This window comes from Phalacrocorax carbo, chromosome Z (genome assembly GCF_963921805.1).
Source record: "Phalacrocorax carbo chromosome Z, bPhaCar2.1, whole genome shotgun sequence".
NCBI classification, from domain to species: Eukaryota; Metazoa; Chordata; class Aves; order Suliformes; family Phalacrocoracidae; genus Phalacrocorax; species Phalacrocorax carbo.
In genome coordinates, this window is record NC_087548.1 from 20,867,206 (window position 1) to 20,928,153 (window position 60,948).

General features: G+C 41.5%; 1 protein-coding gene across 3 annotated transcripts; it reads right to left on the reverse strand.

Moving 5' to 3' along the window:
• Window positions 1–18,558: 18,558 nt before the first annotated feature.
• Window positions 18,559–59,443, reverse strand: LOC104052922 (chondroitin sulfate proteoglycan 4-like). 3 transcript variants are annotated; one of them, XM_064438991.1, is made up of 11 exons: window positions 59,263–59,443; window positions 48,876–48,986; window positions 48,608–48,771; window positions 44,446–48,015; window positions 43,112–43,582; window positions 42,080–42,256; window positions 36,483–36,681; window positions 32,813–32,944; window positions 28,499–28,671; window positions 24,738–24,921; window positions 18,559–24,233 (listed from the first exon to the last, which is right to left on the reverse strand). In XM_064438991.1, the coding sequence occupies exons 1-11, from the start codon at window positions 59,354–59,356 to the stop codon at window positions 22,180–22,182; spliced, it is 7,329 nt and encodes a 2,442-aa protein (XP_064295061.1). In that variant the 5' UTR covers window positions 59,357–59,443; the 3' UTR covers window positions 18,559–22,179. The 3 variants fall into 3 exon arrangements, with proteins under 3 accessions (XP_064295061.1, XP_064295062.1, XP_064295064.1); XM_064438992.1 differs by lacking the exon at window positions 48,876–48,986; XM_064438994.1 differs by lacking the exon at window positions 43,112–43,582.
• Window positions 59,444–60,948: the final 1,505 nt, after the last annotated feature.

The following is a 60,948-nucleotide window of genomic DNA, read 5'->3' on the forward strand; positions in this document are numbered from 1 at the left end:
GCTGAATTCCATTGCTTTATTCAAAATAAAGAACTCAAAAATAATTTTTAAAACATGAATATGTAAATCTTGGTGTCAGTTCAGTGAAGATTAAGATTATTTTTCAGAGTCAAGAAATTTGGAGCAAACAGAAGATAAGGCGTAGGTGTTTATTTAGCCTTTTTTTTTTTTTTGATACCTTCATTTTTAAGCCCTGAAGATGCATGCAAACAGTCACCCCACTGAAGCACTTCACATAAAGACATTGGCCAAATCAGTGCCAGTTAGGATTAGAAGCCAGAATTTCTAAAATCTTGATCTCCATGTTTAGCTCCCTCTTATTACCTATTTCCTCCATTTCAGAGCAAGTGATCACAGAGGAACCATAGAGCTACACATTTTGCAGTCGATATTAAAATTGTGACGATATTTGGGTTTATATTGAACAGATATTAAGGAGTGTACAGACAAAGTTTGAGTTGCTTCCCTTAAGGCTCCTGCATGCTGCTAAGCTTGAATCCTTGAATCCTTTGCTCTCTTAATTAATACTAGAATACAAAATCTCTTTTTTGTTTAAAAGTCATTAGTACACCAACATCAACTGACGTACGCATCAAGGAAACAGAAGCTTATATTTTCCTGTGAAAGCAAGTGACCATCAGTAATTTCTGGGTAATGAAAGAGGTGGGTTTCACAATGGAGAGATCTCAGGTGGAACTAACCACAAGTATGTGTCATTCATTATTCACTGTGAAGTTGAGAGGGGAAAGTTAGTATGCCTTTCAAATTTAAAAACTAAAGGTCACATTAAAATATTTTCAAGTTATTAGCAAAATTAAAGTTCTTACATCTGCTATAACCCCCCAAATAGATAAATACTCTGCTTTTAATATCTACACCAAAATACACCATTCTTGCCATTATCAGTGTAACCCAAGCATTTCAGGGTGTCGAAAAACACCCCATTTGGAGTCGTTTATCTTTCAAATTGAACTGTAAACAGGTTTCTGCTGGGATGGTATTATCATCTAATGACTCTGAAAAGCATAAAGCTACTAAATTACTGAATATAATTTAAATTCCACTCAGATAAAAGGTAGAAAACACACTACAAATCTGTTCCTACTCAAAATAACATTTGTTGTTAATTAGTGATTTAAAAGTTAGAAGAATTTTCTAAACCTGATTTTTTTTTATTTTGCTGACATATCATGCTTATTAAGATATTGTCGTGGTTCAGCCTCAGCTGGCACCTGAACACCACGCAGCCGCTCGCTCACCCCCCCCCCACCCCTGTGGGATGGGGAAGAGAATCGGACGAGCAAAAGGACTTGTGGGTTGAGATAAGCACAGTTTAATAACTACAATAGAATAATGATGATAAATGATTATGATAATAATGACAGTAAGGTTAATATAATAAAAGGGAAAAGGGAGGAAAGGGAAAACAGGGAACAAAAACGCAGAAACACGAACGATACAACCGCTCACCACCCGCCGACCGACGCTGCCCGTCCCCGAGCCGCGATTGCTCCCTCCCAGGTAGCATACTGGGCATGACGTTACATGATATGGAATATCCCTTTGGTCAGTTTGAATCCACTCTCTTAGCTGTGCCCCCTCCCCTCCCGGCTTCTTGTGCACCCAGCAGAGCATGGGAAGCTAGACATGTCCTTGACTAGTATCAGCGCTGCCCAGCAACAGCCTAAACATCTGTGTGTTATCTCAACAGGTTTTTTTCCATGCTAATTTCAAAGCACAGCACTATACCAGCTAGAGTGAAGAAAATTAACTCTATTGCAGCTGAAACCATGACAGTATCCACCCCTTATTCCATATCATTGACATCATGCTCAGGTCCCATACTATTCAGTACAACTTCAATAATCCTTATCCATCTTCTTACCCTTTAACAATATATATATATATACAGATTTTCATTTATCATTCCACTAGTTTATGGAACACCCCTGTAGAATGCCTGTAAAATGTCCATTGAGTTCATTTAGTCCATGACTTTGGATTTCATCTCTTGTAAGGGTCCTTCGGTGCGGCGGTGTGCGTGGGGTCAGGTTGTTGCATGTCAGTCCTTGTTCCATCACCGCTGCACTGGTAGTTCGTGTTCTCTCACTGCTGCACTTTGCTCGGTTCCATTGAAAGTTCATTTGCTATTATCATTAATTGGGAGATTCCCACCATGATAACAGTCCACTGATGCAACCATAGTAGTGATGACATACAACATCATATTACAATTAACAGCATATTATTCAGTTCATTGGCTGTTTTCACCCAGAATTAAATCCCCCTGGGGTACACACCGAACTCCTCCATCCTCCCGCATCACCCACCAAGTGCACCCAGGTCCTCGAGCAAACGCAATCCCACGAGTGGGTTTGCCTCTGCTGGAAGCAGGAATAACCCAGACTGTCTTGCCCAGCATATTTTTTATGTGCACTACAGGGACTCTATCCCCTTCCACAGTACGTAAGGATTCTGATTGGGCCGGGCCAGCTCGCCTGGCAGATCCCCTTGTGTTGACTAACCAGGTGGCTTTTGCTAAATGTGTATCCCAGTGTTTAAATGTTCCACCCCCCATTGCTCTCAGTGTCATCTTTAATAGTCCATTGTATCTTTCGATTTTCCCAGAGGCTGGTGCGTGATAGGGGATGTGATACACCCACTCAATGCCGTGCTCTTTGGCCCAGGTGTCTATAAGGTTGTTTCGGAAATGAGTCCCATTATCTGACTCAATTCTCTCTGGGGTGCCATGTCGCCACAGGACTTGTTTTTCGAGACCCAGGATAGTGTTCCGGGCAGTGGCGTGGGGGACAGGATATGTTTCCAGCCAGCCGGTGGTTGCTTCTACCATGGTGAGAACATGGCGCTTGCCTTGGCGGGTCTGTGGGAGTGTGATATAGTCAATTTGCCAGGCCTCCCCATATTTATATTTCAGCCATCGTCCCCCATACCACAGAGGCTTTACCCGCTTCGCTTGCTTGATTGCAGCACATGTTTCACATTCGTGGATAACCTGCGCAATAACGTCCATGGTCAAGTCCACCCCTCGATCACGAGCCCACCTGTATGTTGCATCTCTCCCTTGATGGCCTGAGGTGTCATGGGCCCACCGAGCTAGAAATAGTTCACCCTTATGCTGCCAGTCCAGATCCACCTCAGCCACTTCAATCTTGGCAGCCTGATCCACCTGCTGGTTGTTTCGATGTTCTTCAGTGGCCCGACTCTTGGGGACGTGAGCATCCACATGCCGTACCTTTACAACCAGGTTCTCTACCCGGGCAGCAATATCTTGCCACAGTGCGGCAGCCCAGATGGGTTTGCCTCTGCGCTGCCAGTTGCTTTGCTTCCACTGCTGTAGCCAGCCCCACAGGGCATTTGCCACCATCCAGGAATCAGTATAGAGATAGAGCACTGGCCACTTTTCCCGTTCAGCGATGTCTAAGGCCAGCTGGATGGCCTTTACTTCTGCAAACTGGCTCGATTCACCTTCTCCTTCAGCAGTTTCTGCTACTTGTCGTGTAGGACTCCATACAGCAGCCTTCCATCTCCGGTGCTTTCCCACAAGGCGACAGGACCCATCAGTAAACAGGGCATATTGCTTCTCATCTTCTGGCAGTGTGTTATACAGTGGGGCTTCTTCAGCACGTGCCACCTCCTCCTCTGGTGATATTCCAAAATCTTTGCCTTCTGGCCAGTCCATAATCACTTCCAAGATTCCTGGGCGACTGGGGTTTCCTACTCGAGCCCGCTGGGTGATCAGTGCAACCCATTTACTCCACGTAGCATCAGTTGCATGGTGTGTAGAGGGGACATTTCCTTTGAACATCCAGCCCAGCACTGGCAGTCGGGGTGCCAGGAGCAACTGTGCTTCAGTACCAACCACTTCTGAAGCAGCTCGAACCCCTTCATATGCTGCCAATATCTCTTTTTCAGTTGGAGTATAGCGGGCTTCGGACCCTCTGTATCCCCGACTCCAAAACCCTAGGGGTCGACCTCGGGTCTCCCCTGGTGCTTTCTGCCAGAGGCTCCAGGTAGGGCCATTCTCCCCGGCTGCGGTGTAGAGCACATTTTTAATATCTTGTCCTGCCCGGACTGGCCCAAGAGCTACTGCATGAACTATTTCCCGTTTAATCTGTTCAAAGGCTTGTTGTTGTTCAGGGCCCCATTTGAAATCATTCTTTTTCCGGGTCACTTGATGGAGGGGGCTTACGATCAGGCTGTAGTGTGGAATATGCATTCTCCAAAAACCCACAACGCCCAAGAAAGCTTGTGTTTCCTTTTTGCTGGTTGGTGGAGACATGGCTGTTATTTTGTTGATCACATCCATGGGGATCTGACGACGACCATCTTGCCATTTGATTCCTAAGAACTGGATTTCTCGTGCAGGTCCCTTAACTTTACTTTGTTTTATGGCGAAACCAGCTTTCAGGAGGATTTGAACTATTTCCTTCCCTTTCTCAAAAACTTCTTCTGCTGTATTGCCCCACACGATGATGTCATCAATGTATTGTAGGTGTTCGGGAGCTCCACCTTGTTCCAAAGCATTATGGATCAGTCCATGGCAAATGGTAGGGCTGTGTTTCCACCCCTGGGGCAGTCGATTCCAGGTGTACTGGACCCCCCTCCAAGTAAAAGCAAACTGTGGCCTGCACTCTGCTGCCAGAGGGATTGAGAAGAATGCATTAGCGATATCGATTGTGGCATACCACTTGGCTGCCTTGGACTCCAGTTCATATTGAAGTTCTAGCATGTCTGGCACAGCAGCACTCAACGGTGGAGTGACTTCATTCAGGCCACGATAGTCTACCGTTAGCCTCCACTCTCCATTAGACTTCCGGACTGGCCATATGGGACTGTTAAAGGGTGAGTGGGTTTTACTGATGACTCCCTGGCTCTCCAGTCGACGAATGAGCCCGTGGATAGGGATCAGAGAGTCTCTGTTGGTGCGATATTGCCGTCGGTGCACTGTTGTGGTGGCGATCGGCACCTGTTGTTCTTTGACCTTCAGCAACCCCACCACAGAAGGGTCCTTCGAGAGGCCAGGCAAAGTAGACAGCTGTTTAATTTCCGCCGTCTCCAAGGCAGCTACACCAAAAGCCCACTTGTAACCTTTTGGGTCCTTGAAATACCCTCTCCTGAGATAGTCTATGCCAAGGATGCACGGAGCCTCGGGGCCAGTCACAATGGGGTGCTTCTGCCACTCATTGCCAGTTAGGCTCACTTCGGCCTCCAATACAGTTAGCTCTTGGGATCCCCCTGTCACTCCAGCAATGCTGATGGGTTCCGCCCCTATATAGTTTGATGGCATTAAGGTACACTGTGCACCGGTGTCCACTAAAGCTCTATATTCCTGTGGGTCAGATGTGCCAGGCCATCGGATCCACACAGTCCAGTAAACCCGGTTATCCCTTTCCTCCACCTGGCTGGAGGCAGGGCCCCCCTAGTCCTGATCATAGTATTCATCACTCACTTCCGGTAGATATGAATCACGGGTGTCTCTGTTAAGATCAGTCAGGCCATCAGCACTTCTGCTCCTCTGCCTAGAGAATTGCTTACGGGAAACTGGGGCAGCAGCTCTCCTGGAGAAACTTCCCTGAGTAATTGTTCTCCCTTGCAGCTCACGTACCCGTGCCTCTAAGGCTGAGGTAGGTTTTCCATCCCACTTCTTCATGTCCTCTCCGTGATCACGCAGGTAAAACCATAGGGTGCCCCGTCGTGTGTATCCCTTCTCTTGAGCCAAGGGACGATTACTCCTAATGGCTGAGATACTGGTCCGTACTGGTGGGGAGTAGGACATATCTTCTTTGAGTTGCTGGAACTCTCGGGACAGTTTCTCAACAGCAGAGACGAGCGAGGAAGAGAGATTCGCTTCATATTCCCGGAGTCTATCAATCAACTCAGCCACCGTTGGTGTCTCGTCATCTTTCCAGGACATCACTGCCAATGAGTTTGCATACGAGGATGGTGCGCTCCGTACAAACTTCCGCCACATGGGTCGTGTGCACTCGGCTTCATCTGGATCTTTGGAGGACCGTTGATCGTCCAGGTCACCATAAACCACCTCAAGCACGGCTAATTCCCTTAGATGCTGAACGCCTTTCTCCATGGTCGTCCATTTTCCTAGGCGAAATACAATATCTTCTTTGAAGGGATACCTCTCTCTCACCGCGGCCAGGAGCCGCCTCCAGAGGCTGAGGGCTTGTGTTCCTTTTCCAATTGCTTTATCAATGCCCCCTTCCCTAGAGAGGGATCCCAGTTGTTTGGCTTCCTTCCCCTCTAATTCCAAACTACTGGCCCCATTATCCCAGCATCGGAGCAGCCAGGTGATAACGTGCTCACCTGAATGACGCCCGAAATCTTTCCGTATATCCCGCAACTCACTCAAGGATAGAGATCGGGTAGTTTCCGTTTCTTGTACACATGGTTCCTCCTCCTCCTCCTCTTCTCGTGATGGCCCTGGTTCATCGTAATCTCTTTCTAAACGAGTTGACTTTCTCTTCCATGATTTCTTCTTGCGTATAGGGGCGACTGATACTGGCACAGGTTGGTCCTCTGGTTCAGCTGCAACGCTTGGCACTGGGGTTTGAGTAGCTGCAGTGCCTGTCGTGGGGGTTTGAGTGGCCGCCGTGCTCATCACCGGGGTTGGAGCAGCTGCAGTATCTGTTGCAATGGGTTGGGTGGCCGCCGTGCTCATCACCGGGGTTGGAGCAGCTGCAGTATCTGTCGCAACGGGTTGGGTGGCCGCCGTGCTCGTCACCGGGGTTGGAGTAACTGCATTCTCTGTTGCGGCGGGTTGGGTGGCCGCCGTGCTCATCACCGGGGTTGGAGTAGCTGCAGTCTCTGTCGCGGCAGGTTGGGTGGCCACAGTGCTCATCACCGGGGTTGGAGTAACTGCAGTCTCTGTCACGGCGGTTTGGGTGGCCGCAGTGCTTGTCGCTGGGGTTGGAGTAGCTGCAGTGTCTGTCGTGAGGGTTTGGGTGGCCGCAGTACTTGTCACGGGGGTCGGAGTAGTTCCTTTCTCTTTCCCTTGGGGGTACTGAATAGTGTTAAATAGGGCTCGATAGGCATAAGCCAGACCCCAGCACATGGCAGTGATCTGTATGTCTCTGGAATTGCCAGGGTGACAACATATTTCCTCCAAATGTTCTACTAATTTTTCAGGATTCTGCACTTGTTCAGGGGTGAAGTCCCACACCATGGGGGGTGCCCACCGTCTTAGGCATTTGCCCATACTTTCCCACATACCCTGCCACGCATAGCTATCAAGCCTTGGGACAGATCTCTGGATTATATTCTTAACTTGCTTACTAACCTTAGACAGATCTGATACCACTTGCCAAAGCAATATCAACAGATGTATCTTAACTACACAAGGATGTTCAAGATACTGAAAAGTTGTTGTAAGGAGGGAGGAGACATTACATAAGATATTAGCTACGGTGCCATTCTGTATTTCCTCCATAAAAAACTCCTCAGAGGAGGAGGTATAATTGCTAATTGCCTCCATGAGGTGGTAGCTGTAGTACAGTAACGGCTTCCATGCAAAACCTAAATAACTGATAACAGTCAAGGCCAGTGTTTTAATAACAAGTCTCCTAGGCAAAATATCTCTAATCACTGCAGAGCACAGCCAGCTGACAGAACCAACAGCAAGTTTTAACATGTACTTTACAATCAGCATGGTAAAGACTGGACAAGCTAATACTGCGAGCAGATTAATCAATGCTGTGACCAGCAACTGTTATTATCTCAAACCCTTCTCGCCCCACGTTGGGCGCCAAAAATAGACTGTCGTGGTTCAGCCTCAGCTGGCACCTGAACACCACGCAGCCGCTCGCTCACCCCCCCCCCACCCCTGTGGGATGGGGAAGAGAATCGGACGAGCAAAAGGACTTGTGGGTTGAGATAAGCACAGTTTAATAACTACAATAGAATAATGATGATAAATGATTATGATAATAATGACAGTAAGGTTAATATAATAAAAGGGAAAAGGGAGGAAAGGGAAAACAGGGAACAAAAACGCAGAAACACGAACGATACAACCGCTCACCACCCGCCGACCGACGCTGCCCGTCCCCGAGCCGCGATTGCTCCCTCCCAGGTAGCATACTGGGCATGACGTTACATGATATGGAATATCCCTTTGGTCAGTTTGAATCCACTCTCTTAGCTGTGCCCCCTCCCCTCCCGGCTTCTTGTGCACCCAGCAGAGCATGGGAAGCTAGACATGTCCTTGACTAGTATCAGCGCTGCCCAGCAACAGCCTAAACATCTGTGTGTTATCTCAACAGGTTTTTTTCCATGCTAATTTCAAAGCACAGCACTATACCAGCTAGAGTGAAGAAAATTAACTCTATTGCAGCTGAAACCATGACAGATATGCATATTTTTATCTTGGGAAAGGCTCACCTTTTTTACTTCTTAGGCTGCAACCTAACAGTGTCCTTCCCCTGTTATTTCCCCTGTTGCAAAAACTTGCATTATTTTCACCCTAACAGTTTAGGTGTTTCGTTTCACCCTAAATTAAGTCCATTCATTAAGGAAAGGTTACTTAGACTGCATATACCCAAGAGATTCTGGTCTCTCTACCAATTACTCTGGTAATTTCCAATGAAATGGACACCTGTTGTCTGGATACCCAGTTCAGACTACCATCCTTATTTCATAGAGGACACTGCACAGCAGCCAGATTGCTACTTATTATAAGCTTTTTAGGAATTGGAACCTGAAGTGAGAAACAAAGTGTGCTTTTCTGCATTTTTCAAGAGCATGAGCTGCATAAATACTGTGAAAATACAGGACAAAACATAACATTTTCCACCAGTGTCATAGACATTTCCTGTCCTTGCTCTTTAAGGTAAGAGAAGTAGTTCATTCAGGAACAAATGCCAGTGTCATTTCCTTTTGAAAAGGAATACTGAATTCTTCTTTTTAGAAATGGGGAAGCATCTAAAGTGCCTCCACATTGGACAGTAGAACTGCTGTGCTTATGGAGAGCATCACTGTGAGGTCTGCCCTTGCTGGGCTTTCCACAGGCAACTGGCTGCAGCCAGATGGTTACTTGACTCTTCTGATAAAAGTATTAGTTAACAAAAGCCTAAGGAAGTATAAGGCAACACTTCCTGCTCTGTACTTTCCTTCCAACACTTTAACTCCCATCCCAAACAAAAGCCTCACTAGATCTTCAGAAAAACATCTGCAATGTCACAGAGTGAGTGCACAGGGGCCAAAAATAAAAATCTAAGGTATATTCATTAGACTCCAAAATGCCTAGCAGAATACTTATATAATAACCTAATTCAAAGAGGTAAAGACCTATAGCTCTTTTCTTATTGTACGTGAACTTTAGGCACCAACCTGCCTGTCAGAGCAAGGTGTGAGATAGGCAAGAGCGTAATGATCATCCCACCATCTCAGAAGTCCATGCATTCAGGTAGGCAGCACCCACTGCCCCTAGAACCAGAGGCTGGAGATTGTTGGGATGGGAGAAGGTAGAGGCCAGGAAGGAGAGGCTTCATGTGCTGTGCCCAGGAGGATGTGCTTGGGCATCAAGACAGAGCAGCTTGTTTATTTCCCCTTCACAAAACAGATGAGGTGAGTAGGATTCCTTTGCTTGGCTGATGGCATTTCTTTTCTGCCTTGTTCCTTCACCAGGGTACTTCTGCTTGACAAGGCTTCACCTAATCCTTGAGTTCCTAAGTTTTCAGACTTTAAGTCTGTATAAGCCTATTAATATCTTTGGGTTCAATAAGTATTTAAGAAAGACTTCCAGGCCTAATTTGAAGACTTCCAAATAAAGAAAAGCTGTTCCCAAGTATGTTTTCACAATAGTTAAGCTGTGCACTCAGAAATGTTTCCTGTTATTGCGAAATTTTTTCACAGTCAGTGTCAAAATTCACTCTGGCTTTTTTTGTACCTGTTACCTGTTAATCTTCCACAGACCATCATCCAGCCAGATCTTGGTCATTCTTTTGTAAAGCAAAATAATTGTGGTGTATTAGTCTTATAAAAGGGAGAGGTTTTTCTTCAAATATTCTCCCTCAGCAAATCACTCTGGTTTACATTGCTTTCCTACTTCAACTACTCTTTGAAACATGGACATCAGCACTGAAAAATCTGCTCCTTTTTGCTCTCATCAATGCAGTACCAAGATAATACTTCTTCCTTAAGCAACTAGAGCCAAGGATTATCCTCTTTGAGCTAAAGCACTGAACTGCAGACCAGGATGAACTGGTTTTCCACTGCTGTCTGTAGTCATTTGTAGTTCCTGTTCAGTGTCACTGCTTTCTAGGATGAGGCAAACTCCACTTTGACTTACAGGTTTTCCCTCAGATATAGTTGTGTGTGAACGTGGTTGGAGGTTTTCCAGAAGCCCAGTCTCCCATTACAACTGAAGCACAGTAAAGAATAAAGGGGCTCAAAAGGGAAAAAAAAGCCCAATAACTAAGGGTTCCACAACAAAGAGGAAAGGGAGGAAAAACTGGGAAAGCGTGGTAATAGCATTTACCTTTGACAATCACAGAACATGTTTTAAAACATAATTCCTCATTCTTCAGTTACCTACAAAGCATCACGTTACCAGATTGATTCTGTGTCACTGTTTCACACATTTCAGTCTTTCAATATATGCAACACAGAAAACTTCTTTGAACACTGAATAGTTTCTTCTTTTCTAGACTGGTTTTCTAAGGGAGCAACGCCTGTGCAACCATGCCATCTGCCTGTCTGCCTCCCAACTCCAATTTCAATACAACAGCCAACTTGAGCCAACTTTGAAAGAGGTGCAAAGTTCTCAAATGCTAAGTTCTTACAAGTTCATTGAAAATTGGCAACCAAATAGAGGAAAGAAGCCAAATTTAGCATCTCATGGTGAGAGAAAGACTGGCCTAGCTCAGCACCTTCTCTATTTGAAGAGGCATCAGCCATCTGGCCAGTGTGTAGCCACATTTTAGCTGGTTTGTCACGTAGCTCTGAATTGGCCATAGGACACACTGAGGCTTTTCTGTGTAAGATATGTGGGAAGGAGCTGAAGGTGAACCTGAGGAAGGGCAGGACTAGGGCCTATAAAACACACATCTAAGGGGAACTAGACTTCATTCATCTTGCTGGTCCTCATCTTCCTGTGATTCTTTTTAAAGAAATTACCATCTTGTTGATGAGGACAAGGAAAGGACAATGCCTGATAACTTTTGGGCTCAGTGCCAGATCACCAGTGTTTTAGTTAGGTATTTTACAACACTAAGGAGAATCAGCAGAGCCAAGACACTGGGAAGCTCCATGAGATCACACAAAACTCAATGAAGAAATGACAACATTATACTAATACACCTTTTGTGACATCTTGTCCCATTACAAAGCATCACCTCACATGATCCTTACCATATATAAAAGATGACTGTGCAGACTGCATGAAATATTCGAGCTGATTAAATTTTATACCAGCTTCCTGTTAAATATAATCCTCATTTATATTTGCTGAGGGGTCTTTGTTTGTGCTTAGCGATATTGTCCCTAACCTATTTGTAGCTTAGACACGTGCAGCTGCTTTTATCAGTTTCACATGAATAAGGGACCAGGTTTTGAAATGCCCTGATCTGAGAAACCTAATGGCGAAACACAAGGGATTTTTCAAGTTCAACGCTGCACCCTTATATTATTACTCCTACACTCTTAAAAGCAGCATTTAATAAAAGTTAGTCCTGCAGCAAGTCCGGGCAGTGTTCTGTGAAGGTTGTGTCCTGCATTTAAAAAAAAAAAAGCCAGAATACCTTCTTATAAAGTGGTTCCAAAACAGCATGGGTTATTAGAAAGAGTGTGATTTTGCGTTTTACACATCTGAGAAAAAGACTCCTCTGTGGTAGATTCACTTCTGCTGCCAGCTAGGCTCTTTTATTGGATGTTAGAATAACAGTAGAACCTGGAGCAGCAGCAAGGAAACAGCTTTTCAGGACAGGTCGGACATAGAAGAATATAACTCATTAAAACTGGCCAGTAGGAGTACGGAAGTAATCGTGCTCCTGCTCAGCACTGGTGAGGTCACACCTTGAATATTGTGTTCAGTTTCAGGCTCCTCACTACAAGAAGGACATCAAGTTGCTGGAGTGTGTCCAGAGAAGGGCAACAAAGCTGGTGAAGGGTCTGGAGAGCAGGTCTTATGAGGAATAGCTGAGGGAACTGGGGTTGTTTAGTCTGGAGAAGACGAGGCTGAGGGGAGACCTTATTGCTCTCTGCAAATACCTGAAAGGAGGTTGTAGTGAGGTGGGGGTTGGTCTCTTCTTCAAAATAACAAGCGATAGAACAAGAAGAAATGGCTTCAAGCTGCATCACGGAAGGTTTAGACTGGATATTAGGAAAAATTTCTTTACTGACAGAGTGGTCAGGCACTGGAATAGGCTGTCCAGAGAGGTGGTGGATTCACCATCCCTGGAGGTATTTGAAAGACGTGTAGACATGACACTTCAGGGCATGATTTAGGAAGCATGGTAGCGTTGGGTAAACAGTTGGACTTGATGATCCTAGAGGTCTTTTCCAACCTTAATGATTCTATGAAAACTTGAAAACAAAGTAAGCGTTGCAAAAGCAATGGGAAAATCTGTCTGTCAGCTAACTGCTGTGTGACAGTGAAATGTCAGAAAATTTGCTTTGCCTGAGACTGCAGAGAAAGACATGATATGATTTCTGTGGGACTGTCTATATGAGAACTGAAAACAAAAAAAATGAAATTTGTAAAACAATAGGGAAAAAAACCCTTGTCATTAACATCTAAGGGCAGTTCTCTGGAGAAGAAAATTTATGCAATGCCTATGTCCTAGAGGATTTGAATGCTTAGACAACACCATGCTGGGAGTTTGTGGCTTTATACAAAAAATGAAAAATAAAAATTGCAAGCTAGTGCGTTAGACACACAAACTCATCCACACATTATGAAGGAGCATTAGATACGTAGAAAAGGTTTTCATAGTAGCTACTGAAGCATGCTTGGTGCTGCCTGAGCCATCCAGAAGGAAGGAACAAGGTCTGAATTATGAACAGAAGGTTGGATCCCAGCTGCAGGCTGCAGGACAGAGCCAGTCTCCTCTCAGCATGGTCTCCCAGTACTCCTCAGTCAGTGACTGAGATAACGGCTAGACCAGCTCAGCTCTTTTCACCAAAAAGCCCAGAAAGTTCCCTACTGTAGGGGACCATACTTTTCCCTTGCTTTTTGCACACTGTAGTGGAAAGGACAGGGCCCTCACCTGACAACCATAGTGCTGACCCTAGTTCTCTGGACAGCACCCTAAATGATTGTTTAGTCTCTGTCTCCTTGTTCATTTGGTATTTTTGCAAAGATCATCTATGGCTTTGTTCTCGGAGTGGAGTGGGACACCTTTCTCAGTCAGAGGAAAAGGTTTAAACCTGGATTTCCCCCATGAATGCCCCAATCACCATCCTTACCTGCCACCACCATTTCCCAGAGCATGTGGTGTTTGCAAACACAGTGGCAAGGAAACATGCAGTTTAGTTTATTAACCCAGCCAGGATGTAGCCTACAGCCAGATCATTTGCTATCCTGAACTGCCAGCCATGACCTCCCTAATCTATCACTGAGGAGAGTGTAAATCCTAGGCAAGTGCAAAGAATGGCCGATCTGATTTCGGCATATCCCAGTCAAACCAGGCACTGCCAGGCTCTGGCTACTAGAAGTGTTGAAGGATTCATGAATGCTGATGTATGTCATCAACTAAGCATGTGCGGTGATACTCAGGTCCTTGCTGTGATTTACCTCGGAGTGAAAGAGCTCACTAAATGTTCTTCCTTTTTATCAGTGGCTATGGCCAATACACCAGATTTCACATGCTGAGCAACATCCTGGTGCCAACAGTATTTGCTCCCATTACACCCCCTGTGAGAGATCGATCTAAGCTAGGTTTGAAGGAGCAAATTGGCACAGAGAAGTCACTTCTAACCAGCCAGGCTACAGATCCACTGTGTAACCATCTGCATTTCCAACATACATGTTATTTCCAAAGGATGTAGGAGTCCTGTGTGTCTGCCCTGAAAGCATGAGAGGCCATGCCATTTCCCATGGCTGGGGAATCTCCAAAGGCAGATTGCAGAGACTTTCATCAGGCATCTCTTTTTGTCTAAAACACATGCTTGTGTGGAAGCTATTAGTCACTTTTGTTGTCCTTTCTACCATGGGACAAGAAGTTGAGCTCAGCGGAGTACTTCATAAATATAAATATCTCCTAATAGGAAAACAACTACTTCTGTTCCTCTATAGAAACTGTAAACAATAAAATAAAATACTTTTTTGAGATACTTGCTAGATCCACCTTTGGTATTAAACACGTGCTATCAGTGTAATCAGTTGGATGATTTCTGCATACAGCATCCAAAACACATTTCCAGCTAGAGCTGATCTTCACTTGCTAGAGAAAGGCAGTCACAGTCTCAGTGGACTCTGCACTGGGTACACAAACAACTAGCCTCATCATTTTTGCTGTCTTTCATTTATGGTATCAATGACTAAGAAAGTAACAGGTTCATGTCTCACACCATCAGAAAAGAGTGTGAAGAAGGTAGGGCAAAATATATTTTGCTTTTTATTTTAAACTATTTTACACAGTTACCCATATGGTTGGTTTGTTTTTTCCCAAAGCAAGAAAAGTTGATGAAGTTGCCCACAGCAGCCATGCTATTCCTTGAAATACACTTATTGTCTCCAAGAGCTCTGCAGTTACAAAGACTTTCAACCATTTGAAGTACTAGAAACTTTCTGTTCCAAAAATCTATGTACTGGAACAACTTTTCATTGAACTTTCCCATAAACTAAAGAAACACATATTGGTGACTTGTGACCGCTGAGCATTAAACCATGTAACAGTTCCTTAACAGAGACAAGTAAATCTCCTAGGCAGTCAGACTTGCTTGAAGAAAATTACAACATCCACAACTGATGATGACATAAACTCTCACTGAGGCAACAGGAAAAGCTGGGTTCAGGTATGTACACCCATACTATATAGATTGTAGCTCTAACACCTGAGAGGTGATGCACAATTTACAACTAAACTATTACGGTTGCTCCTGGCAGAGGTTATGATTTAGGTATGTACTTATATATTCTTTTTCTGGATTTGTGTTTCTTAAAAAAGAAATACTTCTTTTTAAAAAAAGGAAGTTAAAACTCTAAAGTAGAACGTGGGTACATATAGCTTGCTTAGCAAAGTATGGCCCTCTGCTCACAGCTGGCAGCCTGAGAATTTCCCAGCAGGGCGGAAGTGGGGAATCTGTGAAACCAGAGCAGAGCTCTGCTACACGACAGCCCCTGAGAGCAACTCCTTCTTCTGCAGCTGCGCTCATCAAGATGCAAGACGACCTCTCCCTGATGGCTGAAGCAGTGCAAGAGGCCAGGAAGAGTGAAGGCTCTCGCCCTCTGTCCATGAAACAGTCTGGTATGACTTGACATAGGCTGCCAAATGACCAAGGTCTGCCAGGCACAGGGCGTGCTGCAGCTGAGCTGGTGTTGGGGAATAAGCACCTGTTACCTGAGCTGTGACATCACTGAGGGTCATCACAAACCCTTTGTTTTAGAAACTTTCAGGCTTTCTGGGGAACCAGTGAAATGGTAATGGGTATAATATGTCTTTAAGTGTAACTTGTGGGATCTGATTAGACTAGGCCACAACACAGATCAATGGTGACCAACCATTACCACCCTGTTGGCTCTATGAGTGGCATGCACAGAGGTACGGGGATTCTGAGAGCAGATCCCATACTCAGAACCAAGGACCACCAAAGACACATCTCAGAACCCCAGAAATCAGCACGACAGGGAAGACCAAATGAACTGGAGTCCTATAACCAGAAACAAGGTGATTTAGGGAAGGAAAATAGGCAGCTTGTCTCACTGATGGTTATACTGCAGCATTCCTAGCAGCATATAGGGCCTGGGATGGACAATAAGGATTGACTAAGAGATGCTATGAAGCAGGCAGCTGTTTGTTCTTCTAGCTGATCCATCCCACTTCTGCTTACTTCTATACCTGGTCTAATCTTAGTCCTAGAGCTGCTCTTCAACAGTATTTTGTGCAGCCATGTGTAAATGACATCAGCCCTCAAGCTACTTTCATTTCTTTCAAGGACTAAGCTGGGGTCCATCTTTACCTGCAGTAGTCAGCTCAGTGCTCAAAACCAAGACCTCTGTTGCCTTACTTAAAAATATCTTTCAGTGTCTGCAGGTAACTAGATTTACTATTAATCATTAATTGTGATTACAGCCAAAACCTCAGCCAAGATCACCCTGTTCCTTTCTGCACTTTGACCAAGACACTGGGAACATTACAGCTCTATTTTTAAGGCAATATTCATGCCAACAGGCTTTAACATTTGAGTTACACCCTAGGCAACTCAGCTTAGCCAGACTGGGCAATGGTTACATAAGGAAGGATTTTAGTGATCTGATCTGATGAATCCCCACAACTGGACTTCTTGACAGGCAGCCACCTTTGTAAGTCAACATTCAAAATGTTCATGCCACAAGAAATTTTCTTCTACTAGCTCTCCTGCCAGCTGTGGAGGGAAGGAGGAGAAAAAGCAAACTGAGCTTCTAAGTCTTGCCACCCACCCCAAGAACAACTCTCCCCTCTAACAGGAAAAAAACTTCTCATCTTGATTCTTGCTCTTCCCTTTCTCTGGCAGTGACGTGAGCTCCCCAAGCAGCATGCTGAATCATAGCCCACTTCCCAGCATGTCACCTCTGCCTTTCAAACAAGCCCATGGGTCTGCTTCCAGATGACCTTCCCTTGTTTTTAGAAACTCCATCTAACCCCAGAGAACTTGTCTCTGTCCTCCTACCTCCCCCTGCCTCTCCAACCAGCCTCCTCCAACCTCACACCCACTGCTAGCAAAGTAGCTTCCCTGGTGGCTTTGTATATCTCAAACCAACTTCCTATGTGCCTCACCCTTACGAACTCAATTTCATTTATATGTACTTGAATATGTACTTGTATATGAAATATGAACTTTTGATTCCTCCAATTATTTTTTATTCTCTCAAGAATTTCCTCATCAGTATGCTTTCATGCTTTCATAAAAGTTGCTATGCAAGATGAAGTACAGTGTATTAGCTGGAGCAAATAACTGTGATCAGTTGCATTGCCTGTGTTCTTGCAGGATGTTCTGGTGCTTGGTACCATCCCATACCAATGCTCAATCTGCTCAGTCTTCATTTTTCCCCCAAAAATTTGAGATCTGATGACCCTCTCACTGTGATGCCGTGCAAAAGTTTTGCAGCTAAAACCTCAGTCTGCAGACAACTTCGTGTCTAAGTAGTGGTTAACCAGCATGTATAAAGCTTTACCACAAAAACAACCAAGCAGCAAGGCTGGAAATGAGGAAACGATCACATAAAGCAAGCATTTCACCATACAGAGTCTTCCTACAAACAGATGTGAAACTATGGATTTCACCAGTTGCAATGAAAGAACATTTTGTTCTGGGACTGCATTTGGGATATGCAAGCTCTGGCAGGAATTACTTAGCTTGAAATGAGTGAAGATAAATTAATAGAGTTTCCATTGAATATGCCAGGACAATTATTTTCAGCCCATTTAAAAATATTCACAGAATGTACTTCAACATAGCATCACAAGGACTGACTTGAAAAAAATGGTGTAAGCAGGACAGAGGCCTGTAGCACAGGACAGTTCTCCTGCCAAATTTGGGCTTGCAGGTAGTAACAGGCTACTGCACTGAAAGTTGTAGCTGGCCCTTACTAATGTTATAATAAAAGGAAAAACATAAAAGGTTTATGACCATTTCTGTCCTATTTTCTTTCCTTCCCAACCTAACATTTTCTGAGTTGTAGGAGGGGGACACGACCCCGAGACCAAGCACGGCTACTGCTGACACAGGTTTCTGCACTCAGGATGCCAATTCATGGTGTAGGGGAAGCTGCTCCACCAGGCCACCAGCATTTCTCATGTCTCAAGAAAGAAGTCCCTTACCTCAAGTTACAGTAACAACTACAAACCAGGTAAATTCTGATTAACAAAAACTCAAAACCAGGTTGAACAATGCATTTGGTGTGAGGCTGGAATGAGTGTGTACTTTTAAATGAGAATAAAATATAATCTGATGAACTTTAGAGATTTAAAAAATCAGATTTTTTAATGACAAAACAGCACTAATGCATTAATATTTAAGAATTTGATATTTTAAAATCTTCTAAACATGTGCAGTTAAATAACAGAACTTACTGAAATAAACCCAGTGCAGTCCTGTTTGAGTAGGTTCAAATCAATGCATTTATGTTGGTATTACATTCATGCAAGTGCTGAACGTGGCCAGGTAGATGCATGATGAGATGTCTCTCCTTCTTTGGCCGTGTGCATTATGTAGAGGCACAACACTGGGCACAGCACAACAGCAATCTCAGCACATGTGCGATTTAAAAGATAAACATCAGAAAACTTGGAAGAATGCTGTTATTGGCAATGGGATTCCGTTGTGTTTCTGCACCGACAGCAGTATTTTACAGGTCTTTAAAGAAAGCACAACAACATAAGTGTGTAGATTATAAACAAAAGAGTTTATTATTTTATATATGTTTTCAAGGCACTTTCATGCTGCAGTTTAGAACTCCATTTCATAAGAAAGGGAATCCTTCATAAACCCCACCTTCACTAAATAAAACACATTCAAGGTTAAGTGAAACAACCAGAAAATTCAAACCACGTCCTGACCATAAACTACGTATGTTCCTAGAACCACAAAAAGAACCCGTCCGTAGAAAACGTTTTCCTTGGGGATTTTCTAGATTGACTGTTATCTAGGAAACCCAGGATTAGATTCATCCCTGCGAGTTTTTACCATCTCGAAGCTAGACCTCTAGCTAAGCCAGTGACCTCAGCTCATCCAGAGTAGACTCCTCTGACATGTGTTAAATATCTAGGTAAGAACAAGATGAACTGTCCTCCATCAGAGACTATTCTGTATTGTCCACCGGGAAAGCTTACATTAATGCAATCAGATTATTATTTTTTTTTTAACTGGGAATTCAGGGTAGGATATTAAAGCAAAATCCGTATGTAGTTATCAGTTACAATATCACCTCACATTTTGTATGAAACCCAGTGATCGCTAATACAATATACTTATATCCATATAAACTTCTCATCAAAATATTCCCTAATATGGGAGACATTCTGGCATGGTTGTCTCACCGTAGCACCGAGGGAGAAAATGGAATGCTGGCACACTTCACTGATGAATTAGGCATTAGACGACTGTTTTTATATATAAAAAAAAAAACATAACAACCACCAACTAGAAAAAAAAAACAAACCTCAGTGCTTTAAAAATTGAGCCCAATGCTCAAAATACAATTCCATAATGCCTGATCTACTTGAAATGAACATCTGCTGTGAGCCAAAAGCATTTTGGAAACAAGAGGAGTTCTGCACATTATGCTGAATCAAAAAAAGCTAGCCCAAATTCTACCACCTTTTCTGGACTTTTCATGCACGATTTCTCACTCAGATCATGCAAATGCTGAAACTCAAGAATGTCTATTCAATTGTGGAGTTCTAATTGCTCTGCTGTTTCTTTGACCATTGCTGATATGTCATGGTCTCATTTTTTACCATGGCTAGCAGTACGGCAGCCCTGCGTTCCATCCCCACTGCACACTGAGCACCGCAACTTTGGGCACACCTGTCTTTACAACAATATGTTTAGCCAAATCTCATTAAGCACATATTTCACTTCCATACTTCCATTCAGTGTGGATTTTGTCACCAGACTCCAGCAGCTTTCAGCACTGCAATATTTTGGTGCTGAATTAGGGGCATATGGCACCTCTTTTGCTGTTGACATTAAGATCTCAGTGGTTAGGAATTGTGAGACAGGCTTCTTTAAGTGTCAGGAAAGTGTTGCATTGTAATTCTTTACTACTCCTTGGAGTGAGGCCTTGGAGAGGTGTAAAGGGATCAGGTTCCTGCTAGCAGCTAGAAGGGTTCGGAGGCAGGCTGTAGCAAATACTCTGCTGACAGCTAGGATTTGGAGGAAGCTGCTCTCTGGTGTCAGCAGAAGAGGTCTCAGGAAATGGCAACAGACATACAGCTGTAGCACCACAGAAGACACTGGGGTGTCCCTGTGATGGCTGGCAGCACCACCTTTCTGGCTGAGTTTCTAAAAACAGTCCCAGACTGTTTGTACACAAAAAAGGTGTACAATGCAGACCTGCAGTGGTCCACCTGGGACACCTGACACTCCAGCCTTTTACACTGACCACACTGCTTGAGTTCAAACCTGCTCACAGTGGCATCAGGGAGAAATGGTAATGACAGAGAAATAAAAACTATGTTTCAGGGTTCAAATACATTTTAGTTTGAGCATATAAAGGGTTGATATCTTTAGTCTCTAGTGGTACTAAGTTGACCAGCTGAAGATGTGGCTTACATATTTTCCACTGACATGGACTACTCTCCTTGAAGCGGGCATTTTGAAAATGCACCGCAATGACGGCTGACCACGGCAGAGGTGGCAAAGATGAGAAAGACTAGCCCCACTGCTCCTGTGTTTAGTTCCCAGAGCACAGCAATGGGCAACAAATTAGTCTGGCTCTCCTCATGGGTGAAAATTTCCCATAATTGGCATATAAAATCACAGAAACACAGCTAATCATCAACAATAACAACAACAACAAAATAATCCAAAAAGAAGTAGTGTGAAATGAATAGCACCAAGGATGTTGAGGCCCATTTATCGGTTCCATAAAAGTGAAAACTGCAGTACCTAGGCTCAGACAAAAATGTTTTTCCCGTGTTAACTGAGTGCGGTGCTGAGACCGCATGCTGACACTGAGGATGGTGTTTTTAAAGAGAAGCTAACTGGAAGATGTAACAGTACAAAAATACAAAAATAGATGATAAGTACAGTGGTTAGTGAGAGACTGGTTATGATGACAGCACCATTCCCAGTTCATTCTCTTAATTCAACAAAATTTTTGCTGTTGTCCTCAGTGGAAGAAAGAGTGGACCTTAATGGGAGACTGCACATCACTATTGAGCTTGGATTTCCACAAATATTCCAGGGAAATTATTGCACATTTTACCACCAGAGCAAAATTAGAGTAGGTAGTACTTCTCATAGAGTGTGTAAGGTACATGTGTTCAGAGTTCTGGGAGATGAAAGGTAAACTGTGGAACTTCAGAAGGGGACACGTACTTCCTTGCAGGCTTGTTTCCGTCAGTAGCTCCACAACATGTGTTAGTATGCAGCAGAGGACTTGACTTGTCATCAGCTCCTTCGGCCTCCAGAAAGAGTTGTGCTTGCTTCACTGAAGGCAGAATTTAGCCCTTTGTCAGGAGCAGGAAATTTTGATATGCACTTCCAGACATAACTTAAGCCTAGAGATAATTCAGCAGACAGGCTGACTGGCAGATACACAGTTTTTGCTATGTGGCTTAGAAGTCATGGATGCCTTTTACCAGTCTGCAGACATTAAAGGCTAGAGTTTGGTATCAAATGAGGAAAAAAATTAAAATAAAAGAATGAACAACATCTCTCAGTAAGAGTATTTTACCAGAAGCCTTATATACTGTCACTGCTATACTATTGTTGCTGAGCTGAATTCTAGATTTCCAGCTCAGTGACCTGGATGAACACCTGTCAAAATAATCACAGCTGTGTTTCTTTAGTACTGGCCTCGGAACAGCCTTCAGGTCAAAATTACATCATTGAGATCAGCACCTTGGCAATTACTTAGAGGAACAGTTGAAAGATCTTCAAATAGAAGTGGTGGTTCAGGAAAGAATACAATACCCTTATAGCAAACTTGGTTCTTCAAAAAACTATATTAAAATATATAATCCATGAGAGAACATTCTATTTTGCCCTTGTCATGGGAAATAAAAAATACTGCATACAGAGGGTACACTCAAAATCTATGGGCCAAATTATGCACTGAATTAAGCAGGAATTTTTCTGAAGTACCAACTGGAAATCCTATTTTATGGCCATTGCAATCGATAAGATTTTTGTTACTATTTCACTGGTATTTGGATTTCATTTAACAAACAGGGCATCATTTCATCTGTAATAAAGTGTATTAAAGAACAAATTGTATGTCAACAATGTATACTCTTTTTTCCACACTACATCAATTAGCATGACCAAAACTGGCCATTACTACACCCAGTATTGATTGCGCTTCAAAGTTGGGTTTGTTTTTCGACAATACTGGATCATTTCAGGGTCAAGGTTTAACCAGTTGTTTTGCAGAGACTGTTCTACAATTGGAGAGAACACTGCAGGAAGCAGCTGTTCATGTCTTACTGCCATGAATGTTGAGGCTGTACTTCTCTCAACCCCCTTCAGGAGAGGAGTCACTGTAACACTGGGTACAGTCAAGCTCCGTTCCAGACATCTATCTGGACTACTGAGGACTGCATCTGTTTGACTTTTGATAGGCGGGTTTGTCTTCTCTTTCTTCCGACACATTAGCAAAATGCACACAGAAATAACAGCAACAATGAGTAGCACAGACACCAGGACCAGGAGGATAATGATGTACCAAGGGTTGCTGCTTTCACCTGCTTGCTCTCTGGGACTCCTGGCATTAATCTGGGTTGTGGTCTTAGCCCCCGGAGATCCACTTGTTCCCATTGCCAGATTTAGCAATGGACCTTCGTCATGTAGATTTCCCCAGCGATTCTGCCCTGGCCACATGGTTGGTCCAGTCTTCCATAGTGCTACTGTAGACTCTTCATTCTGAGAGAAGGCTGGTGCCTCGTCCTTTGAGGTAGTGTGAATCTTTAAAGTAGTAGTGCTGGTTATGGAAGGCACTTCAGTTGTAAAAGCCTGTACAAGTGGAGGACTGTATGGCACAATGGAATACTGAAAATAGCCGACAGCAGGCTGCACAGCATCTGCCCTGAGTATAAATGTGAATGAGTCGTTTAACAAATCAATGCCTGTCATATTCGTATCTATGTCTAAAAGCACAACACCACTGTCAATATCAGCCTGGGTGAATGTCTGAGTATCTTCAAACACTGCATCATTCCCGAACCTCTTCTTTACAATCCTTCCATGAGACGGCGGCACTATCACTTCGAATCTAGGATTACTGTTTGTCAAATTAGCTAGCTCAGAAGCATCCAGGTCACTGGTTCTGAATTTATAAACGGCTTGATTTGAAATCTGCATGTCAGGTACAACTTGTACTAAAGGCTTCACTGTGATGTTCAGCAGTTGGCCTGTTAGATTGCCTTCTGCAGTGAAGAGCATAAACTCCAGTACTTCCTTGGACGCAGTGAGATTTGTCAGGTGGTAAGACAGCCTTCCTAAGTACAAATCTGCCTGCTCAAATCTAGTAACCTGCTTGTTTCCAATCATCAGGTGCCCATACTTGAGCGGCTGAGTTATTTCATAAATGATATTAGTGCTTCTTCCATTTGTGAAAGCTGAAAGCTGCATGTTAGTGATAGTGACAGATGTCTGGCCCTGTGGAAGTGCAACATTGGTAAGGTTGACAAGGACAAGAACAATTGGTATTACTTCAAGACTGAATAGTTTGTATAAAGGGCGATGTTTACCATCAGTCACACTGAAATAAAACACTCCAGAAGATGAACTTCCATCCTGTACAAAACAAACTTTACCACTGTCGACATCAGCTTGTGTGAAATCCTTTATAGAGACACTGAGATTGCTTTTCATTGCTAAATAACCATTATTGGGGTTGCTAACAATGGTGTATTTGAGCTCAGCTGGGGTGTTATCTAGGTCTTCAACTTTCAGATTCTCTGGCCCCAGCACTGACACATCTCCCTGCAGGACTTTCAAGTGCAGCCTTTTAGTCTTCAATTCTGGAGCTTGGTCATTCACTGGAACAACAGTGATATTAAACATCTCCTCCAAAACTTCACTGTGGGGCTTTGTTGCAGGCTTGCTCTTCAGGTTTAACCAAACAGCAAAAGTGAAATTGTCATTAAGTGATTCAGAATTATCATGTACATACACAATTCCAAATTTGTTCAGTATGTATTGGGAGAAGTTAGGTTTTCCTTCGGTAATGTTTCTTTCTCCAACAACAACCACCCCATGCTGGGGTAAAGATACAACTTGATACCACACTTCATACATGGAGCGCTGTACCTCAGGTAGCTTAATCAATAGATTTGAAGCATCCAAATTTGTTTTGTTGATTAATACTCTGCCTCCTTCCTGGACTATGGCACCTAGCAAGAAAGGAAAAGAGAATCTTAGAAATTGAATATTTTGTAGTTGCAATGTTTCAGAAATTAGATATCAAACACCGATGATGCTCAGAAAAGTTTCTCCTTCATGGCACCCTTAGTTTCCATATGCCATGGCTAAAAATGTATTACCACTATTATTAAAATATAGTCACATGTAAGAGGCAAGATTTTCTATTGATGCGTACATTAAGATTAAAGACATAATAATATCTCAAAGCTTCTGACAGTGTTTTCACCTACCATTATAGAAAAATGGAGAATACTCACTACAGCAGTAGGAAGGATCAAACATAAGTAGTAAATATAATTTTTAAAGATGCAGTGATGCAGTTTTTCAAGCTAGTATCCACACTACACTCTGTGACAAAAGTAGTCTAGTCATTTATTACTGAAAAGAAAGTAGCCTTTGTTTTTTCACATTTGTTCCTTGGAACCATGACAGATCCAAAACAATTTGGAGCCCAAACATTATACCATCTTCACCTGTATTTGCCAGAAGACGACTGTTCCAATCATGCCTGGTAATTTCATACGAAATTACAATATGGAACACCTGGAGGTCCAGAGCTGATGGTGGAGAGAAGACAGTAAATGTAAAGAAATCTTCTGTACTCCAGCCAGCTGACTCGGCTTGGAAGTGCTCATACATGATCACACCTTCATCCACCTGTTTAGGGTAAAAAAAACCCATAGGTATGTAAGGAGAATAATTTTAAACACAGAAGTGTAAAGAGAAAATAAAAATTTAAGAACACTGTTCAAAAGAGGCCTTTGTACCTTAGGCCATGCACTGTGTATATGTAAGTTACACTGAGATTATCTTGTATTCCTCCTTCTCCGAAGATGGACTCTGTGCTACCAGACAAGCATACTTGAAGATAGGTGAAATGTTTCTGGGCATGAATGCTTAGTAGAGGCCTTATGTGATGAACAGAGACGTAAAACATTGAGAAACTTATCTCAATCTAGCAATGGTAATGGTGATCAGGAGCTCAGCTGAACTGTATCCTTAGTGAATCAGAGTATCATATGTCTAGGGGTTTTTCTTTATAAGGACACCAGCGGGACTGGACTCATTGTCCTGAAAAGGCATACGAAAGACTAAAGGCTTCAAAAGGACTTTGATGAGGCATTTCATGGTGAATAGTAAAAGATACTTGGTAAGAGACTACAGAAACCAGGAGGACATGCAATGACCATTGAAATATATTCTCATTTATAACCACAGAGCTGATAGGATTCCTTAGTGGAAAATTTCTACATCATGGCAAGAAGCAAGTTCCTAAGAGACAGGAAGGAACATGGCTTGCCCTACACCTGCTTTCACTGACCTTGCAGATCATCATACTCAAGAGAATCTTATCATTCCCACCATAAAGATTTAAGCTTCAAAGCATAATACTGCACTATTCTTCAGAGAAACACATGTTTATACAAGATACAACCATTTATCTCTTTAGGCCCCAAAGCAAAAGATAGTATTTTCAGACTAGGATTCTCATCAGCTGGAGCTACACCGAAACTTTAAGATCAGCACCATAATACATTGGAACCTAATAACCATAAGACTAGAACACTGAATTGCATCCAGTAGATTCAGTGTCTGGTCTGTTTGATAATTCATTCAATCACCTGGAGAGGAGACAGCTCTACCCATTTAATTCTTGGCAACTACTGACCTGGCATGTTTTACTTTATAATTACCAAAGAGATCACTGTTTGAAATGGTGCTGGTCCTAAGCTTACTATTGGTAACATACTCTACACAGCTTGCAAATACCCTGAAGGAACTCATTAGCACAGGTTCCCATCACATGTGCTTGAAAGGTGTGAAAAAAAACAAAACAAAAAAACCCTTGCTGCTATCACAGATGAAGTACTTTAGTACTATAGAATTGGAGCTGTGACTGTAGAGCATGCTAATCCTGAAACTACTGCAACAGGGCTTTCACAGTCAGTTTTCTCAGCAGCCTCGAAACCATCCATCTTCTTATCTATAAAATTCACACTGATGTGATAAAATCCTATAAGCACATCTCCAGGTTTATGCTTTCCCTATACTGATTTAATTCTTAATGGCTATCATAGGACAAAACAAACAAAAATTGTTACTGAAAGGGTATGTTCGTTCAGGATAACTTTCCAAAGCGTACCTCTAGGACTTCAAGTTGGAGGAAGCAAAGTTTTGTAACAAGAACAGGCACAATATGCATCCTTTAAATTCAACTGTGTTTAGTATCAATCTTACTGGGGTTATCTTTCTTCTAATTGCAAGCCCATCCTAATATGTGGGCTAAGAGAATGGAATTGGTGAGGATTTCTGTGCCTACCTCTGTGACGACTTTACACATAAAGGAGAAATCATGGCTTGCTGCAAGATGAAACTACTTCTAAGACACCATAGAAAGTACTGGCAGAGAAAAAAACCCAAACATCATGTTGAAAACTACTGTGTTATTTCTTGGAATGCAATAGTGATTTCAATTCTTTTTTCTTCCTTTTTTTCTTTGGCAACAAAGCAATAAACCACAGGGCATAGGGAAGAGTTCAGCACCACAGCAAAAGTGTTAACTACTTTTATAAGCTAGCTGCACAGTACTTTTCAGAAGTGAAGCTTCAAGTCCCACAATACAAAATAAAGTCAATGAAAACCCAAAGAACTAAACTAATACAAAATATTTTCAGTTCAAATCAGATTTACAAGCTCCTTATTACCAAACAGAAATTGAATGCCTTATTACATGGAGAATATGAAATGTTTGTAATATTAATGCCATTTTCTCACTAATATTTAACTTTATGTGGCTACAACATACTAGAGAGTGAAAGTTTATTTACAATCTCTTATCTCTCCCTTATACCTCATTCTCTACAAGAATAGGAAGCTGGTTAGGATACCTTAATTCTACCTGCAATAAATCACATAGCTCTACTTGCTGGAAGTGAAAATGGCCAATACAAATACCTTCAACAGGGAAGGAAAGCATTCACATTATTACAGCTAAAATTCTTACCCAGTTTACCAAGTTCCAAAAAAAGTTAGCTATACATTAGTTAGAACAAAAGCTATAGAGAATAAGTGGCATGTCTGACAAGCCTATGTGAAGATCATATCCATAGGCAAAAAAGAGAAAAACTTCAAAACCTTTGCTGAAAGATCTTCTGTGTGACATGCTTAACGTGCATCTAATGCTCACAAAAATCACATATTTTAGGAATAAAAGGGAACAGTGTCATTAGACAGTTCATCTCCCTCATAAAGTAAGACAAAACCCAGCAACTATTGCAATAAGACCAATAACATAATGGGATCAGAACACAGCTTTAAGAGAAATATTCTGTGTTCATCTTGATTTATAAAGGTCAAGTGGAGATTCATTCCACCACAGGCCTTGGTCAGGTTGTTTCAAAGTTTGGATGATAGCTAATAAAAATATTAATCTTTTTCCAGGTTTTATTGGTCAAGTTTCAATTTCTGGCCAAAAGATTTTTTGTCATTCCTTCACACAGTAAATCAAATAGCTGCTTTTAAAATCTGTAAATGTAGATTAAGACCAAATCATCTCTCAATTTTTCCTCTAGCAAAGTCAGGAGATTGAGCTCCTTTTCTCTCCCTCACTTCTATTTTCTGAGAATAACTTCCTGCATGCAGAGTACACAGCTATATTCAGATTCTGAACACAGACATAAGTAATTTCAGTTGCAAAAGAATGTTTTCCATCAAGTTACATGAGCTGCCACGTTTTAGTCATTCAAGTATAAGACCCTGTATCACAGTTAAGATTCTCTAAACACTTAATATCACAGCCAATCAAGTCAATAAAAGTCCCTTGGGGACACCCATGAGGACTGTGTACAGCTGAAATGAATCTGATACTTGGACTTTTCACAGAGCAAAAGGCAATTCCTTCTGCCAAAAACTAAAGACCTAAAGACTTCCAACCTTGGACTGCTGGCTAATGGCACCAGAACAGCTCTTCTTGAAAAATACTGTTACAAGCAAAACAGTGGAAATTGCCAAGACCCTGCTAGTATCCAAGCAGAGGGGAACAAAGGCTCCTCTTGCTTTCATTACTAGATGCCAGATATTTAATGACACAGCAAATCCGGGTGATTGCACTGATGGGTCACATATGCCTAGTTACTTAACAGATATAAATGGATCAGACAAAGAACAAGCAACTGAGATGCCCTTTGAATTAACAACCTACCCTTGAACTAGTTATTTTAGACTGAATGCTTACCATAGCCTGTGTAAAACTGAGGATTTCCTGAGTGGTATTATCAGAATTTACTCTGAGCAGCCTTCCAAGTTTTGGGGAAGTTACAATCATAAAAGTTATAGTTCTGTTTCCTGCATTGGTCACATCATTGGTTACAGCTTTCAGATCATGTCGTGAAATAGATTTCCTGGAACCTAAAAAATATCAGTTATAAGTAACGTTGATTTGCAACAGCAATTTTTCCCAAAGGGTAAGTTTTGTATGCACAAATCACTCTCTCATCTAGGTATTCAACTAAGTATTTTAATAAAGCTTTGTAAGATCATCAGGTTTACCCTCTTTCCAGTTACCTTCTAGTTACAACTCTTCCACAGCTTTTTTAATCAAAAAGCCCATCAGTAGGATGTACTTTTGTTGTACAGAAATTAAAAAAGGGCAGTTCTCTTCAGCTAAATACTAACTGCTGCCAAAACAACCCAGAGTATGGAGTAGAGCATGTATAAGAATCCCTGTTCCTATATTACATATCTAGAACTGAATTCAAACTCCAGCTGAAGTCACCGCTGTTACGGTTTTTGGTAATCCCAGCTGCCCAGAGAAGGCAGGGTGATTTGGCAGGGAGAAGCCTTAACACAGCAAAGTTTCTAGTGAACACAAAAACCAAAACTGATTATGACCAGATGCTTGAACCACACTTCATCAATATGAAAAATGATTTTCATTAAATGAAATTAAAAAATAAATACTGAATTAAACAAATTAGGAAGACCATCACCCAACAGAAATAACGGCCCGAACTCAAGTAATGTATTATTAAGATGGATGGAGACTAAGGAGTAACAATTCCTTTTAATACATAGACCCATGATAACCAGTACCTTCTGGCTTAAATATAAAGATTATAAAGAGCTTTCTGGCATTTAGTCAAACCAAGACAATTTTTGACATAGCTGTGACAAAACCAAACTTAGTAATTTCCTAAAAGAAAAAAGTTTTATTTGGCTTCTTTTTGATGCACTGTTTCGTCATACACACTCAGCAAACTAAATCTCATGTTTAATGATACTTTTGGAGAAGCAACAGATTCCCATAATGGTACTCCCCCTGCCCCCATTTCTGCCTCCATTTTTACATTTTCTTATTTTTCTTGAGCAACAAGCTTTTATAAGTATCAATGCACAATTTCAGACACCAGCAGCATATATCCTTGAAGTCTGAATTACCAATCCATCTTCAATAAAGCATAATATTTATATGGGAATAACACAAAATAACATGTTCCTGTTATACTATTCAGACGAAAAAATATGGCAAGCAAACTGAAGAATCGGGATGTTTTACAAGCCATTAGTAACATCAGGATTCTGCCTGTCTACATGTAATTTGCCCTGGTTCAAACCACATCTCCTTTGAAACAGAGTTGCTATAATGAAACGAGATGTCTGGCTCTGCCTCTTTTGCCCTTTCTACCTTCCCATGCCTCTGTGTCTCCATACTGCTTTGAAAAGTGAAGCAGTCCCTCAGGTCTAGAAAAATTATCCCACACTTCATCGAATTCAAGAAATGTCCCTCCTCTTCCTCTCTTCTTTTCCCTTTCTTGCATGACCAGCAGAGAGGAAAGTACAACCTTGTGTACTCTGTTGTGCAGCAGATGTGGTCAGGAAGGTGTAACTGAGAGCAACAGTTACTCTGACCACATGTATCTGCATGCAGAGTTATTTCTCAGTAACCTCCTACTTATGCGAGTCAGACCTCACTGCCTTAACAGAGTATGACAAACTCACACACATGGTCCCACTGTAGTGATGGAAGTTACCAGTCCGATTTTTCATAACCATACCAGGTTATCCCACCACCATCATCACAGTGACAGAGGATGTGTGACACAAAGCCCTTGTTTGTTCCTAATAGACCCAATCTCATTGACTGGACAGCACAGGCTGAAATACAGTCTAGGGCCACAGACAATAAAGTCTCTCATGCTTTCTTCTAAAATGGGATGCTCCCCCAAACATAACCTTCTTCTTCACCCACTTTTGTCCTGAGACTTGAGAATCTTTTCCAGTAACTGCAGTAGTTCTGCTCTGGTCTGACATCTCAACATGGAGAGGAAGGTTATTCGTCAGCCAACAGAGTGCACGAAGGAAAGTGAAGTGAAAACACTGTCTGCTTGCTCCCAAACATGGCAGCAGAGAGATCACAACTGACAGGATCAAACTGGATCAAAACCAACCCCACCCAAACACAGGGAAAAGGAACAGAGATAGCATAACAACGATGGGTGATGCAGTGTAGGGCCAAGTGAATCCATACACCTAGAAGGCAACAGCATAAGGCCATTATCGGTACCTAATAATTTTGGTATCCATTTTTACTGCCTACATTTAAGATTTGGAAATTGTTTTGGAATGACCATTCTGTCTATCACTGCTAAACAGTTATGGATCACCTCATCTACTGACTGCTTCTACAGATCTGCTTCCAAATACCTACAAGTCAGGTTGCCTTTCCTCAAACTGCAACTCAGCTCATTCCTTCTCTGAGAAATGCTTCCCTGAAGAGAGCAAATCCTCACACTGTAGATATCTACCACAAGTAAAAAACCCTCATATATCTAGCACTCAATTTACTGAGCACACTGAATAAAAGAAGCTTCTGTTGAACAGAAAAAAAACCATAAATTGTATGACAAATCTGGTATATCCAATACAAAAGAAGACAGCAGTACATGCTCTTACAAAATTGCAGAACAATATGCTTGAGAGAATAGTTCACACCCAGTCAAGAAGATATGGCAAATTCTTCACAATATATTCAACTTTTACTTCCCTAGAGAGAAGATTCTTCAAGTTGTCTCAAAATTAACTTTTCCTGCAGTGCTATAAAATACAACAGGACAGTGGCTATTGTTTTCATGTGTATTGACCATTTGGCACCATCATTGTTGCAATAGTCATTTCATGATGAACAAGTACAGCTTGCTTATGTATTGTATCGGTTTCAACATATAGCTCCAGAACTTCTTTAAAAAGTATCATAAAAAGAATGAGTAAAAAAGCTAGTAATACATTTTAACACCAAAAAGGAATTTTGCTAACTCAAAGTAAGCAAGAATTCAGGAAAAACTGCAGGCTTAGATGTATACAGCTTGCAGTGCTGAAAGAAATGCTATATTTTGCAAACTGGAGAACTGATAGATAGTCTAGAGACTTTGCCTTCTATGGTAGTATCAGGCATACTTTTCTTACAACTATCTTTGGCTCATGATAGAATTCCTGTAAATCCCTGTGCCTGAGGCAACTTTACACACCAAAATCACAGATTAATAAGCTTTGTAAGTGGATTTATATGTGAATCCCATTTATATCAACTGAATTAGAAGATCATGCTGCTACAATCTCATTTTTTGTTGCCTGTGTTTAAGTGGCTTTTGTTGCAAGCCTTTGTTTACGCATCTTATATTCAGGAAATTTAAGAAACTAAAGTGCTCCTCTTCTGTATCAAATTAATAAATCAAGGTATAGATTAATACCTATAGATCTTTACCAGTTCTCAGTCTCTCTCTGGCTGTACAGATCATGCTCAGAGCAAAAAGAAGGTAGTGCAAACAAAAGCATCATGCAAGACATTGGTGAGAGAAGACTAATCTTCATTTCTCCTTTAATCCTGGAATTAATGTTAGATTACTAACTTAATGAGGGATTACTCTTGCCAATGCAAAGCAGTAAATGGCTCTGTGAGACTCTCTTAAGACATCAACTCCTGCAGCAGTAGGATTTACTTAAAAAATACTCAGCTGCCAATCCAGCTAGTTCCAAATGCACAAATACAAACCAAAGTTTTCAGTCCTTCTGTTCATCAGTGAGTCTGTGCTGCTCTTCATAGCTCAACTCAAACAATAAGAAAGCAAACTAGCAATCTGGCGAGTTTACCTGTGCTGTTCAAAATCCTACAGACACAAGCTTCACTCTGCTTTTACCAATCAAAATCACAACAGCTAAGACACTTCTAAATATATTAATATAATATAGAACTTTTAAACAAATCTGAATGGGGAATGTTCAGAGCTTAGGCAGACTGTTATTGTCACACTGTACTTATATTTTTCACTGCCAATTTCCATGACTCCAAGCACATGCACATATCAAAAAGTTAAAGACTATAAAACAATAAAGCAATGTTGTTTGAGAGAACATAACTGTTCTTTTAAAAATCAGACAGATAGCTGTTCCCAGGTACAGTTTTCTAGTTTAGACAGCTAGCTATGTGACAAATAATCATATATTATGCAAAGTTTTCAAGTGGATGAAATCATGATAATCTTTAGAAACAGACCTGGAAAGACTCCAAGTGCTTTGTTTACTACAAGGCTAATAACTAGCGTCCGAGCTGTGATGCTAAAAATCTGTCGAGGTGCGAAGTTCAAACCATCTGTTACCTGAAAGTTGAAGCCTCCAGACATTGCTCCTGTAGAAAACAAAAACACAAATCTATTCTTGTATTATTTGATTTTTCACCCAAAACATAAAAACATACACTGGACCCCTTTTGCTCTTGGCTACAGTGAAATATATCCAAAGTCACCCTGAAGCAATTTTTCATCAGTACCTTTGTATCTGAATTAGAATTAAATAAATTAATAATGCAGAGAACACCTTATCAATGAAGAACTATTGCCTGTTGCTTACACTGAAGGCCAGACACCCCTTAGCAGAGTGCCCCTTTCTTTCTTCACTGACCCCAGTGGAGCTGAAACCAAGTTAAACTTGGGGAGACAATGACTCCCAGATTTCCTACTCCTTTTGTATCTTAGAAGGAACCAAAGCAGTTATGCAGAGACATTTTGGCAAAGAAGGAATTTGGGAAAAAGAACAGCTAGAATGTTCTTTCATTTTGATTTACACCTAAAGGACTGAATCCACTCTCAAGTTGTTTCCTTTGCCTCTTCGCTCCACTTCAGCTTTGTTGAAGAGCATGTTGTCACAGCTTAAACTATTTCAGAGGTTATGTGTACTCATAATAAATGCACATTTTTTCCTTTAATCTTAGGACCTGTATGTACTTTGGCACAAGTGATAGCTAAATCCTTCAGGAGACTGAGCGGATTCCTGTAAAAATACATCTCTCAGAATGGACTTACTGAGGTGTACACAGCTTCCTAAATCTTGCTTTAAGTAGAGGCTCCCCAGATTGCTTAATTAGGTAGAAAGAGGGAGTGAAAAATTGAAACAGTAACTGTTGCAGTTCCCATTGCTCTTCTACCTGTTTTGCCTAATTTAGCCATGAGATCTTGCTACATTAATGTATATCCTGAAAGTGAGAGGGCACCACATACTTTCACTTAAAGATCAGCACTCCTTGCCTAACTATAAATTAACATATCAGAAGAATCAAATGTGCATTCTGATATTACACTTAACAACTACCCTATGCAATACTTTTATATCCAGCCAGGCACTCAAGCAGCTCTAGAAGATCATGTCATACTGTTTTTGTTTTAAAGCTTTTATTCTCTGATGTTTTCTCTTGATAAAAACGCACAAGTAGTTGTGCATTTAAAAAAGGCATTGGGGAGTCTATTTGCCTCACGTTGGGAAAAAAAGGCTTACTTAGCCTCACTTGCTTTTTTGGCTCATGCAGGTCAACTGCCCAATTGACACAGACATTTTGAAATTGGCAGCATCACGAACAAAACTAAATCCTGAAGTGCTGCTTAGGTGGAGCAGGTATGTTTTTATCACAATTAATTTTTAAAGGCATATCTGACCAGAGGCGATAAAAAGGACACCAGAAAGAGGATTGTAAAAATTGCACTGAGGAGACAAAGAGGCTTCAGAACCAAGAAGAGTTCAATTCATTACCACCCTAAGGAAAAGACTGGCAGGGTTTAAGGGCAGACCCCATACTGTGAGGCCAGGATGGGAGTGCCCTGGAGTGAAGCGAGGGTGGAAAAGGGAAGGAATTCTCACACTAAAAGAGGCATGCAGAAAAGGAAATATATGTTCTGGTTCTGTGTTTATGCTGGTGACAGGATAATCAGGTTTATGGAGGAAACAAACACAAAATTTAAGGGGAAAACATGAGAACAAAGAGGGATATTTGCAACTCACAGCACAAAGCAAGCAGCATAATGTAATTCGCAAGACTGAGCAAAGATGAAGGGAAAATTTTATTAAGTCTAATGTTAGAGGCATGAAAGCAAAATATGGCAGTACTTTCTTTGGCAGTACAAAAAACCCTGAGGATGGAGAGTCACTGCCATGTATACATGTAAAAGATCTGTGGTGCCATGAGGAGCAGCCAGGGAATGAAAGAGCTGCCACAGCCAAGAAGATGCTGCTCCTGCCCTTGGAAAGGGCTAGAGTGAGCTGGAAGAGTAGACGCCAGGCTCTGGAGAACATAAGGTGGGGGCACTTCCCAGGAGGAGCCAAAGAAGCTGGCACATAATAGAAGACTGAAGACAAGGGACAGAGCAGCTGAAGAGAAAAGGGGTAGAAGGCCAAATGACAGCAACCAGGTAAGGAAAGGTCCCAGCACAAGGCTGGGAGCAAGAAAATGAGAGTAACAAGTACACTTCTAGCAACAGTCCAAGATAAAGGAGGAAAGAAAATCACAGACTAAGAAAGGAAAAGAAGCAAAATGTCCAAAGTACTTTCTGAAACACTGGAGGCTATAAGGCTGAACAGATGGCAGAGCCAGAGCAGCTGCAAGAGCTGACACATGACCTGGGCAATTTGACATTTCAAATTTACTGCACAATCCACACTCCTACTCAATGGAATATTAAATTTGCTGTTCTTTTTACTTTTATTAATCAAGACGTATTTCCTAAGGCTACAGATGTGCATTGGCCCTTTCTGGAACACAGAGTGGATTCATTTCCTCACACTGAGACTACCACCATCCTACCACCATAGGAGTTTCTACTTGTCAAAATCTCCCTTGGAACACTTTAAACAGCTTGGCTCACTTTTGCCATGTTCTTGACCTTTCATTTCCTGACCAATTATTTGAGCAGGATACTTACAGCTCACCAGCAGCAGCTGGTAAAGCAATTTCAGCAAAACATATGCACTCTGCAAGACAGTGCATGGGAAGTCAGCACTGCAACCTGCACCAAGCCTCACGAAGACACAGCACAGATCTGGAGTGACTGCTGCACCCAAGGGAGCACTAGAAATAATTCCAGCCTGCCTTGGGCCTGGCAAGAGTGTGCTGTACCTCTTCCATCTTCTTCCCCAAAACTGGTTTATTCTTTCTTTAGCACCTCCTTTCTTCTTTCTGCTGAGATAACATGATAATAGAGCTGGAGTACGAGAAAAGCAGCTACCACACTGTAAAAGCCCCACCTCTTCCACTGGCTGGAGCCCCGCCGGGATCTCCATTCCTGCAGCTTCCCAGAACCGCCACTCAAGGATGAATGAAGCTGCCCTGGCTTCTTTTTTTATTGCCTACACATTCTCTCTGTGGCAGCAGCACAAATAACCCAATGTCTAGCTCTGGTCACTGGCAGAAAAGAGTCAATGGTTGAAGCTGAATTCCTTCACAGCCTGAAAGAGATGTTGACATTTTCCCGATGGCCCATAACTTCATTGCTGCTCAGGAACACAACTACACTGTGGCAGGTATCTAAGAGACTTGGTACCTGAATAATTCTTCACTGTAGCAAGACAGAAAGGTTCCTGGAGATTCTCAGTTACAATGGTCAAAAGAACAGATTTCATATCTCTGAAATCTGCAAAGCAATGCTCCCCTACTGCAAACCTGCATTGAGAAAGAAGGCTCCTACCAACTGAACCACTAAGAACCATGGTTTCTTGGTAAGCACACATCTAAGTAGTTTTTCAGACCCTTTCCTGTTTAGTTTGTGAAACCATGTATTGCATAACCAGTGCTCTGAGATTTTTGTGACATTACAAGGAGATCTTCAAAGGATTACAGACACAAATATACTGAATAGGAGCAGTATTTTCATAACAGAAGTAGTATTTTTGAAACCACATACCATTGTGTACAAATACCAGCTGCCCTTCAATTATATCAGCCTGGGTAAAACTAAGGATGCTCTTGTCTGGAGAAGACTTCAGAGCCAAGTGCCCATTGCTAGGTGGAGTAAGGGAATATATCAGTTCTGATGGTGAGGAGTCCTTGTCTTCTGCACAGAGGTCATCAATAGTTATTTCTGTGACTGAACCCACCCAGACCTGGAAAAGCAAAAATAAAAAAAAATAGTAAGAATAATGAAAATGCATACAAAAGAAAATTAGGGGGGAAAAATCTTCAAAGAAAAAGAAAGCATAAAGATTTATGCTGTGCAACACTCGCAGCTATGACAGGTTTCCTTACTGTCCATCCAAATCTCTGATTATGGACTGAAATAGTTAATGTTGGCAAATGATTTTCAGAAAACAAGGCCACAAATTAATACAACCAAACACACCCTACAGCAGTTTTAGACAGCTGCAGCAGGAGTGCTCTATGTGTCAGGCACTATCCAAACTCTTGCAAACGTAACAAAATTGTATTTTGACAACTGAGTCAAGGAGCAGCTTTCCAACACACACACATGAATATTAGTGTCATGTACTTCACAGCAGGCAAGGCATTCAATATGCTCTACCTTCACCAGCAGAAAAGAGAAAAGAAAAACAGCCTGGAGACAGCATAATCTCTAATACAAATGGAACACTCCTTGTAGCTGCATTATCTTTCTAACAACAACCACTAAAGGCCCTTCTTTAGTGCACCAAGCAACCCACAGAGATGCTCAGTCAAGTGGGAGATGAAGGAATCAACACCTCCAACAGCAGCTTAGCACACTGCAAGGTCATGCATCCAGGCAAAACACCTAACTAGTATTTGGAAAGGACCCATTACTTAATTCTAGTGAATCTAAATGCTTTTTTGGATTTTATCTTAAGATAGGCACAAAGTGCAAGACCCTTCTTTGAAGCAGAAAGGACTGCTGTCTGAGCTTCATCCATATCTCACTGGAAACAATAAGCAACCGCCCATTTTATTCTTGATATTTGCTGTATTTATTTGGAATTAGAGACAATACATATCCATCGCAACATTAAATTCCTAAATTTTCAATACCTCAAAACCAATTGTCTCCATGCAGAGTTTATATAGGATACGATCTTAAGGGCACAACCCTTTAAAAACATCAGCTTGAGCTTCAAAACACATACTGCATTGTCCCTTCCTGTCCTCCTAGGGTCTTAGTACACTTAACAAATATCCATTAAAAACAGCACAGCAAATTCTTGAAGAGCAAACAAGATCCTTGACAAAGGGCATTTTACCTCTGCCAAAACCAAAAATCAGCAATCATATTTTTGCCCTAAGTATTAATTTTACTTTTTAATAAAAACCATGGAAGAAAACCTTTTAAAGCCAATGGGATTTTTGCTATGAAATTTCAATAGAGGAAAGGTTTTAGACTACATTGTGTCACAAAATATGTGCCATGGAAAAAGAAATACTAAAATGAAATTATATGTGTTTTCTACATAGAAAATAGTTACATTTTATAATACATCTTATAATAGAAAATATCTTCAAGCAGGAAATAGCTATTTTCTCCCTTGAAATATGTATTCCTCTGCAATGTAACTACTGCTATCACAGTCTGGTAAAAGATGGCACCTGTGAAAACACAGGATGATAACTAATAGCAAAGGCTGACTTACTGAGCGGCACCAAATAAGCCTATCATTGTAACTGGTTTTGTATTAAGATCCTTTAATTCATCTCAGTAGCACTTGATTCAGATATTCTACACACAAAATAAAAGGTTGCATACAGAACATGCAAAAACATAAGAAAGGACTATGCAAATATGTTTTTACAAATGACTCATTAAATGTTCAAAAGTTTCAAAATGTTTTCTCTTACTAAAGGAAAAAAATGAACTTTTTTTTTTGTATAAAGCCAGTGTTTATTTCTATAGTTCCAGCACACTAACACACAATGCTTTTTAAAGTACTGTACGTGCCGAGGTGCTTCATGACCTGCAACAGGATCCTTGAAGAATGAAAGGAGATCCAAGAGTGAAAAGAGCGGTTAGGAAGTGGATACTCAGAATTCTGCAAACACTGTACAAGTGGTTTATTTTCCACATCTGGGATCAAGTCCTCCTTGAAGAGCACCATGAAAACTATATCTAATCTTCCAGGAAGTAGCATGACACTAATTTTGCATGTGCCTAACACATTTCACAGCATGGTCCAAAAAAAGGTTCATCACCCTGCCCACTGGGAAATAATCCAATCTGCTCTACTTAGAGCATTCAGCTTATCGATATCTCCTTGCCAGACACTATATTCACAGACATTTTAATATTCCGGTGAGTGATTTAAATTAAAAAAAAAGTTTCACTTTGTTCTTTAAAAAATCTAATTCTAGGAAAATACGGCCCTCTTGTGGCAACAGGGAGTTACAGTCACTTCACAGCGTCACTACCCATAAATGTATTTAAAGACATATATAAACGCAGTAAATAATGCCAGGATAGTAGTTTTCTTAAAAATATCCTATTTCCCTTCCCCACTCCCACCCCAGAAAAAGATTACCATAGAACCTGTGGAAATTTTAGGAAATTATACCTAAAACTCTGTAGGGTGTCTAAATAAACATATCACTTACGCACTTACTGTTCTAATCTGAATTATTTAAATTAAATGCAAGTATTACTAGCATACATTACAGAAGCTCTCAGGACATTAGAGTTTTAAGTATGTCATGTGTTACGTTAATATAAACACTTCACGTGTCATAAATTAGCAGCCAAAACCAAACCAAACCAAAACAAAACCAAAAAACAAAACACCAAAAAAACCCCACCAAATCCCTAGAAAGTCACTTACTTTCACCTCCTAGAGAACAATCAGAAAAAAACTCCCAAAATGTTTGGTTCTTTGTCCTCCTGAAACTCTTCCCATGGTGTTCATAACCTTGATGGTGTTCATAACCTTGGTAACAAGAGTCAAGGCTGTGTGAAGAAAGGATGCTATGGATGCCTCAGCAGCGAGGGAGATAGAGCTGAAGGAGTCATTCAGCATGTGTGCACATGCTAAACAGTTTCTTGCATTTGGGCAGAAGACCCGTGACAAAGGCCAAAATTAACTTTCATATATCCACACCGACATCACTGGCCACACAATGTGGCTCTTCACAGAAGCTATTTCTCAACAGGAGATGCCAAAAGCTAACCTATTTTTAAATTGTTCAGCATTTCTTTCTAACTCTTTATATTGAGATGTGCAAAATTTCTGAGGTGCTAAACTTCAGTAAACTCAAATGGTCCTACTGGACCGCAGTTTTCACAGTACTTGTCCCTCATTTTACACTTTTGTACATTTCAAACCTTTCAAAAGATATAAAAGACCATCTGCCTTTTTAAAGCAACACACAGTTTATTACTCAACATTCACCACTAGCAATGTCCTTGAGGAGCACAAACTGCTTGTCTAGAACATGGGGCTAGCAAGTATCACCCTACACAAGATTGCCTGGCTCATCTCAATATTTAGCAGGACTAAGAAAAATCCATTTCTCCCACGTAGTCGGATATGCAAGTTTCCTCTGAAGAATGATCATCTCAGTGTATTCCTCAAAGTATATAACTGAACGGCCAGCTTTGTTTAGTCTGTACATGAATCCAACATATGTGTGCACATTAGTACCCACTCATGACAAAAATAAAGGTTATTTCTCAGCAATAGCTTATGCGTGTCCAGCAAAACACGAGGGGCAAAGGTAGCTTCTTGATTCTGGGTATGCAAACTGCCTCCCCAGCAGAGAGGACGAATTTTGGCTAGGTTAAACTGTGTTATCATTGTTCTTGGGAAGTCAATCCATATGCTGCCTTGCAGTGCACTGCATAGCCTCAGTTCTGTTAACAGACTGCAGTTCAATGCCAGCAATGCACCAGGAAGGAGACAGAGAAAAATCTCTGACTGGACATATATCCCTCTCGTCTGCAACTAGACAAGCATTACTGCATGCTGTGCTCATGTCTGTAGAGTACCACTGTAATCCCTATAACCAGGGAAGGTTTTACTCTGTGCCACCCAAATGCTTGTGGAGTCTGCCCTTCTGCCAGCCAACTCTGCACAGGGGAGGGTGTCTTGTGTTGTGGGATCTGCGGATTATCACAACTACCTGCTGTGGCTGCAAAGCTGCACAATACCACCACTATTGCTGTTTAAAAATTATGTCTTTTCTCATGTGAAAAGCCTAAATACACAGCACAAGGTTATTATCATCTTTAACAGTAATCCATTCTCCTTCTGCAATGCACAACTAAATACGTAAAATTGAACGCATGTTTTAGGTGCCACCAATTTGCAAACTGAATCATACAGCACTGGGGATGATGTTGCCTCAAAATACCCTGCTTAGCTTCTTTCAAACCTATTCCTAAATACCTTCTCTGTCTTGATACCTCTCACCTGGTTTACTGTGACCACATGTTCATTAGCTGACCCATACCCATTTCATTCTGCTTTTCAGAGTCATGTAATCACATCTCAGACAGGAAGCCTTTACACGTGAGATCTTTTTGGTTTATATAGGCACAGCCTCCATAATAAATTTGTTCTGGTTACTGAGTGCTATTGTAACACAAACAACAACCCTATAAAGAAACAAAGAAATAAGCCTGAAAAAGCACTGAAACTGAAATGACAGTAGTGACTTTTTTCAAAGATCAAAATATTTATAAGCCAGTTATGCTTGTTAAGAGCAAAAGGTAGCATCAATCAACAATTATAAAATTTTCTTCAGGAATTTGGAGTGGGGTAGTTATAAACAAGTTAGCATATCCTTTTTTTAACTCACAGTATCACACAGTAATAGCTTCAGTGTCTGCGCTAATATTTTGATGACCTCTAACAGCCTAGATTGTCACAGATCGCATTGTATTATCCTTATCAGGAACTTTTAAAGAAGAGAACATTCCTGTTTTGAATCAGAAAGACCCAACAAATACTCAATTCTCTAATGAAGTGCCAATGAGAATGCTGTTCTCTTCTCTTGTCCTGTCCCACTGGAGAACCAGAAAGGAGCAGGCAGCAGAACGCACCTCAGGAGGTCTGACCCTCTGCCACTTAATGGCAAGAGGCACAGTGCCTGAAGGCTGTGCAAAGACAACAGTGAGACCTTTGCACCCTCATCATCACTACCCTTGGTACTTTTCTAAGCTACCATGTTCATTAAAAGCCCTCAAGACACCCTAGGAAACAACACTAAAACACAGCAATGACCCAGGTGCAAGCCATCCCACCCCACAAGCCCTATATCAGTCCAAGAGACATGATGTATCTGTAAGATTAAAAGAAAGCTCAGTCAGCCTTCTAGATAAACTTTACATTACAACAGCAGAAAATGTTCTTAATGATGACTAGAATCTCCCCAAATATATATTACCAATGTACTGCCTCCCTTCATTAACACTAATTTATTTAAATCCCAGGACCACCATTTGTTATATGGACTATCCCACCAGAGACAAACCTAATACTCTGGCAATGATGGTGAACTAAATAGTACCAGGTTAGAAATAATTTTAATATTTCAAGATGTTGACAAACATACCCGAAGAATTCTGTTCACTTTTATAACAGGAGTTTCATCATTTACTGCAGTTACTGTTACAAATACAGTTTGGGGCATGCTTTGTTTCCACAATTCTGTGTTATTTACTATCACAGTAAAATTGTCCATCAGTTCCTCGCTGTCATCATGAATGTAGTAGATTAATTCTTGTTCCACCTGAAAAATATAACAACCTGAAAAATATAACAACCTAAAAAATTAAAGAGGCTAAAAGAAAATGAATGCCACATTAAAAAGCCAAAAATATTCAAGTCTAGGCATGCCCCTCTCTATCTATTGCCTCAACTTTTTATGAACTCCAAGACTTTATTTATGTTCATATCTGATCTGTACCTCTGCCTTTGTTCCATTCACAACAGCAAATTTTACAGCTCATCTATCCATTCCTCTAGCCAGAATATCTTAACTTGCCAGTCTTGGCATTTCCCCTGCCCCCTGAAGGGAAAATGGAAAATCCAATCCCACTATATTTACCACAATGTTTCCTGGAAACTATAAACTGAACATAGTATTAACAGATGGTGACTTATGACACAGTTTTGCTTCTTACAGCTAAAAGACCGAAAATTAGCTTGTTATGCATACACTAGCTCTCTGTGAGCAAAGACATGACCTAAAATAATAATTTTTTCACACTTTTTTCCTTGTTCATTCTATACAACATTTCCTCTGGTCTTTTCAAAATGTACCCACAGACTGCCTGTCTTAGGTTTCCAGAGTATCAACAACTCTGCCTGAGCGGCCCACCTGTCTACTGTGATTATAGCACACAAGTCTGTGTGACCAGTGGCTCACGAGGAAATAATGTGGTTCACAACAACAAGGCACCCTCCCTCCCCACCCCAAATGATCAGCTAGCAACTGCAGAAAGATCCTTGGTACAAGACCAGAATAAAGCTCAAACTCATGTATCTTACCCCCTCCCACCAAGTTGTCCCACTGCAGGCAAAAATTAGCTTTTAGCAATACAAAAAATTAATCGTGACTACAGCAAAGCTCTAAATGCATTACCTGTTTTCTGGTAAACGTGGTTAACTTTAGTCCAGGAACACGAGAGTTTTCAACATACCCATGTTTCGGCTGCTCAATTAAAATAAATTCACAGCTGAGCCCTGCAAAGTGTCTACTAGAAATTTTTAGATAGTCTTCCACCAGGGCTTTTGAGCCCCCTTCAATTACTGTGAAGTTCTGTACTTCCAGGGGAATTATTCTGGGGATGATGTCTACAGAGATCTCTATTCCACTCACTGTTCGGACACCGTTGGTCACATCCAGAGAAAAACGGTCATCTAGCTGGTCAGAAACTGTCTGCACATACTGAACTTTGCCCTCATCAACATCTTGCTGTGTGAAGCTCAAAACTGGCCTTTGGTCAGCACCAAGATAACTTTCTTCTGAGGAAAACTTCCGAATGTATCCATGTACTGGAAGCTGTCTTACTGTGAACACAATCTCAGATGGAGAACTGTTTTCATGAATGACCTTAAATTTAAAAACATACCCCAAAATTATTTAAACAGAATTGGGATAAATTCTTTAGTTCTCGTCTGAATTTTTCACTTTTACCCCTTGGATTGTCTGTCTAATTAATTAGCATTCCTTGTTTGGGTTACATGGTATATCTGCAAATTCCTAATACAATACAGTAATACTTTAAGTAGACTTCTTAAATAATGTTGCATCGGAGTGTTTTGTAGCCACAAATTTGTAAATTTTAGAAAGGAACACACTGCTGAATTGACCAACAGCCTAAGCACTGCAGACCCCTGCTTGAAACAAGGTTTTCAGCAGCACAGCCATGTGTTGCCAGAGCCCCCTCGCGGTGGTTACTGAAAGGCTACACACAATGGGGAGGAAAATATTAACCAAAGAGAAATGACCTCAGGTTTGTGACTTGATGTTTTTAAAATTTTGGATGCAATCCTCAGACATTGTTAACTGGGCTAGCTCCAAACTTAATGAAACAAACTTCTTTCATCCTTGGCATTTCCTACCAGCTCAACTAAGAATGATGCACAAACATCAAGTACAAACAATTGTCGTAATTAAAACAAATATACAAGTGTGGCATCTCCAAAGCTTAACTTTGGAGTTAAGCATCAATATGTAATGAAGCCAAAGACTATGGGCAGTCTTTTTCTTTAACATAACCCATTTCCTTTCTAGAAGAGGAAGCTTGCTGGTGTTAGTCTGTCCAGAATTAAGTATCCAGAACTAGCAGTCATGTTAGTGACAATCAAAATAAGTTAAAGAAAAAACAGAGACTAAAGACATTGCAATGGCTGAGAAAGCAGTGAGGAAAATTTGCTACAAGGTTGGAAAAATGGACAACACAGTTGACTTACCTGTAGTTTTCCTTTACTGATTTTAACTGGTTTTCCTTCTTCAACTAACAGATTGTTTTTGTTCACAATCCTTGGCGGCCACTGATGACTTTCCAAATATATGCGAACATGCACTCCAGCATCCAGATGGACATCTCTAGCATGGACCGTAAAGTTAAATGTGTCAATAAGGTTGTTACTGTCATCGTGCTTGTAGGTCACATACCCCTTTATCAGATCAAGTTGAGTAAAGGAATCCATCAGTAGATTATTTATATATATTCCTCCATACTTTGGGAAAGAGAGTATCTCATATGTAATCTCAATATCATTTCTGATGTCTTGGTTTGTAATAGCGCTTAAGTTAGCTGTTGTAATAGTTTCCTCTTTTCCTTTTTGAACCAACAAGCCTGTATGATTTGCCAACCTAACATAAGGATCAGTGGCACTAACTTCCAGAAGCAGAGAGGTATAGTGCTTGCCATCTGTCACAAAGAGCACAAAACGCCCAAAATCTGCACCGCGGTGTATAAATAGGACTTGCTTTTGCTCCAGGTCTGCTTGTTTGAATTGGTAGAGTCTGTGCGAAGTATCATTTGTAAGCACCAAGTCCCCATTGGAAATGCCACGTCTAGTATATAGCAACTGTCCATCATCAAAATCAGAATCAGGATCATGATAGCAGAGATCTGTCAAAGTTAATAATCGCTGCCCATTTCTCACTATGTTAAATATCTTATCAATTACACGTATTGGTTTCTCATCATTCTTCAGCTGGATAGAAATGTTGAATTTAATTTCTACTGACAAAGGTTCTGCTTCTGGATCAAAATTTGGCCGCTTTCCTGACTCTTCACTGGAAGCTCTGACAAGAAATTCATCAAATGCCGTCTCAGAATCGTCATGAACATACATAAGGCGCTTATCAGTTATATCTTTGTTAGTGAAAGTGGTGAGATTGTCATTACTCTCAGATGAGCCTGAAAAATTAATGAGTTTTAATTTCCCATGCTTAGGAAACTGTGTAACTGTATATTGGAAAGTTTTATTATCTGGTGTTTGCACAAACAATTTTGTGCTTGTTATTAACTCTCCTTCACCCTCAGTAACAGTTAGGCCATTGTTAGTCAAAAGAATGTTTCTGAAATCTGATTTGATGTGGACTTCAAAGTCGTATAAATTTGATTCTATGTACTTAGTAGAAATAAGGAATCTAAATGAATCATGGCTGTCCTCATGGTATCTTCTGATTAATTCATATGCCACTTTTTGATCAGTAATATCTTTCTGGCTAAAGACTGAATCTTTTTTCAAAGGCTGGTCATTAAGCAGTATTTGTCCATTCTTCGGTAGGGACAGCAATTTGAAATGTAGCTCATCCTCAGGTATTTCTAGATCTACAATCACAGCAAAAAGATTGTCTGAATTCAAGTACTTCTTTTTTGATTTTTCAATTTCTAGAGGAGCATGTTTCAATAAACTGTACCTTAACCACTTCACTTTGATGGGAAACACATGCTCTTCACTGATTCTGTTTCCTATGCTAACTTTGAATTTAAATTGGTCAGTAACATTTTCCAGCTGAATTTCTTTAAAAGTACTACAGTATCTCACACGGCTACGCTGAACAGAGCGTTGAGAAAAACAGTTGACTCGCTTCCATTCCCCCCTTGAATGCTGCCTTTGGACTTCCCCAAATTCAGGTGGCTCTGTGATCTCATACCGTACCTCCAGCTGCTGGAGGTCGGCATTTGTTTCTACTGATAGATGTCTAGGTGTGATCAGAGCTGTAACACCTTGGAGTAGTTTTACTCCTGAGTTGTTGACAACTCTGTAATCCAAAGGAACTGCCATGACACGTAACACAACAGCGTTGCTCACTTTCTCACCATCACTCGCCCTCATAACAATCCTTGAGTTCTTGACGCCTGTATGGACAAAGAAAATATTGCCTTCTCTTAAGTCCTGATTAGAAAAAGAAGTAATAGCTTTTCCAGGATGCTTTGAATTTTCTAAAAATCCTGCATCTGCATTCAGATTTCCAAGCACTGAAAGACTGAGATCGACAGGATCTGTATCCTTATCTAGAACTTTTATCAGATCACTAGTCAAACGTTTCTTTGAGTTCTCTAAGAGAAGTAGCAAGTTCCCCTTGGGAAGTGTGATCTCAGGCGCATCATTTACTGGAGTAACAGTAATGCTAAACACATGCTGCTCATTTCCTTGCAGATATGCAGGCACAATCTTCTCACTGCTGGTAGAAATGGAGAAATTAAAATAATCATAAGTGTCCTCAGAGCCATCATGGACATAAAGAATCTTCCCCTGCCACACGTCCTGCATAGTAAATGTATTTACCTCCTGAGCTGGTTCAACATCTAGTTTCAAGTCTCCATGAGAGGGTGGTTCCTTTATTTCAAAAAGAATTTGTGACTGATTAATCCCTAATTTCTGAAAGTCTAAGTCGACTTTAATATGTTTGGATTCAAGTGAAGCTTGTCCGCCCTCTAGCACAATCAAGTTACTTAGAACTAAAACGTGGCTTTTGTCTTCCTTGCCCAGAGAGACAGAGCTTTCAGAGGAAATGGCAAACGTTGGGGCTGCTTTCACAGTAGGGTTCTTTACAGCCAACTCTAAAGAAAGACTTATATTAAAAGCACTCTCTGTTTCACATCCAGCTGAAATGTCCTTTGTTACCAGAACATTCTTCAGCGATTTCTTTTCTGAATTGGCTTTCAGATCTCTTAAGCAACCTTTGAAGGACCCTCCTCTGGCATACTTCCCAGACACTGAAGTTAGCTCTAACTTAATCACTTCTGATCGTGTGCTGTCATCTACACCACCTATAAAGAGAGACCCCTTCAGAAGTGGCAGCTTGCTGTCAGTAGGCAATGATTTTTTCACAGTTTCTTCATCCAGTGTCAGCTGCAAATATTCTGCAGTAAATTTCAGTTCGATGTAGTGCCAATGACTGTCATTGACAGGCCTACGAGAGGAAAGCTGGGTTCTACTTTTATATTTTCCCACATAGGCCTTAATTAATCCATCTTCCATTTCCATTGCAATGAAATCTCCCCCTTGCCCAGGATGGTAAAGCAGCAAGCCACATGCAGCTGAGGTTTGCAATGCATACTCCAAGATTACCTCATCATCAACATTCCATGATGGGAAAGAAACATAGGATCTGGAACTGAAGAAACTAATGGGTTCATCTTCACCTGCAAAGAATTCATCACTGCACCCCACTGAAACTTCATGGACATTTTTAAAGCCAGGAGAAGGTCTCAGAGGCATCAGAATGTCTAGCTGATTGAACAACACATCATCAATACATCCTCGGAAATTGGGCAGTGCTCCAACAAGGTAGGGAACATCAAGTTTATTAGTACCACCTATGTAGAATCCATAATCAATGTTTAATTCATAGAGAATTCCAGGCATTTTTGCACTAGTTCTATCATGTTTATCAATTACCAACGTGACATTATCATGTTCATGGTGTAGTTCAACCAGGTGCCAAGCTAAATCATTCAGCTGAGATCTTTGCTGAGAATGCAGTACTCGTTCCCCCACGCCAAAGTTAATTCTCAGCTGCAAGAGACAGAATTTTAACTATCAAAATCCAAAGTGATATTTTTCACAATCAAGTATTAATATATCGTTAATAGATTAATTTTAATAAATTTCCATATTAAGTACATAATTTACAAAATGCAATTTTAAAAGTAAAATCCCACTAAAATTTTGTGTATGTTTACTTTCCGTCATCAATATGACTTGAATAATTGCAGAAGAGGGAACAGACTCCTCTGCAGTTCTGCTAGGACCAACAACTCCTGAGAACACAAGTCACAATGACCATTCAAGGACTTACCTTGCAGGAAAACTATTATTTGGATCCAAACATTTTCTACATCATAAAAACTGAAATTTTGCCTTTACTGAACATCATGCTTTGAATACAATGATCTTGACTTTAAGATCTATAGATCTCAAAGGCTTTTAGAGGCCAATTTTAGTAACTATGATTGTAAGAAATACCATATTTTGAAATTATCAATTATGTGATTTTTCCATTTTTTTTTAATACAAACTGTGAGAATTGTTATAGACAACACCTTGAAGAAAAACACTAAACAATACAGGCTACAGAATTCTTTTTAGCTATAGTTATTAACCGTACTTGTACATTTCCTGAGTGTAGCTCCATTAAACAATAATCCTTCTTCCCCGCTGCAAGAAAAATCAGTCCATGTTGCTTGCTTGTTCGAAACCGCAGCTGTAAGGATGTCTGAGAGGATGCTTCTGCTGTGTTCAACTGCACAAAGCTATCACCGTAAAATGATACTGAAAGAAAACAAACAGGACATACGGTCACACACACAAAAAATCTTTCTTATCTACAACAAAATACATATAAAACCCCTTATATTAACTCTCTATATACTTACTTAAATATGAATGAAAATCGATCTCAGATACCAAATTCATCTGTCCAAGCAACTGGATAAGAGACCAATGGCCATACCAGTACGGACGAGGAGTGAATACAGTCCAGTATTCTACCTCCAACAGTGACAATAGGGAATTGTAAGAACAGTGCAATCACATTTAATACTTTCCTTCATATAGTCTTCCAAATAGTTTTTTGTTTCAGGTGTTTTCCTGAGCTTGTCACAGTCAGTCTATTTTTGTAACTGCCAAAGGATTTCTCTCTGAAGTACTCCTCTAGTTTCTCTTTGGACACATCTTCATTTACAACATGCTCTTACATCTCCATCACAGATACCCTGTCATCTCTGATAGGAAGTCCCCATCTGGTGTTCTGCCATCTACATGACTCTTTCACATGCTCTCACCCATTTCTCTTCCAGGCTGAAGTGTCCTCTTGTTTCATGTATGCAGCCTCCAACCACCCCCGCTGCCCTGTTGCCCAGTCACTCAGTTCTGTACAGGCCTCCTGCAACACTTCATTCTCTTCTCCTCTCTTTACTGCCCTGAAGAGTAAACCAGGAAACTCACCCATCTCACTGCTCACTGCCTTTACCATCCCTGTTATTACTATACTGAACAGCACAGATCCCAAGACCAAACCCTCAGAAACTCTGGTAACTTCCCTCCTATACAAAAAAAAAAGCTATCATCTACCCCTCCTCCTATCTTTTAATCCATTGCTTAATATATAAAGCCCTGCATTCCTATCCAATGGCTGCTCAAAAGCCTTTTGATGTCAAACCTTACCAAAAGCCTTTTGGGAATCTAAATCTTGACCATCTTTCCTGCACCCATCAAGAAAACTCCAAGAGGTTTGCAAAGCAGAACCTATCTTTTAAGAAACCCTACTAACTCTTCCCAAGCTGATCCTACTTACTTCTGTGACTTTTATCCTTTGTTACGATATCTATAAATTTAAATGGTACGGATGTCCTCTGGTCTTCTTGTTTTAAACACTGGCATAAAATTTGCCACCCTCCAGGCTTCAGGTATCCAGGGAGTTTAAAGCATGAGATCAGATATTACCCTTAGCAAGTAGACAATTTCATCCCAGAGCTTTTTTTAGGTCAACCCCCTGTTCCTCCCTCAAAAAAGGAATTTCAGTTTGGGAATCTTCCCCATTAGCAGTAAACACCATTTCGTTTAGCTTCTCTGCAGTAGCCATGCCCTTTCTGAGTGCTTCTCTTACACTGATAACTTAATCAACTGGCTGCACAGACCCTCTGCAGGGTATTTGTTCTTGATGTATTTAAGAGGATTTAGTAAAAGCTTTGATTCTTTCAGCTAGCTGATCCCTGACCTTACTTTTTTTTCAGGCCTGCCTAGTCTCACATTAAATCTGCCAGGGTTTACGATGCTTTCAGCTGTGTTTGGACACAACTCTTCGAGGACACCGCCAGCTAAATATTTATTTTGCAGCTTTTAGCTTCATTCTGAGACAACTTTCTCATTTTAACACAGTTCTTTTTAAAATTAAGCATAACTGCAGAGGACTTCTGAGGTTTAATTATTCTTGTCTCTACATTAGCTGTCCCTCTGCTGAATCTAACACACTCTGGTGACTCTTACGAAGTCTGGCTTTAAATCAGATTCAGAACTGGATTCTGCACAGCACAGATTACCAAATCAAAGGTCTTGTTAACCATCTGTTTCATGAAACAATCACTAATAGTATCCAAAAATTGGCTGTAGTATACTTAAAAATTTTAGGTGACTTTCCCAAGAATAAGATTTCAGCAAACCCCACAGTCAAAAGCTGTGTAATAGTGTGTTACATTAAGTACCCAGAGAAACACAGGAAAGATTTTTAGATTACTATGAAGTACACATATTTTGCAAAGGAAGAGTCACCACTGTGCACAGAAAAATTGGTTCCAAGTTGGACAAAACGGAATTCTTCCCCACCAGTTTACTTCTAGCATAAAAGAAGCTTTCATGAAACAGCTCTAATATACCTTACAGGTCTTCCATAAATCTACACAGTAAGAGGACCAATGCTTTTTTTATATATAGAAATGTTATTACTGTGGTGTTAATAAAGGCCTACCTCCCTTTTAAAGCAAGTATTGGAATAACAGAACTTTAGACAAACCCCCACTATAAGTCAGGATTAAATTTTACTTGTAAGCCAGGAAACAGGTTAAATGTTTTTAGTTTTTCTATAATGGTAAATTCATATTATGGCAGTGGCTAGGATGTCACTGTTCTATGTATCATTACAGATGGACTATAAGAGATGCTCCCTACCCTATATTGCCTCGGACCCAATAACACAGGTAAGGGAGAGGAGTCTCCTGACCTCCATGCCAGCAAGTGAGGCACTGAGATACCACCTTCCTGAAGATCACAGGAAGCATACCCTAGCTGTCTGAGATAACCTACCTTAATCAAAAGATTACTCCGTTTCCTTCAGCCATTGTAGAAACATCAGAACATCAATATAATGTTATGAGTACAAGAAGGTTCCACCTCGAGAAGACAGACCCTTCTCCTCACCCTGCTGAGACTCCACACAGCAGTTACATTTGGTTTGCTACATTACATCCTAGCACACCTATGGAACTGGCAACTAAAAGATTTCATTAAGTCATATCAGCGAAGTTCCTCAGAAATTAACACATTAAATCCAAAGCTTTCACAGATGTTAATGTCCTGGAAGTTTCATTATGATCACTGTAACACAGCCCCCGAATTTCATTGGTGAATTTCTGAATAAAAACTAATGACTGCTGATGGAACTTGAAAATAACTTTTAAAAACATCAAATTCTCATTAGACTCAAGTATGTGGGAAAAACCATTGGATTTTGAGGGAAGCAATTGAGCAGAAAGATAAACTTATCCATGGAATACTAACTGCAGTTTAGAATAACTAGAAATGAAGTTGCAGAGTCAATATTTTGTGGTGTGCCACTGGGAAACAGTTTGGTGTTTATACTAAATATGAATTTCCTGGAAAAGAAAAAAGAAATGTAAGTTAAAGCTTTTGCCTTCCATAAAATACTTCAGAGTCAGAATCCATCACTGATGGTGGGGCAGGAAACTCAACATCAGCCTAGGCACTGATCCAGCACTAAATGAGATCTTGGTCCAAGACCACCTACAGTGCCTTGGCATGATTTCTGCTTCAGTACCCACCAAACTAAGCAGCATGTTATTATAGTAGAGGAATCAAGTTCCTGCAAAGCAGACATTTTAAAATTATTTCTGGCTGAAACCATGTTACAAGTGACCTCAAAATGAGTCAGTGCCCCAGCTTTAGAAAAGGGGACATTTTGTCCTGGACCATCTGATGTCAATCATACTGTATGGAAAGTATTGGAGTTCAGCCAACAATACCAGCTTTTAAGCTCCCTTGCTACTGGAACAGGTGAATTCAGCATATCATATAGGAAGTGATTCCTATGGATTGCCTGGGCAGATGATCTATTCTTTAACAGCCCTATGCCTCAAAGGAAAAAGACATGTGGGAGCAGCTGAGAATAAGAGCCAGATCTACACCAGCTGTAATGTCCCTTAATGGACAAAAATACACAAAGGTTCAAAAAAATAGAGGCATAATCACTTGAGATGCCAGTTTAAAGGTCTCTTCAACCTGAGTCACTGACTAATTTGTGGTTCCCACCTCTCTCACTTCTCACCAACCCTCACTCTGACTAGAAATATCACATTGGGGCTATAAATCCCTCCTAATACTTGCGTCATAACAGGTAACATTTATATGGCAAGTCAAAGTTTTGAGAATTTCGCTTCAAGTAATTTTACTGAACATTCCTGACTGGTTCTGTCCACAACATCTTTCTTAGAAGTAACCATGAGAAACCAGGGCAGGCACAGCAAAAGCCTTCGTAATCACAGAGGAAAAGGTTCTTCACTCATCATCTAGCCGTGGCATTAGGCTGGCGTTTAACCTTTTGTTCAGCTTTCATTCTTTAGTGTTAAAAACATCATCAAATTCAGCTAACACCTACACCTTGAATAATTTTTCTCTTGGTTTCTGTACTCAAAGCACAAAGCAATAGCAGCCTTGTCTCTTCTCCACTACCAAAACTAACAACCCCGGAAACATATCTACAAGAAACCAAACTCAGAGTCACTACAGTTGTCATGAGCTATGCACATCCATCCAACAAAATCAAAGCTAAAGTGCTGACTGAAAGAAATTTTTTTTCGGTTTTTTTTCCCCTTTTTTTCTGTCAGTATTTCTCATTTCAGACTAGACTATGTCACTTCTCAGCAATGCACAGGGATCATAAGGAAGAAAAGTGATCTTGGAATCACAACTCCACATTCACATCTTAATTGGAAGTAATTTAATGCAGACTTCATGTCTGCTCAACCCCTTTTGGTCTCCACCGTGGACAGGAAGAAGCCAAAGCTCCACATATCTCAACCCTTTCCTTCTGGACCCCTATTACACCTTCCTCCCAAAGAAAGTCATATGGAAAGGCCTTCCCTACTGTGCCTGAACCAGTAACCCAGAAAGACCTTTATACTCATGTAATCCTTAAAGATTTTTGCATTTATGCCAGATGAAAAAGAGAAGAAGGGCATTTTACCAGATCTCTTCCCTGCCACTAATATCCATCCTTTTATAGGAAAAAAAATTGAAATACATACTTTCACCTCCAAACAGAAAAGAAAAATTATGTAGATGCCATGTAAGACAGTATTTGGACAATGTTTTTGTCTTCAAAATGTTCAGGAGGTAACAGCGCCAGGGCCCTTTAAAGATAATATTTTGGCCAGAAGCCTACACTGTAAGGAAAAACAATGCAGATAACACTTAAAAGAAGAGTCAGACATCCTGAATCCTTCTGACATAGAAAAACCCATTTGTCTACTTTTCATACCTAATATATTGGATCTTATGGTTTCAACACTACGATAAATGTCATAATCAGGACATAGAATTACTGCTGCTCAGGCAAACTTTTCCCATGTAGCCTGCTAATAATTGTATGTGAAAACAACTATATATGACTTGTTTTACGGAGCAGCAGGGGGGCGGGGAGTCATGCAATCTATTACACTACCTTTACATTACATTACCTTTACTACACTATCATTAAAGATAAAATTACAAAACTAAAGGATTAAGTCTAACATTGCCCCTGTATTTTCAGTCAGGATCCTCTCCAAACTCCAGAACTGCTATGCCAGGAGGTGTTGTTGGCTTGTTTGCTGTCCACTGCAAGACAAGAGTCACTTCTGTGCCACAGTTAACTCCTCAGCTGAGACCACAGTTCTTGCAGTGGCCTCACTAATAATCTGTATCAGTGAGCTCTACAGGCTGGCTGTATAAAAAGGAATTAAAAGAAGGAAGGGGGGGAAATCACATCACTCGTTTTGAACCTGCTGTCTTAACATCTACTGCTGACATATACTGCACTGGTATCCAGGAGCCCCAAAGACAGAGACGGTCCTCATCTGCTAAAAGTTTGATGCACATCCCTCCCAAGATACACCAACTGTACAATGCCCCTTCAAGAAAATAAAGTTCCTTATCTTTCTGTGTGAAAAATGCAAAGTCAAAATACAGGCTAATTCACCTCTCCTAACAGCACACTCAAAGTGCAGCAAGCGCACACCAAGGGCAGTTGTGACTGGTGAGGTACTGACTTCATCGCCAGCTGGAGGCAACACTTGTTTTAGTTATTCGAATGAATAAGCTTCCCATTGTCCAGGTGCGACTTGTACCTTGACGATTTGTCCCCTGCAGCTCATTCACTAAATTGTACGAGGAACAGGAACCAAACTGCACAGGTAGCTCAGATAAATATTTATCTTCCAGTTGACAGTGGTGTTCTGTCTGTCTGTTGACAAGTTCAGGTATGTTTTTGACTCTCAACTCTTTTGGATGTTCAAGGAGAAGCTCTGCCTCTCTAACCCTTCTCCCTACATTCTCAAAACAGAGCAGTTGTTTTTCATACTGACACATTTCTTTGTACCACCAAGGCTTTTAGGGTGCTCCAGTGAGAGGTGGAGGGGTTGTGCAATCTAGAGATGAAGGCAGGTTTCTACATAGTAAAAATACTTTCAGGCTATATAAAAGTACAGCTTGAAGTCTCATGAAGGATCCTCATGCATAGGTGCTGGGCAAACAATGAGAGACGCCTTAAGTCCCAAATAGTTTCTGCTGTAGTTGAGATAAAATACGTAGGTCTCAACTTTGTTCTCCCAAACTACAGGAAAAACAGCACACAACCTCCAATGTAGATATAATAGGAAGACTCTTCCTTGGGATAGGATTTGAGTGATGGAAGCAAGTGTTCAGAGCCTATTAATACCAAATATAAATAAGCTGTTGTGATATTAATAACTTTTAAAAGCCTTGTTTACCCTGATTTTACAGCACAAGTGGAGATAGATTAAAAAGGAAGAGAACATTAGTGAAACTCAATGTAAGAAGCTTTTAACAGCCCTCTGCCAAAAAACAGGCATAACGGGTGATTAAAAATACATTGGCAAGTACTGCTCGGCTTACATTCTGCTCTACAAACATGCTTAGAGCTGTCCCACAGAACCAAACTGTTTCTCTAGCTCCTTCCAGCTAGCAGAGCTTTGCACCCAGGTCCAAGACATCACCTCTTGTACCACCAGAAGGGCTGTCAGTCCTCTCCAAAGTGAACTCCCTAGCATGCTCTACAAATACTGACTCTACTCCTACAGAAGTCTGTAGCTTTAGCATATTTCAGTTTTGTGCTGGAACCGTTTATCAGAACACCTGAGCCAAAGTGATTCTTTCAGATGCTACAAGCATCTGCTCTGAAATTTTGTTATTTGTATGTTTATTTCTCTAACTGTATTTCCTTCTTTCATCCAGTAATATGCTTGTAACATGCCAGTAATATGTTTGAAACCATTGTGACTATAGGAGAATCCTAACTAAAGAGTACATAAAAATATTTTGGAGAAACAGATACTGGCTTCTAGCATTCGCATAGAATTACATTAGAAGTTATTAATTTATACTAAAGCTTCTGAAATAGACTTCTCCAAGTGGTATAAAAAAATTGCTAAGAAGACAGGATAAAAAGAAGAATTCATTATATCAAGCGTCCTCACTGAAAAATAATTATTTCAGGTAAAATACCTTATATGGCTAACATTTTGTTGGAACTTTGGAAAGGTCTGCATATACTTTGTAGCACATCAGTGATAAAAGTCACTATTTTTTAAAATATAGTGGAAATGGTAAAAGAAATTGTCATAGATTTCATGAAGTTGTCAGGAGCTGCATATTCTAGAAATAAAGATGATAAATTCTGGTGATCCAAAGCTCAAGTAAAGTAGAAGTTAGAAAAATAAAATTTGACAGTAATTACTTTCTTAATTTCATATTTACTTTTTTTGCTTCTGAACAGCAGTGAAGAATCAGATTTGCAACTGATTTTTCTGAAGTTTCTAACTGAAATCTGACCTCATGTTAGAAAACCTTAGTTTGTGTGACTGCCCATTAAAATTAGATTGAATGGGCACTTTAGTTAGTACTTTAAAGTACTAACTAGAACTTCATGAGCATGACAAAATGAAGACTGCTCTTACACAAGTGTAATCTGATGCTGATGACAATCCTGCCTTTTACAGTGAATCTTGATGCCTCTCGCTTTTGCATGGGGAGGAAAAGGTGAACCTCCTTTGAGTCTGTTTCAGCAGCAATTACTAACACTCACCTGAGGGGAAAAAGCCTTCAGAAAATATATCCTCATAAACAAAAATGCACTTATGGCTTCTTCGTTTTCTCTTACAGCTAGACAGAACCATGTTTTGAATGTTCCTTTTTAAACTCAGTAGTTGCTGCATCACAGACATGATCAAATTCAACTGGTGAGACTGAAAAGCACTATCAGTAATACAGAATACCTTAGGTAATATGGTTTGCTTACAAATCTTACTCTCCACAGTGCTGATACTCCAGAAAACAGGAGTTCGGTTAATGAAGCTTTGCTACAAAGGCAAAGAGCAGAAATAATGCCACAGAATGACAGAAAGAAAACAAAGAACCAAAACAGGGCACTTCATAATGAAAACATTCTACTACCGTCTTTGTCCTCTGATCTAACTTAAGGGGCACGGCAAAAACAGAAGTGGAGAAGGAAGTTGCCAGATTCACTGGGAATGCCCTTTAAGGCTAATGTAACCATTATTGAAAAGTGAATTCACAGGGTTGATTCACACTTTCTCAGTGTAGGATTTGCAGTGAGATTTTTGTGGGTAAATCAAACACTGTGAGAGTCTCCAGGCCTCTTATGCTCACCTCAAATGTACACAGCGAGGAACATCCTTGTGTTGCATCCACAGATGCTTTACATACCAGACATGTTGATGTTTAAAGGTCTGTCCAACCCAAAAGATGCTATTATTTCCAGATAAAAAAAATAAAGCATTGAACATCAAATGAACAGAGCTGATGTTAATTTTTGGTGCTATCACAGAAACACACTGAAGAACTGGGAAAACCACTTAACACTTAATTTCAGTTCACTGCCTATAAGAAGCTGTTCGTGCTTTTTTTTTTCCTTCCAGCCTTTGACTGATTTTTCATTTCACTCTAAGACTTTTGGGAGCAGGAACTCTCTACGTCTGGGTCCAGCTATAGCTATAGCAGCAGCTGGAGTAAGAGCAGAGAGCTGGAATTTAACAAGCTCACCTGGCAGAGATGCCAGCTCACATGGCCTGGCAGAGCTCAGCTTGAAGGCAGCTCAGCCGGAGCATCCTGCACTGTCGCACCTAAGTTTGCACAAGCAGCAGGCTGCGTTGCTGATGCCCCTGTGTTGCAGTTTGGAAATGTACCCTCTGGCTCTGGCTTTGCCTTGCACTGCCTGCGTCACTGGGAATAGATGACGCTACTGCAACAGTGAGGCATAAAGTGAATTGTCAGCTTCACATTTTCACAGCAGTACTGGTTGGCCTAACATTACTACCAGCAAAATCAATGACAAAACAATTCATAATGACATTTAAGCTAATGGTACTATTACCAGAGAAATTTCAGTGGCAATCAGACCTCCCGGCTGTCTCTGATAGCTCTGAGGCACCTCTATGAGCAATAAAGAAAGCCTCCCCCACCCTGCATGCAGGCTTTTTGCTCACAAAATTGGTGAGAACACACTTAAGAGCTCCACACATTGAAATTCTCTCATGGAAAGACAATAGAGGCGTATTTCATTTCTAATATCTGAAATTAATCCTGTAAGAAAAACTACCATTTCAGCCTTCATTAATCCCTGAAGAACTGAAAACTATTTTTTAAAGTTACAATTAAACATTTGGAGTTTATTTGTAACTAGTGAAAACAGACACCATGCAATCACAAAAACTGACAAGCCACTCAAAATTCCAAAAGAAATGGAGTTGTGGCAATTGATTCTTGTCACATGGGATCGCAAAGATTATGAAAAAGCACACTTCTGCAACTGCCTGCTAGCCCATTATTTTAAAAGGTATTTAAATAATAAGCCTGATTGCCAATCTTTGATGCTGTAATTATAATTTACTTGAAGATATAAAACAAGACAAAAAAGAAATTTCCAGCTGAAGTTTTTGGCTGTCCCAGTGGTTTTGGTGACTGCCCAAGACCTGTACCTTTACGTGCATCACCATCAGCAAGAGCTGCAGGCCCTTGGCATGTCTGAAAAGCCAGACATACCACAGCTAAATCCAGATGCCAAAAAAAAAGATAGCTGCAGTTGCTGGCTGATCCTTAATGTTGGAACTGTTAGTTCACACGCATGCTAAGGCAGGGGATGGAATCACAGGGAATATTCTTGCATGTGCCTTAGTGCTTTCTGTGTGACATATTAGTTGTGATTGTAAAAAAAAAAAAAAGGGGGGGGGGGGGGGGAGGTTCATCTACGTTGCTTGGGGTTTGCTTGGTTTTATTACAAAGTCTAGCTATGTGAAGTCCCAGCATCTCCGCCGTAGAAGGGGAAACCGACACCAACACCGCTCAAACCCGCGCTGACAGGCTCGGCCGTCACTTTAAAGGAAGGGGACACCTACACCTTCACAGAAATGCCCGCCGCCCCGGCCGCCTGCAGCAGAGACAGCCCCGAGCGCCAAAGCGCCGGCGGCCCGATCAGCCCCCCGGCACCGCCAGGCACCGGGGCCGCGGCGCTCCCCGCCAGGCCGCTCCCCTCCGCCGAGCCGCCGGCGACAAGCCCGCTCCGGCGAGCCCCACCGCGGCCCGGCCCTGCGCCACACTCCACCCGCCGCCGCCCGGGCGCTGCCGGTCAGCCGCGCCGGGCCGCCCCTTCCCCCGCCCGGCGCAGGTGCCTTCCGGCCGCCCGTCCCGCAGGCCACGGGGCCCCTCGCCATGGCGGCGCCCCGCGGGCAGCCCTACCTGCGGCGGCCGGCCGGCCGGCAGCCAGCAACAGCGCCGGCGGCAGCAGCAGCAGCAGAACGGCGGGCACCCTGGCCCCCGGCCCGCCCGCCATGCCGCTGCCGCGGCGGGGCCGGACCGCGGCCCGGCGCTTCCCGCCCGCTGCCCCGCGACGGCCGCCTCCTCACAGCACGGCTGCTCCCGCCTCCCGCCCCCGCTCCAGAAGCAGCGGCCGGGGACGGGAGGGGGGCAGCGCGCCGCCCCGCCGCCCGGGCCGCCCCTCGGGGAGCAGCAGCCGCCCAGCTCTCCCCGCGGCCGCCTGCCCCGCGGAGGGTCCTTTCGGCTCAGCGCTGGGCCGCCTACGCGGTGGCCACCTTGGCCATAAGTCACGCCGTGCGGCCAGGCCGGGTTTTGTTGCTCGCTCGTCCTAAAGCCCGCCGAGGACGGAGGCTGCAGGGCACCCCATGGCCACCAGCTCCCGGGGACAGAGTTGACTCTCATCGCGGATGTAGTTTTGTCTTTCCATCAGACGGCAGCTGGCCAGGATTTCGTTTGCAGCTGTTGTCAGTCCGTCACCCGCCGTAAACCTCCCAGTGTCCTTCCCGGCAGCAGCAGGAGGCTGCTCCAAGGTTCCCCCAAAGCCTTCTCCTAGCTGGAGCAGTCCCATCCCTTATAGAATTTGCATGCTGTGTATAAAGAAATACATCATACTTCTTTAGGGAGGATTTCCATAATGGGTAGACAAAGCATTAGGAGTACAACCAGAGATGATTATAACCGGTACAGGACCTAAGTTAGGCAAAGTTCTGCATTCCACATCTCACCACTGGTGTCCTGTGCTTGAAAGCACAAGATTTCAGTTCAGAAAATGTTTTAAAAAGCACACTTGAACCACTCGTGTCTAACCCACTTACCCTACCTAATTCAAATATGCAGACATGCCTTCAGTTATATACTTCATCCGTGCCAGGAACAGCCTTGCAGTCATAAAATTTTCTCTGATGTTGTCAGCTGGCAGGGTGTATTGCAATGTGTCTCAACAGGTTGGTTATTTTTTTAACTTGTTACTCCCTTACACATAGGCCTGGAATTTGTGACCTGAAATCTGATGCTAAGCAAGCAGAGTAAGTAACCGAGATAATATTCCAAAACTGCAGAAAGAAGAAAAATTGTGATGGCATGAATCTCTTTTCTAGGTCAGCTGTCTGGTTCTCCTCTTCCTTTGAGGTTTGCAGTTATCATTTAGTCTACATTTTCCTTAGAAATTTTTGGCAGGCTTTGCTGTCTTTATGGTTTCAGAATAATGTACATGGCAGGAAGGGGGATCCATGCCCAGAGGGAAATCACAAGGAGGTATCTTCACCCAGATATCGCTTCACAGTTTTATTAAAGATCTCAAAGGCAGAGACGCCTAATAAACTTCATTCTCTTCAGACTGGTGCTTGGAGAAGATTTGTGAAAACCTGGAGAAGGAGTTGTAAAAAAGCGTCAGTCTTAGATGTGAACAAGAAGGGCAAAAAAAGATTTACCATGGAATAATGATCAATAAGGTGACTGAGGCTAGAAAAACAGACCTCCAGGTGAGCAGCAGTGAAACCCTGTGCTGCGACAGAGAAGCCTGGGGAAAAACTTTGCCTTTGCGCCATTCCTGTGTTGCACAGATCTGACTTAATATATCCCCACCTTGGAGTATTTGGCTTCCCCAAC

Coding starts and splice junctions, on each gene's coding strand:
- LOC104052922 (XM_064438991.1), bottom strand. CDS start 59,356: ATGGCGGGCGGGCCGGGGGCCAGGGTGCCCGCCGTTCTGCTGCTGCTG. Junction 48,772..48,875: donor CGATTTTCATTCATATTTAA/GTAAGTATATAG, acceptor GTTTTCTTTCAG/TATCATTTTACGGTGATAGC. Junction 24,922..28,498: donor TCAGTTTTACACAGGCTATG/GTAAGCATTCAG, acceptor TACCCTAAACAG/GTGGATGAAGGTGTGATCAT.